At 35.2% G+C, this 62,470-nt stretch overlaps 6 protein-coding genes across 7 annotated transcripts; 2 read left to right on the top strand and 4 right to left on the bottom strand.

The window, feature by feature from the left end:
- Positions 1–3,279: 3,279 nt before the first annotated feature.
- Positions 3,280–5,977, bottom strand: LOC149391860 (GATA transcription factor 21-like). The gene is made up of 3 exons (XM_089620620.1): positions 5,692–5,977; positions 4,898–5,275; positions 3,280–4,052 (listed from the first exon to the last, which is right to left on the bottom strand). The coding sequence occupies exons 1-3, from the start codon at positions 5,899–5,901 to the stop codon at positions 3,672–3,674; spliced, it is 969 nt and encodes a 322-aa protein (XP_089476746.1). The 5' UTR covers positions 5,902–5,977; the 3' UTR covers positions 3,280–3,671.
- A 13,604-nt stretch (positions 5,978–19,581) lies between these two features.
- LOC149391859 (uncharacterized) lies at positions 19,582–23,430 on the bottom strand. The gene is made up of 6 exons (XM_089618785.1): positions 23,180–23,430; positions 22,588–22,670; positions 22,402–22,507; positions 22,199–22,319; positions 21,245–21,514; positions 19,582–20,381 (listed from the first exon to the last, which is right to left on the bottom strand). The coding sequence occupies exon 6, from the start codon at positions 20,252–20,254 to the stop codon at positions 19,907–19,909; it is 348 nt and encodes a 115-aa protein (XP_089474911.1). The 5' UTR covers positions 20,255–20,381; positions 21,245–21,514; positions 22,199–22,319; positions 22,402–22,507; positions 22,588–22,670; positions 23,180–23,430; the 3' UTR covers positions 19,582–19,906.
- Positions 23,431–24,324: 894 nt separating this feature from the next.
- On the bottom strand, positions 24,325–27,192 carry LOC149391858 (zinc transporter 4, chloroplastic-like). The gene is made up of 4 exons (XM_089620168.1): positions 26,838–27,192; positions 26,670–26,727; positions 25,552–26,198; positions 24,325–25,137 (listed from the first exon to the last, which is right to left on the bottom strand). Exons 1-4 carry the CDS (start codon positions 26,850–26,852, stop codon positions 24,682–24,684), a joined length of 1,176 nt encoding a protein of 391 aa, XP_089476294.1. The 5' UTR covers positions 26,853–27,192; the 3' UTR covers positions 24,325–24,681.
- A 6,684-nt stretch (positions 27,193–33,876) lies between these two features.
- On the top strand, positions 33,877–35,336 carry LOC149391857 (bromodomain protein (DUF761)). Its single transcript, XM_089620305.1, has one exon. The coding sequence runs from the start codon at positions 34,136–34,138 to the stop codon at positions 35,126–35,128; it is 993 nt and encodes a 330-aa protein (XP_089476431.1). The 5' UTR covers positions 33,877–34,135; the 3' UTR covers positions 35,129–35,336.
- Positions 35,337–48,893: 13,557 nt separating this feature from the next.
- Positions 48,894–50,051, top strand: EMB3135 (harpin-induced protein). The gene has a single exon (XM_089621052.1). The coding sequence runs from the start codon at positions 49,190–49,192 to the stop codon at positions 50,009–50,011; it is 822 nt and encodes a 273-aa protein (XP_089477178.1). The 5' UTR covers positions 48,894–49,189; the 3' UTR covers positions 50,012–50,051.
- A 5,438-nt stretch (positions 50,052–55,489) lies between these two features.
- LOC149391855 (two-component response regulator ARR2-like) lies at positions 55,490–60,081 on the bottom strand. 2 transcript variants are annotated; one of them, XM_089619187.1, is made up of 7 exons: positions 59,741–60,081; positions 59,562–59,599; positions 59,368–59,519; positions 59,017–59,169; positions 57,495–57,869; positions 56,800–56,876; positions 55,490–56,704 (listed from the first exon to the last, which is right to left on the bottom strand). In XM_089619187.1, exons 3-7 carry the CDS (start codon positions 59,510–59,512, stop codon positions 55,748–55,750), a joined length of 1,707 nt encoding a protein of 568 aa, XP_089475313.1. In that variant the 5' UTR covers positions 59,513–59,519; positions 59,562–59,599; positions 59,741–60,081; the 3' UTR covers positions 55,490–55,747. The 2 variants fall into 2 exon arrangements, with proteins under 2 accessions (XP_089475313.1, XP_089475311.1); XM_089619185.1 differs by having other exon boundaries at positions 59,368–59,537; positions 59,580–59,599.
- Positions 60,082–62,470: the final 2,389 nt, after the last annotated feature.

The raw sequence follows: 62,470 nt of genomic DNA, 5'->3' as shown, positions 1-62,470 counted from the left end.
AGATATATAACTTATTGACTTTAACTTTATTTCATATAGATATCTAACTTATTTACATAAAAACTTGAATTTGATGAATGTTGATACAACATAAACCGAAACAAGCTTTAAAACGAATAAAGAGAGATAATCATAATTTGGTGGTCAATTTCCTAAGGGTTGTACAATCTTTCGTCAATCACTCTTTCTGGACCCACCCAAGTCGGTAATTTGATGGGAATAATACTTTCACTATCTCCTCTTTAAAATTAATCACGCAGATATCTCATTCTTTTATTCTATAGATGTATTTCCTTTGTTGATTACAATTTTATTCATCTTATTATTTATAATGTATAGAGTGTTATTTGAATTCTCTCCCTTATTAATCTTTTTATTTAGAATAACGGCAAAATTATGTGGAGGTGTTATTTATGAAAGGATTGAAAATGTAAGGTAATCTTAGAATTACGATAGTCAAAGGAGTTATTTGTAGAACGTTTGAGTTAGTGTAGTCTGATTTCATATAAAAGGTTGGGCAGTTGGGCTATGCCCGAAGAGATAAGGGACACTATTTATTTATTTGTAATAATTTTTATAAACCAACTATTCAGACTCCAAGGTAGTATTTGAAAACGGATTTCCTCTCGTAGCATCATTTTCCAATAAATAAATAAAACAAGTAGGTTTTGGTAGTCATAGCTCATAATAATTTATCCTGTGCTGTTTACATTTTGAAAGCAAAGAATTTCATAATTTTAAGGTTTGATGAGTACTTTTCTAATGAACTTAAATATTTTGTATATTACACAAGGAATCCCGTTGCAAAATTTATTGTTACCTTGGCTGAAATGCAGGTAAATGGAGTTTGGGCTGAAAGCAAGATAAAGATGGAGTTGTGCTTGGCCATCTCCCATTAAGAAATTACGTGATTAGAGTTTTTAAAGTGTAATATCATCAAGTGACTATTTAAATCTTTTTAAAAATAATATTTTTCAAGCTATAAACAGCTACTTAAGATTAATTTCTTTATAAATGAAAATGTAAACAATAAACAAAATTAAATATTGTGAAAAACATATACATAAAATTTAAAAACAAATCTAACATCGAGATGATAACTGTTGACAGCTTAAAAATAACTACTTTTGTGATAAATAAAATTTAGACGCACTATTATTGTGATTAATTAAAAAAAAAAAAATATCATATGCAACTTCTACTCTCGTAATTTTAATTCGCGCGATTTTGATGAACATAAATAGACAGAATAAGGATCCATAAGGCCCAAAATTATAAGGATCCACAGGAACAGCGTTTCTTAATATTTTATTCTCAACATATGATTCTTGAAAGAATTTAAAGTTCTACTTATCTTTAAAATATTGAATTAAAACACCAATGAACTATGCAGACGTTTTTGCTTTTTATTTTATTTTATTCTACTTCTCTTTATTCCATAAAAATTTGGTAAAAATGGAAAATTTTACAAATATTAGCATAATATTTTCAACCCTCCTATAAAATATAAATATCTATTTTTTTATTATCATATGAATTTAATAGTTATTCTAAATGAAAGTGTAAGGAGGAAAACAAAGCTAAATGAAATCGTAAACAATAAAAAAGCAAGTCTAATAAATCTTGTAGATTGAATATATATAGAATAAAACATTTTTTTAAAGATTAATTTTGAGAGAATGAAAATTGCTTGGGTCATCATACCCCATTTTAAAAACTTTTCGTATAATTGTCCCGTTTGGTATAGTTTTTTTTTTTTTTTTTTTTTTTTTTTTTAAAGTGCTTAAAAAACTGTTTTTTTTTTTTTTTCAAAAAACTGACAGGTGTTTGGTAAACTATTTATGAAACAGTTGTTGCTGTTAACAAAAATTGATTTAGCGTTTGGTAAAATAAATATATTATAGTAAAAATACTAAAATAGAAATGTTCTTAAAAATTAAATAAAAATTATTAATATGTTTATTTATATACATATATATGAATAATATTTTTTCTAAAAAAAAACCAAAGAGAAAAAAAGATAACGTAACAAGACAAATTACTATTGGACTCCAACGGTCAACGATATTCCAATAGAATGCACAAATCATTCTTGAACAAATTTCACTCTTAGATAGAAAAAAAAAGATGAAACAGAGAGAAAAATTATGTATTATGGTACAAAAATTCTCACAATTTATGAAGGGAGATAGAATTTAAAATATCATATAGATGACTTAGAAACATTATGTACGAGGATATTACGGTAATTTGTATAACAAACTTAAAACCACTTTTTCTAAAAGCTAAGAATCCTAGCTTTTCCATCTCAAGTACAAAATCTAAAATCGTTTTTAAAGTTTTTTATAAAAACAGTTTTGCCAAACACCAGATAAGCAGTTGTTTAGTATCGTTGACGATGGAAGATAATATTTGCAAAAATGAAGCAGAGTAAGTTTATGTAGCATGTATTTAAGTGAGTTATATAAGAAATTGTGTGTATTTCATGATAGTTACATAATTACTCTAATTAAAAAAAGAGGTAAATTTAGGAGAAATTCGACAAATAACTCATTTGAAGATGATGATTTTATGAATACCTCGAATTTAAAAACATTTCATAAATCATTTTTTATTTTCAAATGATTTTACCGATTTAAAAAAAAAACTCTAAACAACTAATAAATATAGATGATAATATAAAATTAAAATAAAAAATAAGTTTAATAAAATTTTAAACAACAAGAAGGCTATATAATAGAGTTATTATGAAAAGAAAAGTATTTTCCGGAATTGGTTTTTAAATAAAATTATATGACTCGGATAATTTTTCCTTTAAATGATCTCATTCCCAATCCACATAAGTAGAAATTAGGTGTATGTTGTTGAACTTATTACATAAATTCGTATCTAAAATTGTTATCACAAAAATAGTGTTTTTTAAATTATAATAATAATAATTTTTATTGACGTTTATATACTTAAAAAAACAAAAATTATAGGACTATATTTGACTCTATTGTTATAATTACTTTTATTGGAAAAATAATATCAAATAAGTGTTTACAATAAAATAAAATATAAAACATTACTGTTTTAAAAAAATTCAAAATAATATTGATTTTATTCTAAAAACACTATTATATGATCCGTATGTAATCATAAATAACTAAAATTGGGATAGGACAAAAAAATTCAGGCTTAAAAATTTTATTTTATTTTATTTTAATTTTTTTTTTTTCAGCCTAAATTAAATTTTGGCTCTCACTCTTTCCAAGTTTTGGATCTGCCGCCGTTCCCGTGATTCATACCTTAACTCTTTGATCCTAATTCTGTCACCACCAGCCAGACGACAACAATAACAAACAATAATAAAATACATGAACATTTATAAACTCACTGGCAAAAAAAAAAAAAAAAATTGTTTATTATTCAACAAAATTATTTGCTGAAAATCTAAAACATTTCTATTACCATTATTCTCACGAACCCGACATTACTAGATATGTTATATATATAGAGAGAGCACACTCTCAAAACCTATATAGCTCTCTTCTCAAAATTCCTGGCTTACATATTGATGATCCTCTCCTACCTTAACTAAAGCAAATCCACAAAAAAAAAAAAATCACGATTAGCAAACTTTATTAATCGTACTATATATATTACTAATCAAGCAATAAAAAGAAATCTCAAGAGTGAACCAGGCCGTGGCAAGACAGTTCCATGAGAAGCACAGCGGCTTCGGCGACATCCTGAGGAAACACCGAGTGATTGTCGTTTAGAGAAAACGACAAGTCAGTGAAGCAAAGCTTGTTACCGTTGAGCCTCTGGGTGGTCTTTGCTGCGTCGACGATCCTGAGCTTGAGCTTGCTCTTGTAATGACGATGATGAGCGATGTTGCTGGGACGGCCATTCTTCTCCTTTATTATATGGGCCTTTTTGTAATTATAACCACTGGTCTTGGTTTTTTTGTCAACTGTGGCTTCAGAATCACCACCGCCGCCGGTGGCGGCTTCAGCCATGGCCCGCCTCGCCTTCCTCTGCCGGATCCCACACGCGTTGCACAATGACTGCATTTACCCACACCCTTAACCTTTTAACAACTAATTTAGGCTACAATTGTAAAAGGTGATTTTTTTTTTTTTTTTTTAAGTTTCAAAAACAATTTTCACCTTTTTTTTTTCTTTCAATTTTAGCGTAAAATTATTTGATTTTTCATAATTACCCTCAGAAAAAAAAAAAAAAAAATTCTTACATGCCCTCAAAAATTTATTGAATATTTTACTTTTGAATCATATTTTCTGTAGTGACTGAAAATCGCGGCTCCGTCACTGTGTATATATATATATATGTAATTATTTTTCTGAGTGACTCGAACTCATCTCTTTGTTTTGATCATATACTAAAATAGAAGGTACATAAAATTATCAATTTTTAAAGATAGGAATTTATAATGTACCGGCTGAACTCAGAAATTTTTTCGAAAGTATCAATTTTGTTTAAAATTAGGACAAGTTTGCCTTGAATGTTTATCAACAAAGAACATCTCACTGGCAAACTCGACTGAGGAAGATATGAGGTGACGTGTAAATGCTAAACAGAGAGATTGAGAGGAAACGGAGAGAAGACGACGAATTCTAGATTTAGATGAATGAAAATGTCCAAGCCACAACAAACAAACAGTGAAAAAAGAGCAGATGTTGCAATATATAAAAATTTGGGAATTATGCCTGAAATTAAAGTGACTATGCCGGTATGTATATAGGATTAGAGTTGAAAACTAGTCAAGTTAATATCTTGCAATGCAAATGCCAAACTAGTATAGTGTTATTTGCTACAGGCTGATTTGAATCTTGCTGTATATATATACATATATATGTATGTATGTATGTATGTATGTATAGATATAACTAACCTTTGGACCTCGAGGACCGCTTCTCCAGAGTGGGGTAGAGGTAGTGTTGCAGTCGGAGCAAAACCTAAGACCAGCGCTGTTGTTTTTTGTGTGAGAAAAGCTGAATGTGATCTGGGTTTTGTCTTGCTTATTACTGTCTACGCTCTGTAATCCTACTCCTTTATTATCATTATTATTGCTATTATTAACATAATGATTATGATAATTATGATTATGAGCAGTAGAGTTATTGTGGCCACCACTGGCGGCTAGGTCTGTCTCCGCAGGCGTTTCTGGGTTCGCCATTTTGTGGATCAGTCTCATTTTGGATGACATCCAGTACTTTCCTGACCCACCGTTATCATTATACTTTGTACTAACCAAATCAACAGCCACATCCTGAAATTAATTAATTAAACATACATCATTTAAGTACAAGACACAATTATTACTATTATTTTTCTTTATACGGAACAGTTTATGCATTAATTTGATCCCTCCAGTATTAGGGATCATAGATATTGACAAAAAGGTAACACAATATAGTTTGATTTCAACTATATATATGTTATAATAAAGTAGTTGTTTCACAAAGAGATCAATCAATTATAGTTCTTCTAATTATGTTAAAGATCTTAAAAAATGGTATATGGGTAACGGGACCATAATGATATGTATATACATAAGCGGCTTAAAATTTAACAAAAAAAAAAAAACAAAGGTTAACTATGTATTGAAGAGGACGAGATAAATCAAAGGAACATCTTAAACCTAGTCATGAGAATTAATTACATATACTTTAGTATAATCCTGACCTTTTTATCATGCTGTTCATGCATTTGGAAAACACCAGTGCTTTGATCTTGACAAGTGTTTGAGGTAAAGAAAGTAGGGCTTGGTGAGACTGCTAGAGAAGAAGATGATGATCCTTCGTTATGCGGCGAAATGAATAATTGATGATCTCTTTGATCACCAACATCATGGGAAAAAGCCGAAGAATATGGTTTCAGAAAAACTGGAGTCATAGAGAGAGAGAGAGAGAGAGAGAGAGAGAGAGAGAGAGAGAGAGAGAGAAAATAGTCGTTATAGAGGCAAGTCCAAAAAAGAAGGAGAATTCGGGATAGGGTGGTAGAACTGTGCATATATATATATCAAAGAAAGCTCAAAGCCTCAAACTAAATGGCTTTTATCTTTTCTTATTATTTTATTTGTGTTGTTTTGGATGAGATGAGTAAATGGTGTATAAGTGCTAACCTAACCGATCATTAACATGGGATAAATAAGAAAAGAGAAAAAGAGCTCAAATCAAGGACAGTTCAGACCTATATGTATTATTATATTATTTTAAAAAAAAAATAAGGGCCTGAAAAGCGATTCACGTGACATGTCATCCAAACAAAACAAGTTTCGAAACGACAAATAAAAAGGAGGAGTAGAATGCTACTACTCGAAGCCTCTCCTAATTCTCTGTGTGTGTGTATACATGTATACATACATTCGTGTCAACATGTATATCATTACATTTATACACACATGTATAAACCCGCATATACGCCAATTTCCCCTTTAATTTCAGTCGAAAGCCTAATGCCAAATTAATTAAAGAAAAAAAAACTTTTTTCGTGTTCTATTATCTGATATTAATGTATCTCCCATTGACATACTTGACTATTTTACTCAACAAATTTGCTATTTTGATGCGAGTGTAGATAATTGATCGAGCTTATAACGGAACAGCTAGCTAATAACGTGCCTAATAACTCATTGACACGCAGTTATTACTTGATTTTGAATAACTAAAAAGCCACACTTGTTTTAATTATTAAAATAAATTAACCTATAGGAATAATTTAATTTTCAATATACTATCCTTTTCTCTATTTAATTACAGTGTTATACATAGTACTTATGTAAATTAGTATTTACGTATATGTAGCATATATGTATTATACACAGTACACAAACATATATAATGAATTAATGATGAAGTTGAGGGAGGGAATTGTCTTACATGAAATAGAGAAGAAACTTATAAAAGATAATAATTATGTGCAGAGACATGAAGGGATATATATATATATATATATATATATATATATATATATATATCCAAAGATATATGCATGGGAGCATCTTGTTCGTCGCTAATATATGTTGCCAAACACTCATCAAACGCTAATTTCTGCGTACAGCCCATCCTGAAAGTGACACCCTTTTTTTAGCCCCCCTCACATTTTTGTCCCTCAGCCTGATCATTTTTTTTTCTTCTGATTTTTCCCCTATACCTTACCCCCACTTTTTTATTTAATTTTTTTTTACCATTTTTTTTTTAAATTTACTTTATTTATTTATTTTATTTGTGGGATGATCTATCATATATTATACGCGTACACAGTAGACTCATCTTTACAAAGCCAAGAAGAGGTCTTTCTAGTGCCACATACGCATGCCTTTCATTCAGATACGGCCACAAAAGAGATGATACAAAATATGGTATAGCTGGTCTGAGTCACATGATCAAGTAGTATATATAAACAGTATATCAAAGATCTTGTGTTAGTATGTGAAATTTATTTCACCCATGCAGACTAACAAGGTATATCATTATGTTTTGTCTGTTCGTTAACCAACTTGAAAAATCCCAGCTGCTTTTACAATACACTTGTATGTTTGGTTGTATCTACAAGTTGATCAGCCACTAGTTGAAAGTTGAAACTTGTATTCTTAGCTCAAAAATAATTACTATGTTCACGTCAAGGATGTGTAGTGTTTCTTATCAAATCATTCAGAAAAAAAGATTGATTCTGTTATTTAAAAAAACCAACTAACCCAGTTGAAGTTTGGTTTTTCCCAAAAGTTGTACTGTATATGTTATAAATTATATGTATATATATGTATTATATATTTAATTGTCGAATTCATATCAAGTCAGGTAAGTCGAATCAACTACATACCTTAATTTCTCAGAAATTAAAGGAAAAAGAATATGAGCTTTATAATATATTTTGCTTTATATATTACTTTATAATCCATACATTTTGCTTTCAGCGTAACTCGAACTTATGCCTATAGAAGCATAAACAGGAGTTAGAATTTTTAAAATTGCTTTTTTACCACTAATTTTATTTATATATTTAGCTTGAATATATATATTTGCACATGAGAAAAAAAATCTTACCTATCCCTAGTTTATAATTTTGTATTTTTTATTATATAATATATATGTCCTATATATTAGGTTTTTATTTTATTTATGAAATGTCCCATTAGGTTCAAATTCTAGTTCCGTGTGTTTATCAAACTGAGCTAGATGGGTTAGTATCACTTAACAAAACATCTAAGAAACCCTGAACTCTAGAACTCACCGTAAAAAGTCAGAGAGGCTGGAAAGTAATCCACTATATATTTTTGTGTGATTATTTTAATTGTTTGCGATTTAATTATTTTTTATTTGGTCAAAATGGAGGCTCAAATCTTGATGCACTTCTGTATATTACACACTGTATGTTGATGTGTGTGCTTTTTGTCTTTTTTATTACAAAATTATATGTAACGCACGTATAAATTGTTAATTCAATTAATTTGTGAGATGAAAAGGGTAGCCACGTCTAGGTTAATTGTTAGCCGCATGAGCTGGGTTTGAAGTTGATTAGTTTGTCATGAAATTACAAGGATGGAAAGAGAAGGCATTGTTATCTCAAACACATCATATTATAAGCAACCAAAAAAATACCAAAACTGGTAATTGAGTGGTTATAATAAAGCTGGTTTTCAAGTCACTGGGCTCACCGATCACGCCCTTCAAACGACATACGAATCATGACATGTTCTAGTTCTATTTACTGCCAAAAAAAATCAAAATTTGTCTCTATCCGACTTATGCACACGTGGCAATGTTCCATTCGTTTGAGAAAATGAAAAACAAAATTTGTGGCCGACTGATCAATCATCAAATGATAACATCCCCTTCTTTCCATTGCTACCTCATGTTTCCCTATCTTCTACAAAATTTGAGGGAAAATTTTCTAGGACAAGTACCGTTGTGATTTTTTAATTATTATATTGTATATTGGTTTCATGATGAGTTAGCTAGATTTAATATTTGGTCTTTTTTGGAGGTCAATAATCTTTCTAGGACATGCCATTGTGTCTTCACCATCTTCACACAAAACTTAGATTTTAGTAAAATATCTCTTCCATGTCTAGAGAATTCATGTTTCCGTATGCACATAAAGCAAGTTAATAAACGTCAACATTTTTTTTTTTTTTTTTTTTGCGCGTGTTCATATATATCTCGTGACACATTTTTTGTTCAAGACCATATGTAGGTACAATATACACAGTACTGTTTTTAGTCTTGTCTTTGTTGGGAATTGGGCCTAGACAAATTCTTATGGTAATGATGACCATAAGGGCGTAATTTATTTTTTTTAATTATCAAGGTAATTAAAACTACCCAAGTGGGGACATGATCAACTCTTATATATAGTGCAACTTTTTCAATCTGTATATATTTCAATTGCAATGTTGTCAAAATATAACATTCCTTTTAGTGTTTTTTTCCCTCTTCTTTTCATTAAGGGATAATGTAGAGACCTAGTGATGTGAAAATTGGGAGCTAGGGTTTGGTCCTTCTAAAAGCTATACATTTTGTTGTCTTGTGAAAATTATTGTGACTGCTATAAAGTACGTAGTGTGTATATATAGTCACATGAAAACGACAACACAAAAAGGCTACTATGATGCTTGGACGTGGTTAATTAATTAGTAAAAGTGTTATATATACTATGAGATCAATGTATTTCTTTCACTCGAGAGGTTACGTATGAAATGAGCTTGGAAGTATAAGAATGAGAGGTGGCAACTCCCAAAGTTGTTAGATAAGCAAGCTAGGGCTAGCTTTCACTAAACCCTTTTTTGCTCGATATAAAGGCTTTTGTTACCTGCTGGGTTAGTGGAGAACTAAGCCCCCGAAATATATAGAATCTCTATTTTTGTTAATTATTAGTCACAAAGAAAAAAAAATCATTTTTTTATATTAAATAAACTCAGCCGCCAAAATGAGTTTGTGAACAAAAAACATACCCACGCCACAAGTATAAACATTAATACATACGTACAAATAGAAAACGACATTGTAACAAAACATTAACAAGTAAACACATGCAACAACTACGCTCAGAAATAGACTGAATTGTTTCATTTTTTTGAGCGGTAGGTATATATGTCTCTTTTTTTTTTCTTTTTTTATTTAAATCCATATATTTTTTTAGTGTAAAATTTTATGTAAAGGTGTATTTGTTGATTCAGTTGGTATGTTACATGATCTAAAGAATGTTACATTAAAAAAAGATATTTCGGTTTTTGCCCTACTTTTCATCTTAATTCTTAAGTAGCAATTGACTTGGATACTTTTAGAATAACTAGTTTTTTTAAAACGTGCACGGGCATGTGTATGTATATATACATAAAGAAATTTCATTACTTTAAAACTATAAAAAAATATTTTGGATGTACCTCTTATATTCAAAATATTCCAAATTAGACTTTTGGTCCATTTTCGGACAAAAATATCTCATCCACTTAATTTTATATAATTAAAAAAATCACACTTCTTTATCTCTAAAACTCTCTATTTTAACGATTCAAAGATCTACAATGATTTTTTATGATATCCGACGATCTCCGATGATTTTCGACAAACATGCGTAAAAACTAATTTAAAATAATCAATTTTTTCTTTCATTTTTTGCTATATCATTGAAGAAAATGATGAATTTCATCGCTAATCATCGCCAATTATCGCTAACCATTGCTAACTGTTAGTTAAAAACAGGAAAAGAACAACAACGACTACAAAAAAGAGTCGTTGTTGCTCTTTCTCAGTTTTATAAAAGAGTCCCTGTTGCTCTTTTTCAATTTCTTTGCGATAGTTTGCAATGGTTAGCGGTGGTTAGCGATGTTTTGCGATGAATAGCGACGATTTGCATTGCTTAGCGATAATTGTCATTATTATTTTTCATTGATATAGTAAAAAATGAAAACAAAATTAAAATAAATTTTGCACGTGTTCATTAGAAATTATTGGAGATCATCGAAAATCATAAAGAGATCTTCAAAAGTGCTAAAATAGAGAGTTGGAGAAATAAAGAAGTGTGAAAAATTGTGTAAAGAGATATTTTTGTCTGAAAATGGGCCACAAGTCTAACTCTAGATATTTTGAACTTAAAAGATTTAACCAATATATTTTGCTAGTGTTTAAGTCTAGAAAATGAAATTTGTCTATTTGCGTGTTGTGAATGGGTAGTATATATAGGTGTATTCATATAATAAATAAAAGGCAGGTACTTCTGGTAATATAAAGAAATCATAAACAAAAGAGTAATTTTGAGAGAAATACTCAAAAAATATAAAAATAAAAATGTATATTAAATAAGTAGCTAGGTAAAACAAATAATGATTAGATTCAAAATTAATTTCAGCAGTACGGTTTCAACAATAAATAATAACTATGGGTTTTTATTTTTATATTGATACAAATATGTTTCATCAATCTATTTTTTAAAATATATTTTTAGGATAAATTGAAAAGAAATACAACTAAACAGATTTTTTCTACACATTAGTTATATATTCGGCTTGAAGATATTTCATAAAATATTATAGTTTGATTATAATTTTTATCAGTTAAAAATTGAAACAATAATTTCAAGTGACATATTATCACGAAAAAAGAGAAAAAAAAAATAAATTCATATATAAAATCATATCCACAATTATGACTCTACTTACTGCTGTTTTTATCTAAATTTCATTTTTTTTCTTAAATTTGATTGTTTGCTTAGTCTCTTATATAAGCTTTTAACATTAAATGAGTACAGTGTTTACACACATAATATATACATAAGTTTAAATTTAAATAAGATATATATATCAAGTAAGTATAAACTATAATATTATTTAAAAAAATTAACAGTAATATATATCAAATATTTGCAATCTTAAAAAAAAATTAAAGGATTAACATCATCGGATTAATTTGGTTCAACGCAATCTTACGACTATTAAAAATTTTAAATCAACTCGAAACAATTGCAGATGAGGTTGGTTATGACTCAAATTTCATTGGATTTTGATGGGACGATTTAAAAAAGAGTGCGATTTGATTTGAATGATCGGATTGTTCGATTAAGCGGTTTCCATGAACACCCTTGGGGGGGAGGAGGAGATTGACATCAAAAAATAATTATTTATAATTAAAAAAATTTATTTTTTGAGTAAAAATATAGGGCAGTGTAGTTTAATAGCCAACAAAAATATTCATGTTTTTGAAATAGCCAATGTTTGTAAATTTGTAGTCACTTGCTCTCTCCTATTTTCTTTCCTATATATTTTTTTTATAAAAACTTCAAAAATTCATATCTATCTCATATGAGCTCGAAATTGAGTGATTTTAAATCTTACGGATTCGTGGTGCTGAGATCTTCAAGAATAGATCTATTGTGTTTGATTAAAAAAAATGTGTAATGCGTCATGTTTACGTGTGTTTCTAATGACTTTTATTTCCGAAATTTTCTGTTATTTCCATATCTAAGACAGTAACTTAATTTTTCTACATCTATGACATTAAAAATTATTTTTCATCCAACACAATGGGTTTATTTTTGAAGATATCGGCGCCACGAATCCGTAGGATTTGGAATCACACAATTTCGAGTTCATATGAGATAAATATGGATTTTTTAAGTTTTGATGAAAAAAAATGTTTGAAAAAAAGTAGGAGAGAGAAAGTGACGAATTCAAAAGAGAGAGAAAAAGCGATGAATCTAGAAAAAAAAAAAAAAAAACGTTAAATTTATTTAATGACACATTTACCCATCACCCCAATTGCCACGTTATATACATTTGGCTTTTTTTTCCAAAATTTTCCAAACGTTGGCTAAATTTCAAACGTTAAGATTAAAATGACTTAGTTAGTTACAAATTTTTTTAAAGAATGGATATTAAACCGCAATAAATAAAAAAAATATTGAATATTTTTTACGCCAATAACTCCATATGAAAAATACAATTGCGGTACATATTTACATAGCCCTATCATCCTCAACTGAACATGTACCACGTACATAATTGGACCATTAGTTTTTATCTTGAAAATATATGGTCCTAGACCTATAGAAACAAGTCGAGTAGAACAGGTTTTCTATCACCCACCAGCATCTGCAACGTTAATATCGTAGATGTAGCTAGAATTTACCATAAGTTGCGTTTAATAAATGTAGCTTGTAAATTGTAATGATTAAATTATTCTGGTACCTATTTTCATATTTATATGAGAAATTGCCCCATTTACCACTAATTTTATAATTACATTTTCTCACTTTTCACCAAAAGACTAATTTGGCCCAAAATGTCACAAAAATGTCAACATTGTTGACATCTATGTCAACAATGTTGACATCTCATAGTGAAGGGCAAAAATAAATGTCAACATTGTTGACATAGATGGTGTAATTTTGGGACAAATTAGTGTTTTGGTGGAAAGTGAGAAAATGTTAAGAAATTTGTGGCAAATTGTGCAATTTCTCTATTTATATATCGGCAGGTATTTTGGCCAGTCATGTCTTTTGCAGAATGTTTATTGTTTTTACATTTCGAAAGAGTAAAGTCAAATCATAAGACAGGGAAAAAAAAAAAAAAAACTACTAGTAGTGAGTTTATTCGAAACAGCATACATTAATGTAACCAAACAGTCCAACGCAGAGATAGCTAGAGGTTTTTTTTTTGTTTTTTGTTTTTTGGGAATAAACAGGATATAAACCAGCAAAACTAGGTAGATGTTTTTTTTTTTCACTGCACGGACAAGGACAGTAACAATTGCAAATCTAAAATTTCATTATGATACTATTCATTAGATAAAATTAAAAATGATTTATCCTATGGTAAACAAACAGAGTTTTATTATGGCAGTTCACGAAAGTGGAACCGAAACAAAATTTAGGTTTTGCTTTTGGGATTATTCCTATTCTATGACTTGTACAAAGATTTTGGACCAAAATCTACTAAACCCAAATAAATCCTAAACTATGACTACCTATTTTCACTAAATACAAAAATACCCTTACTTTTAATAACATTTGATTTTCTTTCTTATTTAATTATTTGACTTTCTTTTTTTATTTTTGGATTAATGGGATGGGTTATTCACGTCCCTCTCTCTTCCCTCTCTTTTCCTGCGTATTTCATGTCTATGTGTCTTCTCTCACGTCTCACGTTTCTGGGTTTTCGTTGAAGATTTATTGACATTGATGTCAATAAATATGCGTTTTTATTGACATCAATGTCAATAAATCTTCAACGATTCTGAGAAATTCCTTTGAAGATCTTCAACGATTCTGGGAAATTCCTTTGAAGATTTATTGACATTGATGTCAATAAAAATGCATATTTATTGACATCAATGTCAATAAATCTTCAACGAAAACCTATAAATTTTCAGAGCTGATCCCAGGCCTCCCAAACGACGTCGCCGAGCTATGCCTCCTCCGACCACCGTTGTCGTGCCCTCGACCCCGGCCCACCTCAGCTCCTCCCACCTCGCCGTCGACGGCACCGAAACCCTCTTCGCCCATGCCCAACCAAAAGAGTCGAGAGCGACGGCGAGTTTCGAATCCCTCCAGGCGTGACAGAGCAACGAACGCCCTGGAGCTCGACGATCGTCTTCGTCGAGCTGGTTTTAGCTCGATTCGGAAGCCGAGCCGCATCGCGTCCTCGCTCCGTGTTGTGCGTTGACTCCACCTTGTTGTGGACGTCGTTGATAAGCTTCTTCAAGTAGTACCAGCTTTCTCCAACGAAGATTTGTGTTTTGATTTTAGGGTTTGGCCACAGATTGAAGAACACACATCAAAAAGAAGAAGATAGAATCATTGTAGCAGAGAGAGAGAGAAAGACAAATGAGTGGAGAGTATAAAAAGGGTAAAAGAGTAAGTTAAACAAAATGAAAGTCATATATTTGGATTAATTTAGACATATTGGATTTTGGTCAAAAAATAGTGTAGAGGTAATAGTTTAGGAATAATCCCTTTGCTTTTTGGACATATCAGAGCGGAATTTTGGTTTACATCTGTTTCGAAAGCCCACACTTAATACCAAGTCGATTGGTATTAAACCTGAGCAATAATAGAATTTCCAATCGACTTGGTATCAGAGCAGCAACACGTCGGCAACATAAAATAATAATAATAATAATAATAATTTTGCATATATATATATATATATATATATCTATCTATATATATATACAGGGAAACTTGATAAACCAAACTTAGTGTAGCATGTGTTTTGAAAACCAAGCCATATTTTGGGTCCTTTAGAGAAACCAAGCATTTGACCATGTGTATTGTCCAAATTACCCTTAAGTTAAAATTCTTTTAAAAAACAATCCTTTATTTGTCTCCACTCCCATTCCCTTCCCTTTATCACGCGTGCCTCAATTCAAAACCCAAAAAAAAACCCGCTCATCCCGTCCCTCACTCTCTTCTCTTCTCTCCGTCCCTTCAAGCGTGTTTTTTCAATTAAAAAAAAAAAGGAAAAAAAAACGCTCACCATCGTCTTCATCTTCATCGTCTTCCTTGTCATCATCTCCACGCACGCCCATCGTCTTCATCATCTCCACGCACGCCCATCGTCGCAAACCCCGACGCACGGCAAACCCCGAAGATAAATGGGTAAGTTTCGATCCCTAATTAGATGATATTTTGTAAGAGATTTGTTTGATTTCCTGAAAAAAAGAGTTTGAGTTCGTCACGTTGGATCCAGAAAAAAGTTCGAAATTGTTGTCTGTAATTTCGAAGTTTATAGCTGTTATTTCGATTGCATTTCGAAGGTTACGATTCCCACGCCCTAATTCGTTTAAACTCAAATTTTTTGGGCCTTCTATGTAGTTAAACAGTTAAGAGAAGAAAAATGGGTAAGTTTCGATCCCTAATTCGATGATATTTTGTAAGAGAGATGTTTGATTTCCTGAGAAAAAGAGTTTGAGTCCGTCATGTTGGATCCAGAAAAAAGTTCGAAATTGTTGTCTGTAATTTCGAACTTTATAGCTGTTATTTCGATTTCATTTCGAACTTTTTAACTTGTACAGATTTGACTTCTAATGTATACTTTTTAACTTCTTAACAGGTTCAAACGTTAATATATGTTGTTTATTTGATGGTACTTGGGTGAACAAAGGTACAAAATGGGAATATACTAATGAATCGCGATTCGAACTCCCTGCACTTGCGAAAGACATATCTCGGGCGGAGCTATTAATCGCTATGTACGAAGCTTTTTGTGTCGATGAGTCGTTATACGATTTGAAACTTGAAGCTGCGTATGTTTGGGCTGGAAGACCAATGTCTCCTCTCATTTTGGCATCGGACGCTAGTGTGACGGCATTTATGTTAGAGAATTCAGACATTTCAGTTATTTTATGTAATGGATTTCAGACATTTCAGTTATTTTATGTGTTTGATTTCAGAGTTTTCAGTTAGTTTATGTGATGGATTTAAGACATTTCAGTTATTTTATGTAATTGATTTCAGACATTTCAGTTATTTTATGTGTTTGATTTCAGACATTTCAGTTATTTTATGTGTTTGATTTCAGACATTTCAGTTATTTTATGTGTTTATTTCAGAGTTTTCAGTTATTTTATGTGTTTGATTTCAGACATATCAGTTATTTTATGTGTTTATTTCAGAGTTTTCAGTTAGTTTATGTGCTTGATTTCAGACATTTCAGCTAATTTTTGTAATGGATTTCAGACATTTCAGTTATTTTATGTGTTTGATTTCAGAGTTTTCAGTTAGTTTATGTTATGGATTTCATACATTTCAGTTGCAATAGCCTCGGCCCGTGGCCCAGCTCGGCCAATGGCAGTTGCAATAGCCTCGGCCAAAGGCCGAGCTCGGCTATCCTCGGCCATCGGCCCGATAACCTCGGCCAAAGGCCGAGCTCGACTATCCTCGGCCATCGGCCCGATAGCCTCGACCAAAGGCCGAGCTCGGCTATCCTCGGCCGTCGGCCCGATAGCCTCAGCCAAAGGCCGAGCTCGGCTATCCTCGGCTCAAAACGGTACTAATTCATATAAGATAATTAAGTTCGGCACTGCGTGATAAAAATAAATATAAAAAAGCCAATAAAACACAGTAAGTATGCTGAAAAGGGAAAGAACTACATTTAATATTTGAAATCATAAGAAAACTTTCAAGCAAAAAAAATAAAAATAAAGGAAAAATGTCTCTAATTTCCTGTGACAACTCAACCAAGTACACCAGCTAACAACCTATTTTAGCCGAGGCTATCGGGACGATGGCCGAGGATAGTCGAGCTCGGCCTTTGGCCGAGGCTATCGGGCTGATGGCCGAGGATAGCCGAGCTCGGCCTTTGGCCGAGGCTATCGGGCCGATGGCCGAGGATAGCCGAGCTCGGCCTTTGGCCGAGGCTATCGGGCCGATGGCCGAGGATAGCCAAGCTCGGCCTTTGGCCGAGGCTATTGCAATTGCCATTGGCCGAGCTGGCCCACGGGCCAAGGCTATTGCAACTGAAATGTCTGAAATCCATCATATAAACTAACTGAAAACTCTGAAATCAAACACATAAAATAATTGAAATGTCTGAAATCCATTACAAAAATTAGCTGAAATGTCTGAAATCAAGCACATAAACTAACTGAAAAATCTGAAATAAACACATAAAATAACTGAAATGTCTGAAATCAAACACATAAAATAACTGAAATGTCTGAAATCAAACACATAAAATAACTGAAATGTCTGAAATCAATTACATAAAATAACTGAAATGTCTGAAATTCATCACATAAACTAACTGAAAACTCTGAAATCAAACACATAAAATAACGTAAATGTCTGAAATCCATTACATAAAATAACTGAAATGTCTGAATTCTCTAACATAAATGCCGTCACACTAGCGTCCGATGCCAAAATGAGAGGAGGCATTGGTCTTCCAGCCCAAACATACGCAGCTTCAAGTTTCAAATCGTATAACGACTCATCGACGCAAAAAGCTTCGTACATAGCGATTAATAGCTCTGCCCGAGATATGTCTTTCGCAAGTGCACGGAGTTCGAATCACGATTCATTAGTATATTCCCATTTTGTACCTTTGTTCACCCAAGTACCATCAAATAAACAACATATATTAACGTTTGAACCTGTTAAGAAGTTAAAAAGTATACATTAGAAGTCAAATATGTACAAGTTAAAAAGTTCGAAATGAAATCGAAATAACAGCTATAAAGTTCAAAATTACAGACAACAATTTCGAACTTTTTTCTGGATCCAACATGACGAACTCAAACTCTTTTTCTCAGGAAATCAAACATCTCTCTTACAAAATATCATCGAATTAGGGATCGAAACTTACCCATTTTTCTTCTCTCAACTGTTTAACTACATAGAAGGCCCAAAAAATTTGAGTTTAAACGAATTAGGGTGTGGGAATCGTAACCTTCGAAATGCAATCGAAATAACAGCTATAAACTTCGAAATTACAGACAACAATTTCGAACTTTTTTCTGGATCCAACATGACGAACTCAAACTCTTTTTTTCAGGAAATCAAACAAATCTCTTACAAAATATCATCGAATTAGGGATCGAAACTTACCCATTTATCTTCGGGGTTTGCCGTGCGTCGGGGTTTGCGACGATGGGCGTGCGTGGAGATGATGAAGATGATGGGCGTGCGTGGAGATGATGACAAGGAAGACGATGAAGATGAAGACGATGGTGAGCGTTTTTTTTTTTTTTGAATTGAAAAAACACGCTTGAAGGGACGGAGAGAAGAGAAGAGAGCGAGGGACGGGATGAGCGGGTTTTTTTTTTTGGGTTTTGAATTGAGGCACGCGTGATAAAGGGGAGGGAATGAGAGTGGAGACAAATAAATGATTGTTTTTTAAAAGAATTTTAACTTAAGGGTAATTTGGATAATACACATGGTCAAATGCTTGGTTTCTCTAAACGACCCAAAATATGGCTTGATTTTCAAAACACATGCTACACTAAGCTTGGTTTATCAAGTTTCCATATATATATATATATATATATATATATATATATGTATATATATGTATGTATATCACTTTGAAATATTTTGATAAAAATAAACTGACTCGTGATTTTTAACTTGAGGAGACGTCACAAAACTCAACTTATTAGCTTAAAATATATTCTTGAGAGAGTGATAAACACGAGTAAGCTTTTATAAAACTTCAGTAGTGCTTTTATAAAAATTTGTTAGTAAAATATAGTTTATTCATTAATTTCTTTAATGTAGTCACTTATTACCTTAAAAGCTTAATTTTGCGACTTGATCTTATAGTATTACTGGAAAAAAATTACATGATATACCAACTATCGAGAGTTAAACTCTAAAATACTAACTATAAGTATTCAATTCTAACATTACTAACACGCGTTCAATTCTAACATTACTTACTCGTGTTATAGTAATTGTCAATTCTAGCCTTATGTTAGTACACCACATGTGAATGCTTACTAAAACTGAGACTAATAATGGTGTCTATGAAAATTAACGAGATTTGTGGAATTCAACATCTTATAACCGGTAGTTATGTCCCAACTACTTTTTTTTATGCATCTAAGAGATTCCATTCAAAAGGAAGACCATGTCCAGAAATCTGGCCCCGTAGATTAAGCACTTGAAGTTTCTGAAGAGCTTTGGTTCCTGAGAAAGAAAAAGACTTGTAACTATTTAATATATTTTTTTTAATCAATCACATGACCGGCAAACTTTAGCTTAACTATTTATAGCTTCAAACCACGGTGGACCACCACTCATCACTCGCATATACATCATGAACTACATAGCGAATTACAACCGAGTCTACAAGTTACGCAAACGACCTTTACTGTTTTTTTTTGTTGACTAATATGATAATAAGGAAAAACAAGTAAAAACGACCTACGCTAAACATAAAGTGAAACTCGAGATTATGATTTCAAAACACAAAATCAAGGTCCAGTGGGCCCCAGCTCATGACCCTCGCGAGCCAACCATCATCTTCCCCATCCTCTTCATCGCCGCCGTCCATTCCCTTCCCGACTAGGTCGATCCCTGCCATGACCGTGGACGCCGATTCCGACACCGAAGCCCCGCAAGTCTCCGCCGGAAACAACGCCGACGCGGCGGCGGAAGAAGAAGCAGAGTGATGATGAATCTCTCGGTAGAGCTCTCGCATGACTTCCTCCACAAGCTCTTCCTCGATCGGAACTTCCTCGGCGTCGTCTTGCTCCGCCGCCGCCAGATCAGCGCCGGTGAAGAAACTCTTTAGACCACTTGATTCCATCACCAGAGAGAGAGAGAGAGAATCCGATTTCGTTTTGAGTACTGAACGCTGGGTTTTTTGTGTGATTGGTTAAGTACGGTGGGCAAAGAGTAGGTGCCACGTTGGCACGTGATCTCGCGGGCAAAAGCTAATTAATGACGTGGCGAGTTAATGCTATTGAAGAATCAGGCTGACTGGTGTCAATTATAGTAAAATGGAAATTTGAGTGTTTGGTATGGTTGTGGCCGTATTTGTTAGCCGTTGGATCCTCATCGTGATTCACTTTGTTTTCTAATCTGACGGTGATCACTTTTTTAGGAGTATCTACGACCGAAACGTCAATGTTTGCCTCGTGAGACGCAAATTTGCTTGAATTGGAAAACGTAGGACCCACGCTTTATGCCTTTTTTTGTCCACTCTCTGAGTTTTCAATGTTCCAATTGTGCACAGCTTTCACTTTCTTTTTTTTAATAACGTTTCCTTTTATGATATTTTCTGGATGGGATTTTTATATGCATCATTACCGATTCCTGATTTTTTTTTTCCTCTTCCCATCAATGGTTTAATGAAACGACATATAGCTACGAGAACGACACTAAGCTTTAAACGACGAAACTTATGTAAAAATACAAAAGGTATCGTTTTGGTTGGCTCATCCCAGGAATATTGAAAAAGAATATGTAAAGCCTTTTAGTAAAAATAATTTGTCAATTTTATTTAATAAAAAAGTAAAAGATATCACTTACTTGAAAATATTAATATAAAACATAACATTTTTACTCTTTACTTTTAAACTCCGAAATACGAAATCGTTTAGTAATAAAAAAAGTGAAATCACCCTGATTGCTGTTTCTGTAAAACTCCCTACCCTGTTATAAGGCATTCGACTAGGTAAAAAAAAGAGGTTCCAGAAATGAGATACAATATGAACCACAGACATGTATAAACTTACAGCGAAGAGAAAGCCTATTTTTTTTTTTTTTTAAAAGATGCATATTAAAAGTTTATAACCTTGTTTAGGTAGTCAAAGCAGAAATGAGCTCGTTGCATTCATGTTGTGCTTTATTGTGTACCTTCTCTATAAACTTAGTCTTGGCTCGTAAAGAATAGGGAAATAGACGTATTCACGCACCTAATTTTTTCCCGGGAATCCTCAATGATTAACGGCTTTAAAAATGAAAAGCCAGCAATATCATTTGTCATCAAGAGGCAGGGTCGAGCTTGTTGGAGCACATATGAGAACATGAAGCTCTTTAAGGCTACTAGCTGGGTTGCAAAAACCTGAAACTCGTCCACACTTTGTCAATTGAAAAATACAGGTAATCCACTACCACGTCAATTGTGTTCACCATTCCAATGTGATAAGGGAGACAAGAATAAATATAACTTCAAAAAGAAACAGAAGAAAATGACATCACAATTATAACAATGCACTCTTAATGGTGGCATAACATTAAAGAAGACAGATAATACAACTCCGTCCACACCAAAGAGGTTGTGTATTTAAGTCGAGTTGTGATCAATTCATTAACAACAACAACAAAGAAAAAGAAAAGATTGTATAGGGGAAACAAAAGAAGTCAACGCATATATTAAAACACCTGAGGCGTTTGAGAAAAATTCCATGACCAACATCAACCTCAAAACAGTGTCGCATAAGGATGAAGAAGAATGAAAGACACTGCCGGCCCTGGGCTAAGGCGGGGTAGGCCCAGGCCTAGGGCCCCATATGTGGATGAGCCCCAAAAAATTTACATTTTTGTCTATTTTTAAGAAAATTTACATTTTTACCCTAAAAATCTACACTTTTGGCCCATTTTCTAAAAAACTTTACATTTTTTACCCTGAAAATTTAAATTTATTAGTATTATAGAGCCCCAAAATATTGAATCGTCTAGAGCCCCCGGTGAGTTTGGGCCGGCCCTGATGAAAGACTTTAAAGTTGAGGGAAAACAAGCGAGGGACCTGTTATTCCTAGACGCCGCCAATGAAGGTACGGCGTCTTTTGGTAGAGCATATATAGAGCCATAAGCGTTTAGAAAGTATTGAGCTCTGACTTATGATCAAATGCCCTGTTTTCTCAAACCTGAAATTTTGATTTTTGCATAACTTTCTCATCTCGGAAACAATACTTCTGAGCAAAATCAGCAATCTCTAACAGAAGATACCATTTCATTTTGGAGTCTTTGATCACCGCACCGGCCCTTTCTTCATGCATCCGATGTAAGTTTGTGAGTAAGCCCTCTTTTTAAGCAAGAATAGTAGCTAATCGGTCTGGAAACATTTCAAGGCAACAAATTTCGTTTGTAAAAAATTCAATTGTGCCAAACAATCTCATGAGCAATTCAGTTTACCTGCTCGCAAGTAGATATCATCATCGGCTTTCACTTCCTCGTCTGCTTCAAAGAACGTAAAAGCTACTTTGAAAAATGCCAACCTAGAAGAAGCAATGAAAAATAATGTCCATTTTCCGAGAACATCCCTTGTTAGATGAAACACGGACTGATATATGAATCATAACGGATAAACTCTTGTACGTTTTGTATGGAAGGTTTGCGTAATGTTCCTTAACATCAATCAGCATGAAGTCTTTGTACTTCTCTACCTCATTCTGAATTTGTATCATCTTTTCCGCAATCTTTCGTCCGGCCAATAACAAACCGAAGCACTCAGCAAAGTGTCTATAGGATTTTATCCATAATTACAAACCTAGTATTTTTTTTTGTTTTTTTTTTATATAAATATGTGTTACAGCGTGGGATAAATGCACTGCAAAGCCAATCATGAAGAAATCTACAGTGATTATTGAAAACTCGAGATCGAGAATCTTTTAGTAACGTAAATGATATTCATCACTAAAACGATTATCAAAAGAACAAATGCTATAAACTGCTCAATCGCGCGGATTATTTATGAAAAACAACAAGCTGAGGCCTGAGATTGTACCTCTCTTTCCGCATAGCCGCGCTGCGACCAGCGTTACCAACGACGCCAAGAAATTAAGGCCGATCGCGAGGCAAGGAACTGAGAAGATTTTGATTCGAAATGGAGTGGTTGGTTTTTGGGGTTTTTGGCGGTAGAGAGGAATAAAAATCGTAAGAACACGAGGACGAGAGAGAGGGTGTGGAAACAGTGGCATTTTAGTAAATAGCTGGTATGTAATTTTGGTTAAACTTGGAGAAAACTTTGGCGGGTTTTTAATTTTTTTTTTTTTTGCTCTTGTGCCAAGCTGACTGCACAATTGTCTTTTATGAATTTACTCTCAGTTTCTTTACAAGCGCCATTTTTTTTTCTTTCGTGTTGTGATTAATATATTGAAAAATTGTACAAAATAGCAGCATAGTCTAAGTTTCAAAATTTTAGTAGCTAAAATTACGCTGTCAAATATTTTTATTGACATCAATGTCAATAAATCTTCAAACGATTCTGAGAAATTCTTTGAAGATTTATTGGCATCGATGTCAATAAATTTTCTGGATGACAATAAATCTTTAAATAATTTGGTCTGCTGAAGATTTATTGACGTGCACAATTTTTATTGACAACGATATCAATAAATCTTCAAACAATTTTCCAGAATCGTTTGAAGATTTATTGACATTCATGTCAATAAAAAAAGAAAAAATGTCACTAAATCTTCAAATGAATTTTCAAACCAATTTTTTTTTCTTTTCAAAATTTCCACTTTTTTGTTCTTTTTTTAATTTCACCCACCAAACAAAAAATTATCTCTAACTTTGCTTTTGTGATCATTAAGTAAATAACAAAATTAAATAAAAAAAATTCAATAAGGGTATTTTTGTATTAACACATATACGGAAGTCATATTTTTGGATTAATTTTGACGTACTTGATTTTGGTCCTAAAGTATTGAGGAGTTCACAGTCTATGAATAATTTTTTTTTCTTTTAAAAAAAATCAAAATCTAATAATTATTTAGGCGTCATCAGCATTCATTACGTTCCAAAGGACGTCTTTAGGATTAACTAATAATGAACTACAAAAAATAGGGTGGGCTACCAGAGGCAAAAAGCTAGCATAAATTAAATTAAAAAGTTTGCAAAAGTGGAATCAACTCGGCCTTAATAATATTCTCAAATCTCATACGCTCGATTTTAGGAGTATAATAATACAGCTTTTTCATATATCTTGAACTTTTGCCCGCCAAATTTTGTGGTATGCATTTCATTTATCTTTCTTTCTCAAATTAAACAGCACGAACTTCTTCTAAAATAAGAAGAAAATGAAAACAAAATACCTAGACTAAAGCTTCTAAATGTGCTTCTCTAACACCACGAGTCCAATTTCCTTTCTTCTCTTGCTATCATCGTCCTCTTTCAGAGGGGATCACAGCAGTCAAAATAATAGAAATATTTGTTGTCAACTATAACAAGAAACAACCCCAAAAGTGGGGTATATTTAACTACATATAGTCAATTCAAGTCAAGTCAAGCCCAGATAGCAAGAGAAGACATCAAGCCGGCGCCGAGGAAGAGCATCAAGTAAGAAACGACTTGCAGCCTGAAATTACAGCTCATCCTCTTGCTCAAGAAATCGGCTGCGATGAGGTCCACCAAAGCCATGTAGACGAGGATCCCGGCGGAGAGGGAATCCAAGACGCCCTCGGTGACCAGAGCCCCGGTGCTGTAGGGGTTGTAGAACGACGCGATGGCCGAACCGACCGCGATCCCGGCCGGGGTCGTCACCGCGAAGAAGCACGCCATTATCGTGGCCGACATGGTCTTGAATTGGGCTTGTGAGATACAGCCTCCGAGCGCAAACCCCTCGAAGAACTGGTGAAAGGACAGAGCCGCGATCAGGGGTCTTATCGTGCACGGGCTCTGCGACACTCCCAGCGAAATCCCGATTATCACTGAATGCGACACGATCCCCAGTTCCAACACCTGCGCATTCAAAAGTAAAATAGCTACCAACCGGCAAATTTTTTTATAAACATTTTACCATACGGAACAACAATTTGATTTAGTCATTTGTTCAAAAGGTCAAGCTTGCGTGATCACCAACCAACATTCAATGTGAGTGGTGGAGTATCAAATGTCAACCAATCTAAGAGTCGTGATTAGATGTTCTCTAGTCCCTACCAAGTCTGAGACTTCACGGCATTATATTTGAATATAAAAAAAGGAGGACCCACTTTCATCCTTGAGATGATGCCATACCAACAATGACACAAACCATTTATTTATTTTTGGGTAAATGACGACATTAACCATATGTGACCAAGAACACCATATGTTTTTATGATTATGAACAATACTCAACCTCTTGTGCAATCGAAAGGTCAGATAAAAACTCACCTGAGAAACAACAACGTGCCGTGCACTACCGTCGCCTTCATCGACGCCGTGGCTGTGGCCGTGGCCGTGGCCGTGAGCGTCTCCGTTGGCGTCGGCGTCGGCGTGGGAGTGAGTGTGACGGTGGTGAGCGGCGTGGGCGTGCATCCCCACGATATGCATTCCTCCGCCTTCCTCTTCCCCGAACACCTTCTCGGCCTCGGCGGACCCCACGCGGGCCCGCTCCTCGGCGCCCTGCTCCTGCTTCCTCTCGTAGTACTGGGTCCCGACGAAGTCGACGAGCAGCGTGAGCAGCGAGGCCGTCATGGCCAGGAAGCCCGAGAAGGGGAACTTGGCCCACGGGAACTCCGGGAGGCACGGGTCCGTGAGGGCGTCGGTGCCGCCGGAGAGCATGTGGACGAACCCTGTCGCGAGGATCACTCCGGCCGCGAACGCCTTCGCCGCCACGAAGAGGCTCCCGTCCGTGCGCAGGAACCGCCGGTGCCGCCCCACCAGCGGGATCGCCACTCCCGCCACTCCCGACAGGAGGATCGACGCGATGGCCACCAATTTCAGCACGTGAGCCGCCGATTCGTCGCGGCACGAGTCCAGCTCGCCGTTCCGGCAGTTTCCGTTCGTCATCGACTCCGAGATCGACCGTAGAATCGAGCCTTTACGATATCACATAATTAAAAAAAAAAAAAAAATCAGTTTTCGAATGGTAGGTGAATCAGAATCTCCAATTGAACAGCTATTCCGTGAATTCAGTAACCAAAAAAAAAAAATGAAGAAATCGCGGAATCGCAGTCTGAAACTAGCAAATTTTAGTAAAGAAAAATGAGGAACTCTGAAATTAATCGCCTGTTAAGTTGTCTGATTGAAGCAACGCTAGCGAATTCAACATTTTCTTGGTAACTAAAAAAACGAGAAACTCGGAAATTAATCGTGGAATCGCTGTCTGATACACTGATTATAACAACGGTAGCAGATTCAACATGTTATTAGCAACAACAAAAATGAAAAACTCTGAAATTAACCGTTGAATCGGTATCTGACACTCCAATTAGTGCAAGAGTAGCAAATTCAACATCTAATCAACTGAAATTGCGGAAGTGACGAGATTGAAAGAAAGAATCAGTTACCAGCGTAGGCGCTAGTGTTTGGCGCGACTCCTTCGAGGCAGAGAAACTGCCACAAATCCTGAACGAGAAAAATCAAACCAAATCAATAATTTCAAAACAGAAACAGAGAGAGCGAATGCGAGAGAGAGAGAGAGGTAGAGATAGAGAGTTTGGTATGATGAAGAGAACCTCAGAGAAGAGCATATCAGAGAGGGAATAATTCGGTGGAAGAACGGAAGGAAGAGCTTAGCCGAAGAGAACGCGAATATATGCGAATGCGAGAGAGCGAAAGGTCATACGAATGAGACGGTGACGAAATGGTGGAAATAAATAGTTCGGAAATGGAGCCCAACCCAAGGAACATCGTAGAAAAAGAATTGTTCATTGAAGCCTAGTTGAAGGTTGAAGAGAGAGAGAGAGAGAGAGAAAAAAAAAGGCGTTTATTGATGATTAAGTGAGAGTGTCGACATTATTTGACGAAACAAAGGGGTTCTCAGCGAGAGATGAGACCATACCCATGACTTTTTGCAACCTTATGAGCGCTATAATGTCGACACCCACCCTCATTTCCCAATCCCAAACATCTTCCTATTCTCGGATCGTGTTCGCTTTTTTTATTATGTTGTCATTATAAAAGTACCAAAACTTATAATATTCTAAATGAACATATGCTCTGCACTCAACCAAATCATAAACGAAAAGATTTAAAAAGTTGTTTTTACTTTCTAATCGGTTTATGTTTACTCTTAAATGAAATGAGCTAAATAAGTTTAGTGTTTTATTCTAACATTCGAATGTAAGTGTATTTTTAATTACTTAAAAATATGCCACGTATGAGAATAAACCCGTGACAAAATACGCGCTTTATTAAATATGGTCGTGTGTATTACGATTTACGAGTTATATACTATTTTTTAATTGATGGATAGAGATATATGACATTTTATTTTATTTATGGGAATTTGTAGAGATTAACCAAGCTGTATATTAAATAAAATAGAAGACTAACATAATAACTCTCAATTAAATTTGACTCTAGCACTTCATAAATGGTAAGGATCAACAGAGGACGCTCGACTTGTGGGGAGAGGTATTTTATTCTTCGTCATGTCTTTGTTAGTATTTGCAAAGCACTTCGCCAATATGAAATTATTGACTCTTTGTAGTTTTCATGAGCTTAAAGTTGTCTTCGTCCTCATGACCACGAGCACGTCTTTGTTATACGAGTGAGCCTCGCTCAATCTCGTCTTTAATGGATAGTTTTTTTTCCCCTAAAACTCGTAAGGGGAAACAAAAAGAACAAAAAACTTGTAAAACTTCTCATGCTCCATGTTATGCCGTCATTTTTCACAAGTAAAAAAAGACAACCTCAAGAACAAATAACGACATCATTTGACCTCATCCTTGTTTGACCTCGCTCGACCTCGTTTGACATCATCCTCGTTTGACCTCGATTGTCACGGCCACGTTTGGCCTTGTCCTCGTTTGGCCTCGGTGGACCTCGTTTTGCTTCATTTGATGACCTCGTCCTCATTCGGCCTCGTACACCATGATCAATAAAAAAAACCATCCTCAAATTCATTTTTAGGTGAGTTCATTTCTTAACAAGGAAAACAATTGTCAAATCTCTCTCTCACTCATCACTTCCTCTCTCTACCCTTTAGAGACGATATGAGATCCCGACCTCACATTTATCACCAAAACTAATTTTGAGCGTCGAAGCGTGCATCGAAGAAAAACCTTTCGCGCCTCAATAGCTCATTGTTTCGTGTTCTTCTTAGGTGGCGGATGTCCAAATTCCAACTTTCAACGAGCAGAGAAAACGAGAGACGACAAAGACAGCCTTCCTAATCGATACCCCTTTCTAGAGATAGTGACATTCGAGTTCGTCCCAATCTGTCACAACTCTATCGAATTCAACGGAAACGAGACCTCTGATAAGAATAACGTCTAGTATTACTCAATGCTTTATTTTAAGTAGTCTTCCTTGTATTTCTCTCTCCACTAACGTAGTGCTTGAGATATTGTAGGAACTCAATCATTGATGTATCTTCTAAATAAGGAAGGTTGATTAATAAAAAAAAATTACAACTTTTCTCATATCTTAATATGGTATTAGCCTAATTCCTGGTCTTTTTTTCCTATAAAAAAATAATAAAAAAACACCAAACAACCTTCCTTAATCATGGCTTCTGATCCATTTTCTCTCCTATCCAATCCCTACGAAATCATGAAACCTTTTTTGTTTCTCTTTCTCACGTCACCAAACTCACTCCAACAAACTACTTAACCTGGAAACTTCAAATCCAAGATACGCGAGGTTTTTACTTGTTCAAATTCATGGATGGATCTCATCCGCTTCCTGCTAAGACAATCTCCACCCAAAGAGAATCTTCCCAAACGGCTCCCTCGTGACTCAAACAAAATACACCATCGACATTTGGGATCTCCTTATACGCACTTTTGCAACAGCCTCTCAGACCATATCAAGCAACTTAATGAAAAATTGAGGCCCTCGGTGAAATGGTCTCAATCCATCATCGATTATATGTGTTCTTTCAAGATGACTGCCGATATTCTAGCCTCAATTGGCAGTCCCGTTGACTCGGAAGATCTTACAGACTACGTTCTTTATGGTCTCGATGAAACCTACGAACCGGTGATTGATGGCGTTTATGTTCGGGACACCCATAATCTTTAGAAGAACTCCACGAAAAGCTCATTAATCACGAACTCTCCGTCCATACTTCTCATCACCACCCGTCCGGCCCCACTTATGCCTTGACTGCACAGACAAGCTCTCTGAAATCGAAAGCTCATTCATTTTCGCCGCCTCAGCCCTTGACGTCTCAGCCTCGTTCGGGTACGCCATCAGCATCAGGGAAGCCCTTCAAGTGTCAGTGTCAATAGTGCAAAAATGTGGGTCATGTTTTAACCCAATGTCCTACATTTCGGCACCATCTTCCATGAATCTCAATCATGACCTTAGCTCATTTTCTTGTTCAGCCGTCTCCTTTGCAAGCCACTACCTTAGCCACTAGCCCATCTGATCCAGGCTGGCTAGTTGAAAACGGTGCGACCCACCACGTCACACACGACCTCAACAATCTAGCCCTCTACTCTCCATACACTAGTCCTGATGAGCTATTTATGGGTAACAATTCAAGTTCAAACATTTCTCACCCTGGAACTATTAAGCATGGTGATTTTTCATTCTTTGATGTACTACATGTACCATCCATGAGCAAAAAATTATCTATGTTTCTCAGTTTACAAAAAAATATGCAATTGTGTTCTTACATGATTTTTTTCTTGCGAAGGAAATAAAAACGGGGCAAACAATCCTTAAATGTCCTTGCGTCAATGGGGTTTATGTCTGGCCATCTTCTCATCCATCTGTTAACACTCTTATTTGTCGCCTCTGCAACTTGGCATCGTAAAGTCGGCCATCCATCCTCTTCAACTTTCAAATTCATACAACATCGTTTTTCTTTAAAAAAATTCTAAATTTTTGCAATCAAAGTGTACTTCTTGTCAAATAAACGAAAGTCGTAAGCTTCCGTTTCACGACTCAAGTCTTACATCTATTTTTCATTTAGAAATTATATTCTATGATGTATGAATTTCTCATGTTATATCTCATGAGGTATTCGATATTATTGCATTTTTGTTTATCATTATACTTGATATACTTGACTTTATCCGCTAAAATGCAAATCCGATAAACAAACTGTTTTTATTAAATTAAAAAATCTCGTCGAAACATTCTTCAACGCAAAATCAAAATTTGTTACACCGACAATGGCGGAGAATATATTGCGCTTCAGCCTCGCTTTGACACACTGATCTCCAAGCTTGAACTTTCTCGATGGCCAATCAAGTTGCGGGGGAATGATAAGAATAACGTCTAGTATTACTCAGTCTATTATTTTGAATTAGTCTACCTTGTATTTATCTCTCTAGTGCTTGAGATATAATAGTATCTCAATCACTGATGTATCTTCTAATATCTCTACTTGTTAGTTACCATATATTATGTATAAATAATGAAGGTTGATTAATAAAATAATTACAACTTTTCTCAGACCTATAAATCTCTAGGCTTTTCTAGAGATAGTGATCTTCGGGTTCGTCTCCAACCTGTCATGACTCTCTCGAAATCAATGGAAACGTGATCTCGAAGACCCCAAGAGCGACACACGTGTCAAACCTTGATCCCGCCACGTGTCTCGTGAATTTAATCCGAGAAATCGCATTAACACTGCACATAAATTATATTATTGAAATATCTAACTAATCTTAAAAAGTTACAAAAAAAAATACTATTTTAGTATTGGAAATAAATTCTATTGGATGTGTGTTTGTGACTGTTTAATACAATTCACTGTGTTCTCACGAGAAAAACAAAGGAAAAAAAGAGTTTTTTATTATGGTTAGAGTCCAACAAGACAAGTTAAGTCGATCATTTCATTTATATAATGATGCCTATAACACATATTCCTCCCTAAAAAACAATTTTCAGCACAATTGTTTGACAAAAGAGAATTATTCATAGAATACTTTTCCTTATATATATATATATATATATATATATATATATATATATATATATATATATAGCTTATTTCATTTGAAAATGTTGATTTTTTGGAAACTGCAAATTTTAAAACATTTCATATAAATATCTTGTGTATATATATATATATATGTGTATATATTATATGATTTTTGTCTATATTTTTAATGAAACTATAAGCTATTAATAAAAAGTGAAATAAAACTATACAAAATAATAAGAAAACAAATTATAAAAAACTGTAAACAACAAAAAATAAAACTATAAAAATGAAGTTTTTTTTTTTTTTTTTTTTTTTTTGATAAAATGAGATATTGAGAACGAGAAACAAGTGTTCTCGGAAAAAAAAAAAAAAAAGGTTAAAAAAGACAGCTGAGGTAATTTCTCCTCCACATTTGGGTTTCTTCTAATTTAATATCCAATAGGGAATGGCCTTTTCCCATCAAATACGTATTTGGGCCATGCTATTAACATTGGGCTAGTTTTTAAAGTAAGGAGCAGGCATTGGATGTTGAATCATTTTTTTGAAAACTTCATAAATAACTTGGGAGAGAATGTTGATTTCCTGAATACTTCATTTTTAATATGGTATTTTGTTATAAATTTTTAGAGGAATTCGCCATTATTTTAAATCAAATTATGAAACAACGAAGAAAAAAAATAAGTGAAACGAATATGTAAATAAGAAAAATAAAACTATAAAATAAGATTAAAAAAATGAAAAATTAGATATTATAAGATAATTTCGAGTAATTTCTGTCATCGTTTTTGTCGATTTTTTATTTCATTCCCATCCCCCCCAACATCAACTCAACTATAGTTTTTGTTTTTTTTTATTCAATTTGAAAAATTAGTTTTATTACACGTACCATGAAGATAACACTAAGCACTAGACTTCACTATACTTATGTCATGCTCTATGACTATGGACATTTTAAATTTTAGCGACTTTATCAAACTATACCATAGTGGCCAAATTCACGAATTCACGAGTGGATTGGAAAAAAAAAAACTTAGCTATCTCAAATTTAGAATGTCAATGAAATTTTATAAACTGTTGTCATTGTTTCACTTTTCCGGGTGCCGTCGTTCGAAAAGAAAAATGTTGGTCTTCTTTAATTTTTGTCAGCCATCGACATTTGCTTTTAATTTCTTAGAAAACTTATTATAGTTTGTGATTTGATTTTTTATAACGATAAATAATAGTATCATAGTTCAATCTTTTATTTCCATAGAACCTAAGTACTTTTATAATAAAATTAAAGCTTAAAAGTGGTCAAATTAGTTATACGAAAATTTTAAATCAATTTTTTGAATTGATTTTAAAATTCTAGAAATTAATTAGGGGTAATTAGAATAATTTTCTAATAGCTTGTATTCTTTTTAAAAAAATAATAAAAATTTCATTAAATTAACTATTTATTTAATTTAATTTATTACGGGCTAATTGGCTATTTGTTTTAATAAAAAATTCAATAGAATGATTAGTTACAACAAACTAATCCCGACCTTAAGGTATGAAAGATGGATGAAAATTCATTCCTTCCGACCTTGAAATTCGAGCGGAAAGATTTCTTCCGTGGGGAAACGTCAGTGGCATGATTTCCTTCCAATGAATGAGCGGATTTCATTCCACTAAATGAGCGGATATTGACTTCCACCGGCGGAAATTGTTTCTTCCGCATGTATAATTAAGCTTTATTTTCTTGTCAAATTCAGAACTCCGTACCCCATGAAAATAAAAATGCATTTTCTTCTATAAGCCCAAATTTACAACAAATTATTGAATTAATTATTGACGTGAAACATTATCTCGATGCTCGTTCATACCGGAACCGCAACCATGTTTATCTCTTAATTCGTTAAACACAGGGGATTTCGTTGGATATTTTTCCTTTGGTCAACCTTAATACTAACAGATAGGGTCGACCTTCAACCTTGTATCCAACACACACACACTTTTGTTACGTAAACATAAAATATCTAACGAATTTTTGAAGAATATGTCGACTGACATCAACAAACGCGGCAATAATTATCCATCTTGTTAGAGATGTTTGTTATACAAATAATTAAACAAATAAACAATAATCGTAATTACATTTACGCCCTTAAATAAAAAAAATCCCAATTATCCCTAACCAAGAACGGTGGTCTCATCTCCATCACTTCTTTTTCTGACACCTACTTGCGGACTCGTATGACACTATGACTGTATCATATATAGTATATATATTTATTTTTCAGGGTCAATCAATAACATCCACAAAAAATATATAAACACATTTCTTTTAGGTCAATTTAGTCTTTGATAGTTGTTACAAGTTACAAGTTACAACTTAACAATAGTTACAATCTTCAGGATACAGCCAAAAGTAGATGTGAACACTTGCGGAGTCTCGTCTTCTTCTCATGTCATGTTCACATTAAATAATAAATAAAAATTAATATGCATTCCAATAAATACATATATATGTTGGTTGTTAAAAATCCCAATGTAGTATTATATGAATATCTCACACTATATGTGACGTGTCCAGCCGTACATAACGACAAAACGCTAGAAACGGCACCGTTTTGAATCGAAAAAAATCTCACCAGCCTGCCTGTCCCATCACAATCGACTTAACTTGAACTTCTATTTATAAATATAAAAATAATTAGCAAACGAATCAACCATAAGATTTAAGTTAACCACTCTCTCTCTCTCCTCAGACTCTACCACCTTCTTCTTCTCTCTCTTGTCCGCTTATCATCCCAAACACAATTACCTTCACCTCCCTCGAGATTCTGAATATTATATTAACAGAAACTAATTATAAAACACCTCCAAAAGCACCAAAGATTTGCAACAAAGAAAATCTAGCAGAGAAAGAGGTGTGAGTGTGAGAGTGAGTGAGTGAGAGGAGCGATGTTTGCAGAGTCAATATGGTGGACTTCGATGAACAGCTGGCTAACGCCGACTGTCCTCTTCGTGCTCCTCAACCTCATGATCGGCACTATCGCCATTTCTTCAAGTCTCGCCAAGTCGCAGAACAACAAGCAGCAGAAAATTTCTGATCAGCTTGACAGATCTCCCTCTGTTCTTCAGAAACTCAGGACGTCCGTCAACATATACAATTTCAGATCTCAAGAGGCAGCCGCGCATTACTTACAGCAGAACAATCCAGAACCAGAGGAGGAACAGCCGAGCTTCTTCAGATCTCCCTCGGTTCTTCACAGGCTCAAATCCATCGGCCGCCACAACGCCGCCGAGGCTTCTCCGCCGGAGACTGAGCCAGCGCCAGAGCCGGATCAAGAACAAACGAGCTTCTTCAGTTCTCCCTCGGTGCTTCACAGGCTCAAATCCATCGGCCGCTACAGCTCCGCGGCCTCTCCGCCGGAGACTGAGCCAGAGACGGAGAAGGAACAAACGAGCTTCTTCAGATCTCCCTCGGTGCTTCAGAGGCTTAAATCCATCGGCCGGTACAACACGACGGAGCCGGAGCCGGAGCCTGAACCGGAGGCGAAAGACGACATCGACGCCGACGAGGAAGCCGACGAGCTACGCAGCATCGACGAGATCTACAGCCAGCTGAAGTCCGGCGGTGGCGGCCACGTCACCCGGAGCAATTCCGACACCGTGCCGAACGCCGGAAGTAAGGTGAAGCCGGTGAAGCTAGCGAAGAAGATGAAGAAATCGGCGAGCGCGAAGTCGGCGTTCGCGCACTTCGAGGAGGTGGAGACCGTTGAGGCGCGGCGTCCGGCGACGGTGAGAGAAGTTAGGACTCCGGCGAAGGACCAGGACGACGACGAAGAAGTTGACTCGAAGGCCGACGATTTCATCAATAAGTTCAAGCAGTCGTTGAAGCTTCAGAGGCTGAAGTCCATCAATAGGTACAAGGAGATGATCGGAGGCAAGTGAAAAAATAATAAAATTATATTATGCTTTTGTTGTGGTCTACTTTCGATATTCTTTGCTAATTTAGGGGCCTGTTTTGTAATATACATCTTGTCAAATTATTAGCACTCTTGACTCTCTCGAGTCTACACGACTAGCTTGCTCGTAAAAAGTATTTTGCTCAAAATTATTCTTATTTTGTTTCTGAAGTTTTGGCTTTGTTTGTGTGTTACTCGAGTTGTTTATTAAGCAAGCATAACTGTCGGTGCGTTAGTATAACTGCTACAACGTTGCTATTATTGAGATTTAAGTCTATCTTATGTAAAATTTAATATCCATATAAGGCTACATATATATCTTTTGTGTTGAATTTTATGATCTTTGGTGATATATAAATTGGCAATGAAGTCAGAGAAGGGGTAGTTTGGACTTTGGACCAATCCAGGCCTCTCTGCGTCATCCTTATGCGAAAACATAAGCCAGTTCTGTGTTTCGCACGTGGTAGATACAACACCGATTGCTTTATGGCCCTTCGCTAATTGAAGTCGAAGGTTGAAAAAAATAATATTAATTTTTTTTTATTTCCTGATAAAAGAAAGATCCATTTGGGAGTTATATGTAACATGTTGCATGTTAGTGTTACTTACTTTTGGGGTCATAATTGAATTGAATGCTGGCCTTACATGCCATATGTTATGGCGATCCATTTCGTTGACACGAGGGAAAATAAAAATACAAAACAAACAACCATGTATTTCATGTATATATCGACTGCAATGATTTTAGTTTGTGAAGAAGTTACGAGTTTTTTTTCCAAGAGGATAGAGCTTATCATAGAAGTGAGATTCGTAGTGGAAAATCTCAACGTCAAACGGATAGAACTTATCATTCGGGTCGGGCAACATGTTTAATTTGTCTGTTTATTTCTTAATAGTCTTTATGCACTTGGGGTTGAAAAACGCCGAGCCAATAAGTCTACTACAACGTAATCCAACCGCATAATATGCTCTTTCTTGGAAACCCTACTGGAAAAAAAGTGGTCAAAAGAATAATCATCGTATAGAATGACTACTGTTTATGATTTTTGTGCTCTACAATCAAGTCGTCACATACATGATTATATTGACTCCAAGTCTTCTGAAAAACAAACGGCATCTTCGTGGAAAATATCGGAAAATACGACAAATTAGATCTGCTAAATTAGATAATGAGTTATTTTACATGTAAATTACAACTATGTAATCGAATTAGGTTAGTCGATTTTTTTTTTATTTATTTATTATTTATGATGTGATATCAACTTGACTTGCTATAACTAATTTTTTTGTTTTAAAATTCAAACCAACCCGATTGAAAAGGAAAACTAAAACAAACCAACCCAAAAATAATCGAATTGGATTAAGTTGATTTTTCCGGATTATAATTATCGACAAAAGACTTTATAATTCGAATGAAAATCATATATGTATATTATATCTAATACGTCGTGTCACATAAAATCAAAATTTTATTTATCTTTAGAAAGTTTACATATTAAAATAAAAATTAATCAGATTCTTTATTACCAAATTTTTATGTATTCACAAATAATGAAGTATAGTACTAAATATTTTTTTATTTAATTATAATATTATTAAAATAAAAATATTTTTAACAATAATATATATAAGATATTTGCAATTTAAAAAAAAATTAAAGGGTTAACGTCATTGGATTAGTTTAGTTCAACCCTAACTTCATCGAATTTTATTGAGGCGATTAAAAAAAAGTACGGTTTAACTTAGATGATCGGGTTATTCGATTTGGAGGTTTTTATAAACACGCTTATAAATTACTCACTTATGATCTCCAGCAAAAAGGATATATTGGGCAAAGAAGAAGATGGGAAGCCAGCAAGAAAAGCATTAACTCGTTCGTAATCGTAGCTAAAGGTCTTGAAAAACGTTATATAGTGTAAAGTTACCACAAAGATAACATGCATAGAAAGCGTACATAGTCATGACTAGCCCTTTTTAGTACTGAGACGTGTTAATATTTGCAAAGGCGATAAAAGGGATTGCCGTAATTGTACGGGAAACATTTTTTTGCATAAATCTGCAATCTTATGGACGGTAACACGAGAATCTACGGATACACAGTTCTCTAATCAACAGTAATGTCTTAAGATAAGACTACTAGATTTGCAAAACTCCCTGAAAAGTTATTGCCATAGTTGATGACATAGAGTAATGATAAAATTAAAACTCCCTTAAAACTAGTATTTATTTTGAACTATATAAAAATACTTAAAAAATACACTTCTTATCGAAAAAGAAAAAATAATTGTAAACGAAAAATATGGTTGTAGAGTGTCTTTAATGGTTCGTTCTGGTAATTTATATAGTATATCTTTTACTACCCATAATGTTTTATCTTGTTTTCTACGTCGAAAGTCAAAATGTAGTTAATTATTTCTGGTGGTCATATATTTGTACTATATTGTGTTCATCCCAATAGATTTTTTGTATACATTAGTTGTACGCACTTTTTTGGAACATAACATTTCTTTCATAATTAGTGTGCACTTTGTTTAGTACGGCATTTTAAAAAATAATCTGGTGCGAAGTTTAAAGAAGATGTGACGGGAAATATTCACATATTTTACAACTTTAGTTGGGCTATTATGACTTTCTCCTTCTCGACCCAACTATTAATACAACAAAACCCAAAGCCATGTTTGGAATTGGATGTCCTTATCGTATAAAAGAAGGGACATGCTCTTTCATTGTACGATGGCCCATTCACGACAATTTCAATAATCATAAAATAAAGCATTTGATAATTGATGTGTGATAAAAAAAAAAAAGTTGGATTATCTGTGACATAGTTTTAAGTTTGTCAAAATTAATTATAACGATTGTTCAAGTCAAAGTTGCAAAAAGTTGTTCAAGCATGTTCAATACTCAGAATACTTAAGTCACTTTCTTCCCGCGCGAAATAAAATTAAATATTATGTTTAGTTCCGATTTTTACAAACGTATGAATATCAAACATCTCGCATGGTTCCGACTTATTAGATTTCACGAGAGATTATGAATCAATTGAATAAAACTCACCTAGGGTTTAGTTCGATTATTCGCTTTTCTATTTGATTAATTCATGCAACCTTAAGCTTTGAGCTCATCTCTCTATTATGGAGAATTTCATCGACAACGAGTTCAAAGTGCTTGCAATTGTTGTATACTTATTTTTGCATAGTTTGTGAGAGCGTGTTTTTTGCATCGACGTGCTTTTCAATATTCGGGAGAGGATTAGAGAAGTCAAAGTCGAGAGGTGTTTGAGAGGGAGTCGTCAAACCTAAGTCATGCACATTTCATTATTGATATAAGGGATTGCTTTTCACAAACGGACGTATAAGTCCCCCGGAATAAGTGCTTTATCACTGAACATGGTTAACAATTATGTGTCCTTTATTGCTTTCTATTTGTGATTGCTTGTTGATTTAATTAATTCGGCTAAAAACAACCAATTGTTCAACAAATTGTTTCACCCACTAGTTGAACAACCATCTCACATACGTTTAGTACTTTCGAAAAAGATTCAACGATTCATTAGAATATTGTAATTCCTTATGTGAAAGACATCATTTTTTTTAAATCAAGCGCATATTGTGGGATCCATAATTAAACATTGAGGTTATATGTAAAATAATTATATATTGTGCTCTATCAATAAATGTTGTCCGTTAAAAGTAATCTAATATGGTTTACGGATTCATATTTAATGTATCTAGCAGGTTGTGCGCCTTTAACGTGTAGACCATTATGAACTTCAATTTCTGTGAGGGGATGAAAAAGGAAGCCTACTAGGCTAATCTAATGGTTTCTTATAAATATGGTTGGTCCCTAGGTCACACGCATCACTTGTCATTCTATGATATCCTGTAGTCAGAGTGAATCGGGAGAGAAACAAATGAGCCCTCTAAGGTATCCGTGTTGATCTTGAAGATCAACCATCATAAATTCATCAAGTACGCTTCCGTTATTGATTTATGCTTTCTAAATTATTCAACATGAGTTAGTCATGAAATTAGGTGATGATTTTCACCCGTGATATTCGGATCTAACACATATCTCATGTCAAGTGCCTAGGTTGTTTTACGGCTTAACATTTAGAACCAACGCCTGATTTAGGATCGTACCCTATAATCACACGTGGTCTAAACATGGTGAAATTTTATAACTCGTGGTACTTGTGTCATCGTAAAGAGATTTTTGACTCACGGCACGTCAAAAAAGAGATAAAAGTGAAGTAGTAAAGAGTGATGGGAAGAGTGCCAGCCTTCCTCGACGAGAGGAAGATCGGTCATCATTTTTTTAGTGAGGTCTCTTACGAGCTTAGTCTTTTATGTCTAAAGTTTGAATTGATTTTCGAACCAGTGCATGCCACTTTTGTGTCATTTTTGGATATAAAGTGTCATTTTTTTCTTGGTGGGTAAATTAAATGGAAAATTGTCGATTTCTTAAAAGAAAAAAAAATTAAGTTCAATTTTCCATTTAAACATCCGTAATCATAAAAAAAAAATTCAAAATAGCTAAATTTTGACACTATCAATACAAATTAAATGTATCTAAGATATTTACATATAAATGGCGATAAAAAGACCCAATGTTTTCGAGTTGTTACACTTAAGTACCCAATCTTTAAAATTAGTGGGCAAAGTACCCAAACTCGCCACGTTGTTACACTGTTGGTACATGACAGTAATACATTGCAACATAGTTAAAGTGAATGGTTACGATTTTAAATATAATTATTTTGTATTTGCACAATATTAAGTAACTACATATTTCAAATCAGAACAAAACAAAAAGCCCAAAATACGCATAGGAACCCCAATTCTAAAACCCTAGAAACCCAAATTCTCATCTCTTCTTCCTCTACCTCTGAACCCTAAAACCATGTAAATGGAAGAAGTTAAGTCATCGTTCATGAGTCGCTACAACACCAAGAGTCATAGACATGGTCGCGAAAGTGGAGAATCCATGTGGAGGATGAGGTTTTCTCAATCAAATGCGCCGATATGTAAATGTGGCGTACAAGTCGTTCAGAGGACATCTTGGATGATTTGAATCTCGGGAGGAGATTTTTCGGCTGCTACAAGGATAACGTAAAATTAACGTATTTCAAATGGTTATCTGTTAAATTTTAAATTTTGAATGGAAATTTCTCTTCATTCTTCATTTCAGCGTGAGGAACAATGCATATTTTTTCAGTGGATAGACCCTGAAATTTGCATTAGATCAAAGCAAGTCATACCCAGTTTACTTAGAAGACTAAACCAGTTGCAATTCGAAATTTCAAGAGTCGCGACATGAAAAGAAGTAGAGGAAGAAATTAAAAATGCCAAAGCATGAAGTTGCAATCAGTGTTTATAGGTTTTGTGTTTGGAGTTGGGGTCGGTATTATGTTGGTTGTACTGCTGAGTTACTGTAGCCATTCTGTGATCAGTACATGTGGTTCAAATGATTTGGTTATGAATATGAATTTGCTACTGTATGGAGTTTATAGAGTTAATATAAATGTATTCACTTTGGATGGTTTATGAAGCAGAAAATGAGCTATTTTGATTTAAATGTATTCACTGTTAATGTTAATGATTATGTAGTAATCAATTGTACCAAAATATGTAGCAAAAAAAATGTATTCACCGTAATCAAGTAATGCAGAAATCAATTGTACAAAAAATTGTAGCAAAAAAAAGCGTAAAAAAGCTATAAATTTTACCAAAAGAAAACTGCCTTTAAAAGGCATTACAATTGTAGCAAAAAAAACAGCCGTTGAAAGGCATCCCAAAAGTTGCACCAAAAGAAGCCAGCCCATAAAGCATTACATTGTTCAATTCACCAAAAAAACTTGCAATTCATTTCAACTAACTGCAGCACCAACTCTCGTTGCCTCATTCTTCTTTTATTTCTCTTCAAGGTTTCCTGAGTCGTGTTTGCCTTTGTCGGTCTGCCTCTCTTTTTTGGAGCCGAGTCCTATAACCATAAACTCAATCAAATAAGTATAAACAAAGCCTGGTAAACTTAATTAACTATAAACTATCAACTAAACATAATCTACTAAGTCTAAACATATCTGAACAATGTTTTGATTTTGACAAGTTCTTTTGGAGTGTCATGTTTGCTTGCAGTTGCTGCAACGATTGGCTTGACCTTTTCTGCTTTGCTTTGTTCCATTTTTCAGGTCCAAATCCAGGTGGAATCTCGTCGTTGTGTCTGTTTCTCTTTTTCTTTGTACGATCAGGTAGACGTTGTTCAAGAGGAGGCAGTATTGGATTGAGACCAGAGTTCGGCCACTTGTCATGGCTGGTCATAGGTTCAATCAACCCCGAGTATGCAGCTACGTAAGCTTCATTTTTGTACCAGTCATCAACAAAGTCAATCTATTTTAAACCTGCAGACCAAATATATGCCAATGCATGTGGACAAGGGATTCCAGTCAATTGAAATAATCGACATGTACATGTCTTAGCCCTTAAGTCAACTGAAAAGCTCTCAGACTCGCGATACATGATCTGAAAAATCAAGTGAAAATAAATCCTAAATCAAACCAAATAAAATCTGTAGGCAATATAATCTGTTACAAACCTGATAAACCAAGTCAAAAAAATCCTAAATCAAACCAAATAAAACAATAAAATTGAGCTGATTGGTAATCTGTTTACAAACCTGAAAAACCAAGTCAAAAAATCCTGAATCAAACCAAATAAAACAATAAAATTGAGCTTATTGGTAATCTGTTTACAAACAATAAATTTTTTTTTTTTTAGGTTCAGGTTTTCTAATGTGGCCATTATTTTACACTTAAGTTTTTTTCTAAAATTAAAATAAAACCAAGTCAAATATTATCTATTTACATACCTGAAACTTTCCATTGCCGGCATTTGTTGGCATACAGTTTTTTGTGATTTTCTTATGGTTCTCCATAATGTCCATAATCTTGTTACCAACTTCATTGACCCATTTGTGAACTTCATTTCTTTTGGTAGCAAAAATGCGCATAAGCCAGAATCGGATTCTTTCAAGTAATGTGATGATGAGCTTGTCTCTTGCAGGCAAGATTGCAGAGTTAAAGCTTTCACACAAGTTGTTCAACAACATGTCACATTTCACAAAGTCTCTGAAATGTGACTTGCTCTATTGTGATGCCGGTCTCTTTAGTAGCCATTCATATGCCTTCTAATCTAGATCTTTAAGCTCTTGCATTCTCCTCTTGAACTTTGTTTCAGTAGTTGCTTTGGCACAAGCCCATAACAATTGTTTCAAAGCCAAGCTACCATAACCATCCTTCTTGAAATTTGCATGCAAATGCCTTACACAGAATCAGTGCTCAGCCCCTTCAAAGGTAGATATCTGCCAATGCCTTATCTAGCCCTTTTTGCCTATCGGTTATCATAGTGAAACCAATAGTGTTTTGGACGCCTAGATTCTCACGGAGCAGAAGAAGAAACCATGTCCAAGTTTGGGTGTTCTCTTTCTCAACTACAGTAAAAACAATAGGGTATTGAGAGTTGTTTGAGTCAATACCTATTGCAGCCAAGAGCATGCCATGAGTATAACATTTAAGGAAGCAACCATCGAAGCCTAACAATGGCCTACAACCTTTGTTGAAACCATCCTTACATGCCTTGAAGCATATATACACTCTCTCAAACACTCTTTTATCATCAATAAGAGTGGTTTTGAGAAGAGCAGTTGAACCTGTTAATGAGTTCATTGCAAATACAGTTAGAAAATTAACAATTCACAATACACAAAAGTATCTAAAATTGGTAAATTAACGCTACACTTGGGTTAATACTTGTAAGTTGTCTATAATAGTCGTCAAGAAGCTTGTACTGACTTAAGATAGTCTCCTCTAAAATTTCTCAAGCTAATTTTCTCGTCCGGTAGAAAACAGGACTAGACATATTGCAAAACTTACTTGACACAACCATCTCTTTGAAACTGTTATACTCCATTCTTGGATTGAGTCTGAATTGCTCCAAAAAATGACTAGCTATCCATCGACTTGTGACATGTTTGTTGTAAAAAACTATGTCACAATTATGCGTAACAACTAAAGTATTTATTCTAACTATTGTATTATCTGACCTCTTAAGCCTTGCGTACAAAACCCACAGACAACCAACTCCCTCACATGTTGCTCTTAGTTTGATCTTGTTATAGGAGATGTATCGAAATTGCCGATCGGCCTTAATGAACTCTTCAACCAATACATGTCTTAAATCAAACATACTAGGGAATTCCATACTGAGTTTGAAACTGAAATCAGCTGGATTAGAGCGAGGATTTTACTCTGTCTTGCTCGGCTTTGTCATTTGGTATTCATCATCGTTGCAAAGGTTGTTTAAGTCGCACTCCGACCGAACTCCATCATAATCTTCATCACCAATAGGATTCTCGTTGCAGACTTGACTAATGGCGGACCACCATTGTGATGGTTGAGTTGCGTCTTCAATCTCGGCTTCCTCTGCGTATTCCTCTTCGTGAAGTTCAAACCCCTCCACTGTAGCTTCTTCTTCAGTCAAAGTTCCAACTTCGTGCATTTCCATCGTCGCCGATGGTATGGAGCTGAGTCCACAAGATTGTGGCTTGAAATTTTTGGGCGAATATCTATTTAGGTTTAGGGATTTTGGTCGCAAATTTGGGGCTTTTTATTTTTTGTTATGTTCTTTTTCTTAGGTTCTTATTTTGAAATAGAGGAATTTAGTGACTTAATATTATATAAATACCAAATAATTATATTTAAAATCGTAACCCTTCACTTTAACTCCGTTTAAATACATACTAACTCCATTGTAGTGTATTACTATCATGTATTAACAGTGTAACAACGTGGCGAGTTTGGATACTATGCCCACCAATTTTAAAGATTGGGTACTTAAGTGTAACAATCCGAAAGCATTGGGTTTTTTTGACGCCATTTCCACTTACAAAAAATAGATTGTTTAGAATTAGAATGTTGATCGTGAACACTGCCGGCCTTGAGCTAAGGCGGGCTAGGCCCAGGCCTAGGGCTTCATATGTGGATGGGCTCCAAAAAATTTACACTTTTTGCCTATTTTTAAGAAAATTTACATTTTTACCCAAAAAATTTACACTTTTGACCCACTTTCTAAAAAATTTACATTTTTTACCCTGAAAATTTAAATTTTTATTAGTATTATAGGGCCCCAAAATATTGAATAGCCTATAGCCCCGGTGAGTTTGGGCCGGCCCTAATCGTGAAAGTAGTAATTTTCAAGTTGTATACAATAATTCTTGTCTTGATATATATATATATATATATATATATATATATATATATATATATATATATCAAAATTGAAAAAGTTTGTGTTATAGTTTTACAGTATAACTTAAGTTTATTCTTATATCACTATTATGCTTATGCGTATTATTATCAAGATTATTGTAAATACAACGCAAATTTAAGAATATTTTTTAGCATAAAAAAGATCAAATTTAATCAGATGTGTTACATTCTTAAATCATTGGAGAAATTGTAAAAAATAACAGTTTTTCAATCTAAAATATAAAATAGCGATTATTTTAAATCAATTAAAAAATAACTCATTTTAATCGGTAAACAATTATTTTTCTTTTAAATTCGATTGTAAACTGTAAATAAAGTTAATTGGATCTCAAAATTGTACATAAAGTGTTATAAAAAGATGGTAAACATCAAGAAAAGTTTATAAAAAAAAAAATAAAAAAAAAGTTTGTTTACAATTTATAAACAGCTATTTTTATAATAAAAACTTTAAGTATGCTACTTTTGCAATATATTACAATGAGCGACTATCAAAAGCAATTTCCACTACAGGTTTCGTACTTTCAGGCCCATTGGGACTTCCAAGTGTATATTCTTACATACATGATCATGATTTTTTCTTAATAATATAATGCTCACATTCACATGCACGTTTATAATTTATTAGAACTAGTGTATTATAGCCCCATATATAATATGTGGTTCACTAAATTCTCCCACGTGCACATGCATGTGGAGAAAGTGAGGAATACGATGCACACATGACGTCACGTATATACGTTTATAATTATTTAATGATGACATTAGTTTGTAAACGATTGAAAATAACAAATTGCATTTCCAATTTCCATGTGCAATGGCAAGACAAAATGTGGGGTTTGTTTACAACATCGAACTATATTTCTTCCGCAAACCTCGAGTATAATCCTGATGTGCTTTTGTCATAATAGTTATCACGTCTTTCTTTTTACGTGAGATAAACGACATCATCGCCAACATTACAACACGATCAACATTATCACAAAATATTGACATCCCAACACCACCAAAAAAACAAAGCCGTGAATCCACCTCAACTAACAGACCCACATTTCTTTCAAATAATAACAAATAAAAAAAAAAAAAAAAAAAAAACAGACCCACGTTTGAACAAAGTGGGCCCAATTAGTAGATTAAGCCTACTTCATGAAACAAATCCAATTATGTAAACAAGCTAGAATTCCCAACAAACGACTCATGAGCACTGATCAGGGACGAAGCCATAAACCAAAATTAAGGGAATTAATCGTGCTTGTTCCTCGCGATAGTATGTCGAAAAATGATCAAACTTGCTTTGCCGATGAGCACATGCAAATGATCATCTTGCGAGAGCCGAATACTGCAAACGATTGCAGGCCATTCGGCCAACAAATACCTTGCAAAGGCCAAATGCCAATGAGCGACAATCTCTTGACCAAAATACACTACCTTAAGACCATGTCTCGTGAAGGGCAAAGACCCAACTTGCCTCACTTCACGAATTATCCTAGTCTAAAGGTGGTCGTTTGTCCTTCAGCCCCTCGCCCGAAGACAGTTATCTAAGCTTGTCTTCCGTGTTTTGTTTACGTAACGAGGGGCTAAAGAACTACTTTCTGTTGAAGAAAATGATAAGGGGAGATCATGACATTTTAAGTTCGTCTTTTCATAATCATGATTTTCTTAAGTTAAACCAAAATCAAAATTTACAATAATTTTTGTGTACGTGATATGTCACCACTTTTTTTGAAATTTGAGTGAGCTATTTCATTATTAATTTTGTGTACGTGATATCTCTAGTTTGTCGATCTGTCACCATATGTGCTATTAAGTGTTGATTCAAAATATAACATTAGCAAAAATTAAATTAAACTTCATGTCTAAAGACTTCGATTTCTTTTTTTTGTGCCACATATATTCTTTAGTATTGATAAAAAAAAATAGCAATAAATAACTCAAATATTGTATCTAAGAACTTGTTCTTATTTATTCATGCTTTCATTAATCATTATAATATATGTCCTTGCCTGCCGATCTAAACTCTAAAGAAACATAAATAAAGAGGAACATAACACCGCGGATGAAAGTTTGGTTTGGGTTTTGGTCCCACAAGGCTTTTTAGTAGAATGAAAGAGACTTGATTGTGTTTCTTCACCAATAAAGAAGTTTTGGATTGATCATTAATGACTAAAAGGGGTTGATTTAATCATAAGGTTGAAACGACTCTGTAGCTAGAATGGTGGATTTCAAGTCGTATCAAATTCTATCAATGATACCTTATCTCCAAAGTTATTTAAAAAAAAAAAAAAAAGGTAAAAGGTTTAAACTGAAAATTCATAATAATTTCACCGAAATAAAACTGGAACCTCCCAATAATAATGGTATATGGGAGAGGGAATTTGTAAGATAAGACAAACGAATCAAAACACCAACACAACACGTTAGCTCTGTAATCACATATGCATGTAATCACTGAAAAATGTTGCATAAAGTTTATGTTCAGGTGCTAAAAAGTAAAGCTTCAATTATTGGATTTAACTAATGAGCCGTCGCGTAAAGTTTGTTACAAAAGTTATAGATTTAAATCCTGTACATACACGACTATAAAAATCATGTTTTTTAATTAAACAAAATAAAGAATCTTACGACACAAAGTATTGAGTAAAATAAAAAACATTTTATTTTCGAAACTCCGTATTTGGCGCAAAAAAACAAGTAGCAAATTGTGGGGGAAAGATAATTTAGTTCTTTTTAATATAAAGAGACCGTATCTTCCAAGCCTTGAAAGTAATATTACATGTTGAGATATGATTGACTTTGTAAATGCAAAGCAGAGAGACGGTGTAACGGACCTATTGTTTTCTTTCTTCTAAACTAAACCGACTATATTCTAAAGAGCTCACGCAATTTCACACACTAGTTTTTTTTTTTTTTTTTTTTTTTTTTTTTTTTTTTTTTTAATGACAGATGGATTCTTTTAATAATAATATGATTATCTAGTGATGGGTTTTGCTCGTCTACTTCGGTGACCATCATTTTGCATTGCCAAGTGTTTCCAATATGGTCATTTATTCTCATTTATATACATCTGGAAGAAAGAAAATAATATATTAGTAAACTAGGAAATTCCGTGTCGCAAATATATTTTCATGGCGTAATATGTAAATATGTTATGTGATCGCCAAAGTTTGTTATGCGTGATTAGGCCTTTTGTTTTTGCTTGTCCATGCCGTCTCATTAATCTAAATTATCATTTTTAATAATTTATTTTCATGTTATAAACTGATGACCTCTTTTCTAATAAAAGTAATTGAACCTCAAATTTTTATATTTTTGACCTAACTCAGCGTGTGCCAAACTCGGGTCCAGACGTTTCATGTCCTAAGCAAAGAATATCGCTATGAAGTATAAGAGAGAGAGACTATAATTAGTCTATTAATTTTTTTCTATATATAAGCTCCCGAGCTTACTTTCACGTGTATTGTTAACTTTCGATCATGAATAATTTTTTTTTTTACTTCATCTCGCAATATATTGTGGTATAATATCGTAATCTTACACCATTATTCTTTATTACAAAAATCAAGTTGTAAAATATATCCTAAATCGAGAGTACAAGTGCCAATAAAGAAATTCAAATAAAACGTTATCTTCTTAATTCTCGAGATCGTTTGAAGTGATTTTGTATGCATCGTTCTCTCAACTAGACAACTAATGTGGTGTTGAACTTTTCCATTTATCTTCAATGCTATATAAATACTATTTTTTTTAATAGCAAGTTTCTCGCCATCTTACAAGTATTACCTTCCTTAAAAAAAAAAAAAGGATTGACTAAATTTCTTTGATTACAAATAGATTATTAAATCGGTAAACGATGTACTGTATAGTTTTCTAAAAGAATGAAATATAATAAATAACAAAAATACGTAATATTTTATTTGGTCGAAAGAAATGAACTTGATATTCCAATCGTATCCGTATATCTAGTTGTTGGAGAAGGAAGAGAGTAGGTCCCAAGGGTGTTTCTGACAAATTACTGAGTCACATGCTCAGCCACGAGAGATGATCGAAAAAAGGCAAACCCAAACCAACACATTAGCCCATAAATTAAAAAAAAAAAAAAAAAAAAAAAAAACCCCATTAACCCACCGATGCTTATACCCACATATCCCCATATATTATTAACGTTTCCACATTAATTTTAATCAACATATTATACTCTAACATGTAAGCAGTTTAATTATAAATAATAGTTTATGGTTAAATTTTTGTGTATATCCATTTACATGTAAGCAATTTATTTTTAGCGCATATTCTTTATTTGTCACGTTATTAATTATTACAGAGTTTTAATGTGATTCAAGATCCAATGTATATCAAACAAAAATTCACCTAAATAGAAAAAGAAAAATCCCTAAAATATATAGTAGAGTAAAAAACGCGTATTGGTACTGTGAACAAAAACATAAAAGGAAAATAAGAAAAAGAGACAAAAACGGAGTATTGCAAGGGAAATTAAGGAAAGAGAGAGTTGAGAAGGAAAGCAAACACAGATTCCCAGAGTGGGTGAGGTGGAATTTTCTCTTTTGGGTACTCAGTCCTTCTCTCTTCTCTTCTATTCTCTTCTCACTCGTTTTTATTAGTACTTTACACCCAAACACTCCTTCCCAATTCCGATCATCTCTCTAGAATCCCTAAACTCTCTCCCAAATCCAAACACACACTGAACTGAACCAGTGAGCCCTTGCAATGGCGGATAGAGTTCATCCATCCTCCAAGCCCGCTGTTAACGGCGTCGCCGCCGCCGCCACCACCGCAATCCCCGTCGCGAACGGCAACGGAACCGCCGCTCCGGCACCGATCAAGCCGAATCCACGGCCGCAGTACCGGCCGCAACAACCTCAGTACCACCACCGTCGCCGCCGCAGAAGCGGCCGGGGAATCTGCTGTTGCTGTTGCTTCTGGTCGATCCTGCTTCTCCTCGCACTCGCTCTCCTCGCCGCCATCGCCGGCGCCGCCGTGTACGTTCTCTACCGTCCACACACTCCACAGTTCACTCTCGCGTCCCTGCGCGTCGCCCGGCTCAACCTCACCACCGCCGCCGATTCCTCAACCTCGCACATCTCCTCGCTCCTGAACCTCACCATCGCGGCCAAAAACCCTAACAGCCACGTCATCTTCTTCTACGACTCGTTCTCTGTCGCGTTCCTCACGGACGACGACGGAAGAGTTCAGATCGCGAACGGAACGATTCCGGCTTTCGTCGGAGGGAAGGGGAATGAGACGACGTTCCGTGCAATCGCTACGACGTCGCGAGATCTGGACACGGAGGCCACGGCGGCGCTGAGATCCAATCTTCGGCGGAAGACCGGAGTTCCGATGAGGATCGAGATGGACACGAAGGTGAAGGTTCAGATGGAGAGCTTGAAGAGCAAGAAGGTCGGGATTAGGGTTACGTGTGTCGGACTCAGGGCGGTTCCGCCGAAAGGGAAGACTCCGACGGCGGTTTCGGTCGCCGGAGCCAAATGTAAGGTTGATCTCAGAATCAAGATCTGGAAATGGACCTTTTGATTTCGTTTCATTTAATTGATTTGTTTTCAATTAGTTTTTTCTTTTTCTCTTTTTATATATTGATTATTGAATATGATCAATTCTGTTTTTTCTTTTATTATAAATATTTTTGAGTGGAGATTTTGCTAACTCTTGAAAAGACGTATTACTCGAGGGATCAAAATTCAACCACCAGCTTTAGAAATTTGAAGTTTCTTTACTAGGGATAATATGGCAAAGTTGTGGAGATGCGTTCATTTTTATTTTATAAGAACTTTTATCATTTCTTCCTTCACTTGTGCTGTTTTTGTTTGTAAACATTTGGGTATGTAAGTGAAATTGATATTTTCTATACAATGTGATTATATTTTCCTTATTGTCTCTGACTCTCTGTTTAGATGTAGTTTTCTGTGATCTAAGGTGCGAGAAGAATAACCGGCAAAACCAGTTCAGTGTCTTGTTTTCTAGTGTTTTTCTTTTTATGATCACTTGATAAAAGTAACATGAAATAAAAAGTTTGAACTCAAATAGTCGGAAATTATTAAGTTATACTATGCAAACCTAATGTTTTTAAGAACTAAAATGCATCACACGGATTGTTCAAAAACGATTTATGCTGAAAATAATGAAAATAGAAAGTAAAATGACGCGTATGTATGAACAATTGAAACCCCTGTTTTTAATTTTAGAGTATATTATTATTAGCTATTGAAAAGAAAAAGAAAAACTACTAGTGGGGATAAGAATTAAACTTCAGAAAAACAACATTAATATTTAAATTGGTCCCTGATTGAGCAATCGATGGAAATATATTGGTGAGAGTGTTTGATCATTTGTTTTAGAATTACGAGTGTGCATAGCATATGATGCGAGTACTGAAATCAATGAGCATTGCCTTTTTCTTAGCTATGCCTATTATTATTGCCACTATTATCTATCCCTATGACTATTATTATTTTATTTCCTCGTATTGCTTAGTAATGACTCAATCTCAATGGTTGGACTTGGACTCTCTTATCTAGCCGTTGAGATTAGCCCACCATTAGTAATTGATTTGTTATTATATTAACTTGGAATCTTTATTTCAGTGTTTTGTTTCATAGTGCGAAATAAATATCTAAAATTTTCAATGGGTTATAATTTCATAGGCGAAAGAAAATTGAGGGGAAGTGCTCACTTGAAAAGTGTGATTTAGAGGTCCCACATCAATTAAGGCATTGTTTTTTTTTATTACATTGATAGCACCCCTAAAGCCCCAACCGAACTGACTGTTTGGTTGGACTTGGTTATATAGAAATCTAAATCCTCTCTCCCAGACACTTTTGGCCATCTTTCCTGACCCATCCTTGCCTGCTAATGCCTTGGCACAATATTACTATACGGTACCATGTCACATATATTTTTTTCTTTTTCAAAATCTGTTATAAAATTTCGTATCAAGAAGAAAAAAATATATATTTGTAGCTGCATTATAATATCAATTTGTGTAACTTCATTTTTACCACGATAGGTCAGCAAGATGCAGTGTTAATTGTTTAGATATATAAAAGATATTATAATAAAGATTATGTAGATCAGAAGAAAGGGATTGAATAATTAAATTTTGGTGCACGTGTTATGTCTTTGTATGTTATTGGTCTGGTTGGGAGAGGCAGTTGGAATTTCGTCAGTGATTGCTGTGCACTGCTTTACCTCCTTTCCAACTTAGACGAGAAATCACGAGATAAAGAAATTGTAAGAATTCCCTTAAAAAAAATTTGTTAGAAAAAGGGAGATATCATAGAAAGAGCGAGGGAAATGGATTTATATCAAAATTTATTCTTGTTATTTTTTTTAGTAATTGCATCGATAGAAAGATTGACAACTGGTCCAGACTCCAGAGGAACATATCTCTGAATAATAGAACCTTCTATTGAGGTTAAAGTAAGGATCGGTTAACAAGTTTTGTTGGTATAAAGTAATATACCATAAATAAATATTGTGCTACTATCACTATAGAATAGGTTGGTCGAGTTTGGGGGTGGTTTCGAGTACTCTTAAATTTGGGCAGACGAAGTAACTAGTTCAAACAACTTTTTATTTTGAAAATTATAATTATCAACATATTTAAGAAATTAGCCAATTCGTCAAGATAACATTTCAATATTCCAATATTAATTTTCATATAATTTTTTTCAATTAATTTAAAATTTGGTTATAGTTTATTTTATTAACTTACAATTAATTTTCAAGTTGGTTAATAACATTAATCGTAAAGTTAATATTATTAACTGTCAGAGTAAATAATATTAACTTTTGTATAATATTGTCAATTAATATATGCGGATATTGACCAATTTGCGAGATTTTATCATCCCGTTCCCATGGGTGTGCGTGAAACGGGAACCTCCGTTCCGTACGGGATTTAAAACCTTGTTTTTGGAAATGAAGATGCTTCGCCACAGTTACATGTGGGATATAATTGTAATAAATTTGGAATCCTCACGAAACTAATGATGAAACTCAAAATTTATTTCCATGTTGTTAAAAATAGGGCAGTGTAGCGAAATAGCCAAAATGAAACTATAAAATTTGTTTTTAACCCATGTTTCACAACTTTTAGGGAAATAGCCAATAGACTTATGTGGCAATAATTAAGGTCTGATTTACCCTTATTTAATAACAAATTCGTCACTTTCTCTCTCTTACTTTTTTCCTACACTTTTTTTTACATAAAAACTTCAAAAAACCATATCTATCTCATATGAACTCGAAATTGAGTGATTCCAAATCCTACGGATTCGTGACGCCGAGATCTTCAAAAATAGATCAATTGTGTTTAATGAAAAATCATGTTTAATACCATAGATGTAGAAAAATCACGTTACTACCTTAAATATGGAAATAACTGGAAATTTTAGAAATTATCAAAAAAATAAATGGAAACGTAACTATGATGCATTAAACATAATTTTTCATCAAACAATGGGTCTATTTTTGAAGATCTCGACACCACGAATTTGTAGGATCTGAAATCACTCAATTTCGAGTTCGTATGAGAAACATACAAATTTTTGAAGTTTTGATGCAAAAAAAATTATTTGAAAAAAAATAGGAGAGACAAAGTGACGAATTTGTTAATAAATAAGGGCAAATCAGATCTTAATTATTGCCACATAAGCCATTTGGCTATATCCCTAAAAATTGTCAAACATAGGCTAAATCCAAAATGACATGTTTAAAGTGGCCTAGTTACCTACAAATCTCTTAAAAATAAATACATAAATATATATTTTATTATATGTATAAATATATAGAGACGGATCTCATATACATTTATATGATTTACTGCCGTATAATGCATGTGATTTTACTGCCCGATCCCATATATATTCCTTTCAAGAAGATGAATAGGATAAAGTCGTCAAATTCAACTTGTTTGATATTAATGTTGTTTATTTTCTTGTTTATATTAAGCTTATAGGTTATATAAAAAAATAAAACAAATTTTATTGTCAAGTGTGACATACGTGTGCTAGTGTGGATTATTGATTAGCTTGTAAACAAGCCATCTATTTTGTGTTCATAATTGACCCATCTATTTCCAGGGCCGGCCCAATGATTGTTGAGGCCTTAAGCGAAACATTAAAATGAGGCCTTACAAAAATAAATAAATATAAAATTCAAAAGTAATAGTATGACTTTTTTAACAGCAATATTTAATTTTGTCTTCTTAAACTAAAAGGAAAAAAAAATGTCTTTGGGTTCGTGATTTTCGGTACTCGTCTTTCCGGAACGGCAATACCGAGAAAGTCGTCTCTGATCTCCCACCCATGGGCTGTTGAGTCCGTTACGGCTCTATCTACCCTCGATCGATCGGTTTGTTGAATTGTTGAGTTATTTTGTTGAATCAGTACTAATTCGCGAATCAGTTAATTAATTAACTAACTGATTTGAGTTAGAATAATTAATTAACTGATTGGTTGAATTAAGAATTAGTTTAGGTTCTGATTTTTTTTTTGTGAGTAAAGTTAATTTACTAACTGACTGAATTAGGAATTATGTTAATTAATTGAATGCTTTGAATGCTTTGAATATGAATTAACTTAAGTTCTGATTTTTGTAAATTTTTTGTGAATTTCCAATCCAAACATTTAGTTAATTAATTAGCGTAACTCAATTCAGTCTGTTAATTAATTAACTGATTCGCGAAGGGTATAATTGTCTGCTAAGAAAAAATGGGCTATTTGCTTAATTAAATGAAACTTAGGTTATTCCCCTAACAAGAAGTGTAAAATGGGCTAATGACAACATATTTCACATAGTTTATTTTATAAAAAATTCGAGGCCTTTTTTTCAAAAATATGAGGCCTTTTTTTAAAACCTTTTTCACAAAAAATTTGGGGCCTTAAGCCTTTGCTTAAGTGACCTACCATTAGGGCCGGCCCTGTCTATTTCTTAGCCATCAATTTATTCTCACTACTATAAAACGATTGATAGAAGGCATTTTATAATGAAATGATTTGGAGAAAAGTAAAGACTACGCTTGGAATGAAACACCTTCTTTTATTTACCGCGCGTTAAATACACTTTCGACTACGCTTTTTTCATCAAACGCTGTTAAAAATAGTATCGTTTAAAGAATATTTTGTAGTAATGTCTCTGATTCTCTCAAAACGATTCAATTCATCTTTATTTTAAACTCAAGATTTCAAATGTATTATATAAGAGTAATACTTTCACTTATTTAACTCTCATTTTGAGTTTCTCTTCATTATGCTGACTGTCATTGTCCTCTTCGAGTCTTTTCAATTATCTGATCATGGATGTTCAAGTTAGATTGTAGTTAATGAAGATCCCTCAGTTGGAGCCAATTCTCAAAGATTGTAGATAGATGATCCATAAACCTTCCACTACCTGCACTATTCAGATAATCTCATCGCGGTTATTCTTACAATGAATTATAACATCTTAAGCAGAGCTTTCGTGGAATTATAAGAATCCATAAAGCTTCCACTACCTACACCAATCCATAAAGATCTGTAAAACATTATGTTGTTTTTCAATAAGGAGCTTGTTGCCTACGACATCAATAGCGAGTCCGTCATAACGTTCTTGATGAGACTAAATGAGAGTTTCCCCAACACTCGAGGCTAAGGGCTTCTCATATATATGATTCCCAATATAAACATAGTTTTTGCCTTGGTCTCACAAGTAGAGAAGCAAAGATCGATCGGAGTTGAGATCAGTCCAGAAGACACCTTGAACACATTGTCAATGACCATTAAAGAAGAAGCGACTCATAAGAAATTTCAGAAAAATCGAAATGTGTTATAAATATAATATCCAAGGTTATCTGCCGAAAGACAATCAAAGGTTGAAGACTCAAGCCAATCACATATACGTCAAAAACAAATATCAGTCAACACGAATCAAGAATTTGACTTCAACGCAATGCCAGCAACTCGTCGACATGGTCTTATGTGAATTCAATATCCAAAGCCACAACAAATGTCAATCTTGCATTCTTATAATACAAATTATTATTGTTTTGTTGAAACTCTAAATTCCTCTAACTATTTCGTTAGAGATTGGATATTATATTCAATACACATTTAAAAAAAAAAAATGTTTCTTGAGCTCAAGTCCTTTGAAAATAAGGCGATGATCAATAACAGTTCTACCTACCTACGTGATAAATCCAAATAGACATATTATAATTTAAGAATGTTAAACAACTGGAGGGACCCGGCTTATAAGGGCAAATCAACAAATCACCTACCTAGCTATGATAAAAGCCGGACCTGTCTGAAGGGCTAAAATCAGCAAATAAAAGATTAGAATGGGACTTAATATTCTTTTAAAAAAAAAGCGGATCTGTTTGAGAAGCGCGCTCATGAGATCTTCCTGGCCGTACTGATCGGAATAGAAGCTTCCGGTCTCGTTGGCCAAATCGGGGGCTCTCTCGGTCTTGACTCTCACCGAACCGTGGTCGATGACGGAGCTCAGGTGACCGTTCCTCGGAACGTTCCGTTGACTGGAAGAAAAGCCCTGGTGGACCAAGTCCAACGTTCCACCGCCGTTTGACTGTTGCTGCGAGGAGTCAAAGGGAAGCCCGATAACCCAAACGCCGGGCTTGCCTTGCTGTTGCTGGTGCTGACTCAGCTCGTTGAAAATGTCGTAGCTCGGAGCGAAACCCGGCGACGGTCCTCCTTTGGACACTACGCTCGCCAGAGGAAACCCGTTCCCGGTCAACTCCTGGTTGACCCCCGGGAAAGTCAACACCCCGCCGCCGCCCGGGTTGCTGTACCCGTTTCCCCTCTGGGCTCGCGGCTGTTGACCGTGGTGGCCCACGCCGATGCTGGTCGGGATCCCGTGGAGCAAGTTGACCACGGGCTTCGACCCGTTGTTCGGTGGCTGGTGTTGGATTTGGATTTGGATTTGGGGTTCTCCGCCGCCGAACCTGAGCTTCGGGTTCTCGAAGCTGAAGAGGTTTCTCTGGTCGAGCTTGATGGCCGGGGACTGAACCGATAACGAGGACGATGACCTGGCGAGCCCGGCGGCTTGGAGCGTGGCGAGGCTCTGGGCCGGGAGTTGGGCCAGGGTTTGGAGGTCGAGCCCGCTCAGGGACGACATTGGGCACATAAAGCCCGCGTCTTGGGGGCCCATGAAAGACCCGCCGCCGAGGCCCGTCTGGTGTTGCCCCCTCAGCAGACGCAGGTACAGCCGGTATTTCTGTCGAGACCCGAGTGTTTTTTTTTTTTTTTTTTTAATTATTCTTGTTTTTGGTACTAGAAAGAGTTGCAATCGTTTAATGATTATATTAGTACCTGAAGATGGCTAGCGACGTTTTCTCTGGCGAGTCCCGGGACGTTCATCAGCTCCAGGATCTTCTTCGGAACCGCTTCTGCACCAAAAACCAGGATTTTTGCTCATAATTCTATATTCAGTTAATTCAAAGAATAATAAAGTATCCGAAATTGAAATTAAACAAGGGGGAAAAAAAAAAGGGACGTAAATGCAAGATAGGAAATTTTTTTTTTTAAAAGAAACTGAGATCTTTATTAAGAGGAACCGGCTCAGCCGAAGAAAATACAGGGAAAAAGAGCTGAGGATACCCGGGAGCGACTCAATGCAAGATAGGAAAATTGAAATATTTAGTACATGTCAATTCTCTCTTCTATTTTTAAAAACGTATAAAGAAATGCAAATTATCTCTCCGACTTTCCTTTAATAATTCACTAACTGCCAAAAAAAAAAAAAAAAAAAGCCAAATTCAAGCTACATAGTAATTTTCCTTGATGCAAAAGTAGACGAAGGAAACCATATTGTAGTAGGTCAAACAGAGATTATACTTGGACACAAATTAAAAAGAAAAAAAAAACTACGCAAGAGAATTCAAAAAAGGGTAAACAAAAATGCAAGAAAAGGAAATTAAAACCTCGCAGCGGTGTTAATTCTTGCTATAACAAATTAAAAAAAAAAAAAAAAAAAAAAAGAGAGAAGGAGAGAAAAGAGAACGTACTGTCGATGCCGAGCTGGTTGACGGCTGCGACGAATTGCTGGTGGAGCTCGAAGGACCAGACGACGCGTGGCTTTTTGAGGGCTGAGCTGTCGTCGGCTTCTTCTTCGTCGTCCTTCCTCTTCTTGGAGGACGACGTCTTCCACTCGTTAGCCGAGGAAGAGTAGTCGTCGTTTCCGTTGGCGTTTCCGTCGGAGGGTTTTCCCTCGTCAACGCTCCCGGACTGCTCTGTGTCCCGATACTCGTTCTTCTTCTTCCTCACGACGTGCTGCCAAATGTTCTTCAGAGCCTCGATCCTCACCGGTTTTATCAGATAGTCGCACGCCCCGTGGGTCACCCCTTTCATCACCATGTTCTTCCCATCGTCCGCCGACATCACTGCATCGTCATCGTCATCGTCATCATGCTTCCGTTTTTTTTTTTTTTTTTATATATTTTAGTTAGGGAAATGAAATCCCGGTTTGGGTTTTGATTGATTAGGGTTGTAAACATAATGATTTTTTGGAGCCCTGATTTTACGGTAGATGAATCGAAATTCTATGTTGTGTTTGGAATCTGCTTGGATTTATTTCATTTTTCACGTTGTTTTTTTTTTTGTTCGAGAAAAATGAAATTCCGTCAATTTTATTTACATTTTTTCTTTTATCTTGAATTTACGATGGAAAATGAAAATTTTCCATTTAGGGTTTGGAAGTCAAGAAAATTTCGAGGGAAAGAGAATGTGAATGCTTTTAAATCGAAAAACTACGTTAATTTTCCATGCATTTTATTTTTTTGTGAGGAAAATTTCAAGGTAAAGAGAATGGGAATCCTTTGATTTAAAATGGGTCCTTTTTTTTTATTATTTTGAAAATTCACTTGGATTTTCTACTTTCCAACAAACCCTTAATGATCGAGTGCTAATTTGTTAACAAAATCTAGTGCTCACTTGGGAAAAATGCATGGGAAAATCAAAATTCTCCGAAGAGATTCGCACGTGTGAAAACCAGAATTCCCACACGTGCGAATCGGCGCGAATTTTCTTTCCCCATTCACTTTTGATGTTTTGATTGGTAATTTCTTAGTAAGTTAAGGAAAACAAAGTACCCGCCAAAACGCGCGAATCTGCTTGGATTATCATTTATAACGGATTATAGCTGTTATAAATTTTCCCTCGAATTTTCCTTAATCCGAAAACTGATCCAAGTAAAAAACAACGAATTCTATTTCATTTCTCCTGATTGTTCATTAGTCAATAACTTAATACTAGTACTCCCTTATTACACCAATTCCTTGGTAGTATTAAAAAAAATCCCTCAAATACCCCGATTTTTATTTCCAGGTTCCGTACATACCCAAATAATTTTATGATCGGATTGTGTTAACCTTGTTAAAGATTACACGGAGGTCAGGTAAAAATAAAATCAATTCCTTGGTATAAAAAAAAATCCCTCGTCTACCTAAATTTTATTTCCAGGTTCCGAATATACCCAAATAATTTATGATCGGATTGTGTTAAAGTTGGCGAAAGAATTCCGGTACTCACTGATTACAGGTAGGTCCATTTCGAGGCCAATGTGCTCGAGAAGCTTAAATCCGTCCATGTCAGGCATGTGAACATCGCTAATCACGATGTCGAAACCGCTCTTCTTCTCTCTCAGCAAACTCAGCGCGTGCTCTGCTCTGTTACTCTTCGTCACTGCAAAAAACAACAACACCAGATTTGGGGGTTTTTGAATCTACTATGCAAATCATGGTTATAAATACAGCTTTTCAATCTTCTGGTTCTCAGTCGTTTCAATTTCAAAACCTAGTGAGAATTTTCTCTACTGATTTGACAAAATCCCCAAAATTTCTCGTTAGGAACGAGAAGAGGAATAAAATTCGGGGGATTTACCGTCGTAAAGACAAGTTCGAAGCATCTTTTCCAGGATCATGAGACACGTCGGATCGTCGTCGACGACGAGGACTCTCAGTCCCACCGGAAACTGATCCGGAACGACGTCGTTTGAATTCGGTCTCCATGAACTCGAAGTCGTCATCGATCTTTTCTCTCTCTCTCTCTCTCTCTCTCTCTCTCTCTCTCTCTCTCTCTCTCTCTCTCTCTCTTTTGCTCAGATTCTTATCTCCTTGAAAGATAAAAAAAAATGAAAACAAAATAAAAGAGAGATACTTTTTTTTTATAAGACTAATTGTGGTGGATTTGGAAAGAAGTAGATACAGTGAATTGAAATTTTATGAAAATTAACAAATGAAAGGGAATTACATACATGCTTTCTTTCTTTCTTTCTTTCTTCTTCTTCTGATTGATTGATTTTGAGATGATTATGATGATGATATTTTGAGGGCTTATTTCAACGAACGCAGCTCAGGTTTCGCCAGACTAGAATACGAAGGAAGATTTTTTTTTTTTTTTTTTTTTTTTTGAGATTGTGTTTTGTAATCAAAATCAGAAACCCCTCTTTTTTATATATAACCCAAAAAAAAAAAGATAAAATATGGGGGTGAAGAGTTTTGGAGTTGAAGAAAACCAAACTGTGGCTTCTTTGTACTTTGTTTCTTCTCTCTCTCTCTCTCTCTGCTTCTTCGAGTTCAAGCTCAATTACTCTGCTTTTGTTTTTATTTATTACTGTAATAAAAAATAGTTTATTTATTTTTCGTCACACTATTTAATTCATTTAAAAATTGAGAAATGAAATTTAGAGTAGGACAGTGGGCTGAAAGAGTGGATCCAGCTCACATAACTAACCCCCGGGAAGCAATAAATAAGACTATAAATTAAGTTTGGTAATATTTTTAGCCATCTATAGGGTTATAGTGCCGTACGTACGAGATTAATACGTTTGAAATTTATGTATTTTTAATGTATGTGTAAGTGTAACTACTTTAGCTATTTCATTCCTAGACAACTTAAATGATCTAAATTAGAATAAAATAGCTAACTTATAAACTAAATTATGCATAATATCTGTTGTAAACTAGTATGAAGCATTAACCACAGAGAAAACGTGTCGACATAAAGGTAAATAAAATTTGGAAAGAAAACGCTCTCTGTTCTGCTCTGTTTTTTCTCTCTGCTCTGCTCGTCGGAGTCAGAGTCTCTCACTGGTTTTTTGTTGCCTCTCCGGTGATGGAAGACTTATGTGATAAATGGACCGACTTGGATATTGGTGAGGATGACGACGGAGAGATGCTCAGATTTGACGATGAGGAACTGGAAAATGTTGCGGTTGATCTCTCACGATGCCTTCAGGGGAGGCTCCTCAGAAGGAAAACCTTCAATCGGAATGCCTTCAAGACGGTGATGGCGAGAATCTGGAGGCCGAAAGGGAAGCTCGAGATTTCCGACCACGACGGGGGAGGCTTTTGCTTTAGGTTCGAACTCGATTCGGACAAGAAACGGGTCTGGGATCTTGGGCCTTGGACGTTTGACAAGTCCTTGGTGGTTTTGCGTGACCCGGATCTGGGAGGAGAAGGTAAAGACGAGTTTAGACATGTGGAGTTTTGGATTCAAATGCACGGCGTACTGGTGAAGTATCGGTCGGCGACGATGGGAGAAATGATCGGAAAACGCCTAGGACGTGTCCTGAAGGTTGATAAAGACAGGGAGAACCGGATTTACGACGACTTTATTCGGGTCCGAGTGGCGATCGACATCGGGAAGCCCCTGTCTAAGGGGATCCATATTATGCTTGGTTCTGAAAAAACCTGGGTTGCGTTCAAGTTTGAAAAATTACCAGATTTTTGCTATTCGTGTGGTAGCCTCGGCCACGGAATCCCGGAATGCTCGAGCAAGGGGAACATTGCTGGCGAGTCTGGTGTTCTAAAATTTGGAGCGTGGTTGCGGGGGGAGGCGCCCATCAGAACCGATGCCGGCGGAACTAGAGTCTTTAAAGGCACTGGCTCGTCGGTGGGGAAAGGTTGGGCGGGTCCGGAAACTACTCCGGCTAAAGCCACGGTTACGCCTCCTGCGGTGGAAAGGATGGAGAAGAATCAGACCACTGCCAGCCCGCCGGGTGATACGAGAAGTAAAGCCGGCGACGAAGGCGGCGTCAAGTTACGTCCCGGAAAAGAGACGGAGAAGACGGCCACGACGCCTACTGGATCGGCGGCGGATATGGATGTTGACGGAGGACCCGCGTGCGTCACACCGCCGCCTCCCACAGCGGCGACGAAGTCGGAGACGAAGACCGCATCCACACAGGCTCCCTCCACAACGGCGCCGGAGCTGGAGGCGGAGACCGCCACGCGTGGCGAGGGCCCACAAAAGAAGATCGGAAATTCCCTGCCTCGACGACGGCGACACCAGGCTGAAACGCGGCCGGCTTCGGTGGAGGTGCCTCTGGTCCCAGATCCGAAGTTTCAGCCGGGGACGGTCTCGCCGGTGGACAGAGCGGCCGGAAAGGAGAGGGGACCCACGGTTGTGGCTCCTGATGAAGGACCGTTGGAACCGGTGGCGTACTACTCGGTTAGGCAACCGACTCTCTGTGACTTTCAGGGAGCAGAGGAAAAGAAATCCCTATTTCAGGGAATTGTGGCAGAAGACTCTGAGGATGGGATTAAAATATTAGGGGATAAAGAAAGAACTGTTTGTGACAGAGAGGGAAGCGTGGGGCGCGAGATAGGGGAAAAAGAGATGGGTTGTCACACTAAAAAAGGCAATCTCTTCACTAGGGCGGGGTCCACAGGTGTCAACCCCCTCAAGGGCTTTGAAGAAGTCAAAGATTCATATATTGGGATACATAATGGGTGTATAGGGCCCAACTCTCCCGTGTCTCCTAAGTTGGGCCGATTGGAGAAGGAGCCCATTTTTTTTTAGGCCAACAATGAAGCAGGGGGAAGGCTTTTATGTGGGAAGGGCGAAGATGTGGGGCTCACATGCGGCAGTGAAGGCTTTGTGGGGCCCACTAGTGGCAGCGGTGGTTCTCCAAGAATCGGCACGGGACGAGGCTCCTTGGGCAGCAGCGATGTAGGGCCGGGGAAGAGAAAATCTAGCGACC

The sequence above is a fragment of the Urtica dioica genome, chromosome 7, assembly GCF_054948205.1.
Source record: "Urtica dioica subsp. dioica isolate 48M chromosome 7, U.dioica_male_clone48M_v1_H2, whole genome shotgun sequence".
NCBI classification, from domain to species: Eukaryota; Viridiplantae; Streptophyta; class Magnoliopsida; order Rosales; family Urticaceae; genus Urtica; species Urtica dioica.
This window is presented reverse-complemented; position numbering and strand designations above follow the sequence as displayed.

Excerpts from the sequence above, each read along its gene's own strand:
- LOC149391860 (XM_089620620.1), bottom strand. The coding sequence starts at position 5,901 with ATGACTCCAGTTTTTCTGAAACCATATTCTTCGGCTTTTTCCCATGAT. Across the intron at positions 5,276-5,691 it reads ATGAACAGCATGATAAAAAG|GATGTGGCTGTTGATTTGGT; the intron begins GTCAGGATTATA and ends AATTAATTTCAG. Across the intron at positions 4,053-4,897 it reads GCGGTCCTCGAGGTCCAAAG|TCATTGTGCAACGCGTGTGG; the intron begins GTTAGTTATATC and ends GGGTAAATGCAG.
- LOC149391858 (XM_089620168.1), bottom strand. Across the intron at positions 26,199-26,669 it reads AAACACTAGCGCCTACGCTG|GCTCGATTCTACGGTCGATC; the intron begins GTAACTGATTCT and ends GATATCGTAAAG. Across the intron at positions 25,138-25,551 it reads GGCACGTTGTTGTTTCTCAG|GTGTTGGAACTGGGGATCGT; the intron begins GTGAGTTTTTAT and ends TTGAATGCGCAG.
- EMB3135 (XM_089621052.1), top strand. The coding sequence starts at position 49,190 with ATGGCGGATAGAGTTCATCCATCCTCCAAGCCCGCTGTTAACGGCGTC.
- LOC149391859 (XM_089618785.1), bottom strand. The coding sequence starts at position 20,254 with ATGGAATCAAGTGGTCTAAAGAGTTTCTTCACCGGCGCTGATCTGGCG.
- LOC149391855 (XM_089619187.1), bottom strand. The coding sequence starts at position 59,512 with ATGACGACTTCGAGTTCATGGAGACCGAATTCAAACGACGTCGTTCCG. Across the intron at positions 59,170-59,367 it reads TCGAACTTGTCTTTACGACG|TGACGAAGAGTAACAGAGCA; the intron begins GTAAATCCCCCG and ends TGTTTTTTGCAG. Across the intron at positions 56,705-56,799 it reads ACGTCGCTAGCCATCTTCAG|AAATACCGGCTGTACCTGCG; the intron begins GTACTAATATAA and ends GGGTCTCGACAG.
- LOC149391857 (XM_089620305.1), top strand. The coding sequence starts at position 34,136 with ATGTTTGCAGAGTCAATATGGTGGACTTCGATGAACAGCTGGCTAACG.